The 72,089-nt window shown below is 43.6% G+C and overlaps 2 protein-coding genes across 2 annotated transcripts in view; both read right to left on the reverse strand.

The window, feature by feature from the left end:
• LOC138766523 (uncharacterized) overlaps positions 1-3,490 on the reverse strand; it is a 6,333-nt gene extending 2,843 nt beyond the window's left edge. Inside the window, exon 1 of the mRNA XM_069944114.1 lies at positions 3,430-3,490. Coding sequence (XP_069800215.1) covers positions 3,430-3,490 — 61 coding nt within the window. The remainder of the gene's footprint in view (positions 1-3,429) is intronic.
• A 27,876-nt stretch (positions 3,491-31,366) lies between these two features.
• LOC138766310 (serine-rich adhesin for platelets-like) lies at positions 31,367-45,837 on the reverse strand. The gene is made up of 4 exons (XM_069943814.1): positions 45,367-45,837; positions 33,249-39,296; positions 33,064-33,161; positions 31,367-31,859 (listed from the first exon to the last, which is right to left on the reverse strand). Exons 1-4 carry the CDS (start codon positions 45,383-45,385, stop codon positions 31,803-31,805), a joined length of 6,222 nt encoding a protein of 2,073 aa, XP_069799915.1. The 5' UTR covers positions 45,386-45,837; the 3' UTR covers positions 31,367-31,802.
• Positions 45,838-72,089: the final 26,252 nt, after the last annotated feature.

The following is a 72,089-nucleotide window of genomic DNA, read 5'->3' on the forward strand; positions in this document are numbered from 1 at the left end:
TAATCATTGTTAATTCTTCAAATCTTCTATGATTTCTTTAGGAACCAATTTTTAACCTATTCCATCCTTACTTTCCGGAAGGTGTTGGGGCTTGGTGACTCTGAGAGGCAAATACCAGAGGGCCCAATGACTACTTTAAAAGATCTTTACTTAGAAGAGAAAGTGATGCCCCGAATTGGAATATCCTTTATGTCCAAGAATTACATTTAGTAGAATGAGATATTCAGAAAACGAAATACAAAAGAACGCCCCCCCCCCCCATTGTTTGCACTGCAAATAAAGAAAAGAGGAGCGGCAATCACAGACTTACTAGTCATTCGATTTGTTAATGTCATCTATGGTATGTTCATGGCCATAAAATGTGAGATCGATAATGACAATGCCCACTACAAACACCAGGGAAATTTTTTTTTCCACATGTTCTAGACATCATTTACAACATAAAACATGGCGCTTTATCAATCTGTGGTGACTTTTAAGGTATTCACCCCAACCCTAGATAAATAACCACATAATCCTAATGGAAAAAAACGGACATACGAAGAGCTATTCAGAGTGGATGTGTATGACTCTCGGAGAGTCCTGCGTACTGCCCATAGGGATTACACCTTTTACTGATTATTATAGGGTCTACTTCAGGACTGACCCTATGATTGTGGATAAATGACAATGAGAGAGGCTCTTGTGTTCCCTAATAGGAGCCATAACCTTGGTCACATTAAGTTCCTATATACGCAACTATAAAGAAACAACTTATTAAAGTGTTTGCAAAAGGTTTAAAAGAGTCCTCTAACACTCCCAATGACACAACACCTCCAATAAAAGCTCTTTCATAAAACTGGCATCAATAAAAAAAAAAAAGGATAAAGAGACAGGGGAATAAAACGAGAATTTTTACACAAAATTAAAGGGGTTTTCAGATTAAAAAAGTACTTGTCTCCTATCAAACAGGACAGGAGACATGTAAGAGATCGCAGGAGGTCCAATCTCTGTGGCCCCCGGCAATCTCCAGATCGGCCCCTGGAACTGCAGCAGGTGACCCGCAGCTCTATCCAATCTCTATGGAGCCACTGGAAAGAGCTGAGTGCTTACCAGACATAGATGTTGTTACCCCCAACCCCCCTACTTTTTTCTGGACATGTAACTTAGAGGATAAGGTTCAACTTATCTTTACAAGGATTACAAATTGGACCTGCCGACCACTGTATCCTGTGGATAGGGGGATACATGTTGTGACTCTGAATACTCCTTTCACAAATACTCCAATCACAAAACCTTTGATATCTCAGGGTTAGGCAAATTTACTACAATTACAGCAGTATTCTCATGTCAGCTAATATAGATAATCTTGTAGGACTGGTCAAGTTAAATAATTTTACTAATTCATTTATTAAACTTGCTCTCTTTTCCTGATATGCTGCTCTTTCCCTTCCATTGTTGACAGCTGTTGTCTAGGTTACCGACCGCCACTGTGCTCTAAAAGCAGTGGTCTGGCTGGTGTATATGTAGATATAGTATACACATTTATGTATATTTACACTGTTTCTCTATACATCTACATTATAGCTACATATACACCAGCCAGACCACTGCTTTTAGAGCAGAGTGGTGGTCTGTAACCTAGACAACAAGTTGTCAACAATCAGAGGGAAAGATCAGGAGTTTGCTAAATGAATGCATTTGCAGATATGTTTAACTTGACAAGTCCTACGAGTTTAGCTATGTTACTTTAGATGGGAATACCCCTTCAAGATGAGCATGTTACCTAAATATATTAAGGAATTATAGCTTCTCTATTACCATGGCCAACTCAAAAATATCCAATTAACGCTATTCATTAGGTATAAACGGAATAACTAGACTTGAGGCTATGTTCACACTACGTATAATTCCGGCTGTAGTTCGTACGCCGCCGTACATGTGCGGCTGAAACTACGGCCGTGGGAAAAATAGACATGCGCCGGATGCGTGCGAAACGCGAACATACTGCTGTAGTACAGTTATGCTTCCCTAGCTTGTTTCGAAGCGATCTCAAACAGGTCATTTACTTCGCCCAGCCCAATAAAACTCACAGAACCTTTTGGATCGAAAAATCAAGTTCAATTTTGCTGAAATAAGTACTCCGTACGGGACCGCATGGAAATCCACGTCCGTGAGTTGGAACAGTTACGTCCTCAAACAATGGTCGTGTTCATTTTTCACGGCGCCGTATACGATCCGGCCGTAAGCTCATACGTAGTGTGCATTGTGCGGCCGTATATCGTATACTTTCAAGCGAACGCATCAACCTCAAAACTACGGGCGTATATTCGCAGTTCGCACTACGGCCGGAATCGTACGTAGTGTGAACCTAGCCTGAAGGTGTAAGTTTATATGGAAGTCTTTAAAGATAGAAGGATCGGACGTCTTCAATCCTCTAATATTATCGAGCCACCATATTAGATCATCTAAAATTATTGCGGCTAAAAGATGAAACCACTCTATGGGTTAACCTAGGGGCATATTTCTGGGCAGACCCTCTTTATAGACTCTCCCATAAATTACGTACAGGAATCTCTTACATTCAGAGGGAATGCCCTACTTTTTACTCTTTGACGGATCTCACCATCATGTCTCCTCTATAGTGGATACCCCCTAGCTCTCCTACGTATTAATGCCAACACTTTCTCCCACCATTATGCTACAAGTTGATGAGTAAAAGTGGCAAACAATGGAACTCACAATGGAACTCACAATGGAACTCACAATGGAACTGGCAAATAAGTTATTAGTAAAGTTTCCTCTCTCTGAACAAATATATACGAGCATACAGAAAGACACAGGCTCTATTGACTTTAATGGGCATTTTCCTAATGAGTATATGTTTTTACTCCGACTCAAAAGATTAGTGTGTTGCACTTCTGAAACCGAGTCACGACACAAATATGTTCCGGAAATTACTTAAATGTAGTTACTAGCTGAACACATTTGGGCTATTAAACTCAATAGAGCCAATGCCTGTCTGTGTTGAAAGACATATTTTGTGTCCATCATAATGCTATACAATTGTTAATAACTTCTATTATAACTCAGTTAAGAAGACCACCCCTTCACCCAGACCAGATCTATGTGACAGATAGTCAATCCACCATACAAATATAGATTTTAGCCATTGTCTTTCAGAAGACCACCCATCCAGAAGACTACTTTTTAATGCAATATTGAATGGTCCTGTCAAAGAAGTATCACTGTATAGTACTGTATACTTTATACAAAAAAATAGAAAAAAATAATACATCATTTTAATATAATTAATAGGAGATATCTGTCTAGAATATTCTATCCCTTTCTCCATTATGTATAAATGTAAATTTCATCTATCTATCTATCTATCTATCTATCTATCTATCTATCTATCTATCTAATCTGGATGTTCTCTTAGTTTCTTACCTGTTGTCAGCAGCAGAAACCCAAAGATCCATAATCTACTATATCCCACTATAGAATTCATGGTGCTGTATAACGTATTCACAGAGGACGGAGGAGAGACTGATCCTTCTGCTTGTGCAATACACCTCTGAAGTGAAAGGAGTGCGGGGCCGTGTGACACAGCTGGGACATTACACTTGCCAGTCAAACTTGATGGATTCTTTGTATAGGTCAAATATGCAGGTATGGAACCAGGGAGGGGCGTCTAAATAGAGCGAGTTGATGCTTTCGAGAGAAAAATAATGACTTCCTGTATGGTTTCATCTTACTGTATTAGGGCACTGGCTATTAAAAGACTGCTACGATGGTAGCACTGTAAGGAGGGGCATGTGTAAGGTGCCTATAAAGAGTCAAGCTAAACATGACTAGTGAAGCTTTATCTACTGGGATCCTCACCCCTTTGCACACCGAAGCCGGTACTCTCATAATCTTTGCAGCCTCTTTGGTATTGTCTAGAATTTGGAAAATCCAACTTGGTCCCATTGGTCTACACAAAAGGAAATGATGCTCCCTAATTTTGGCGTTTGTTTTTTCCAACAGGGACACAAGGACTCTTCGTTGCACCCTCACACTCTTTCCTTGACTTTTGAACTTAAAAGTAAAGTACCATGAAACTTACTTGCCCCCGTGCCCTGAAGTTGGTTTTTGGTAAGTTCCTCATACAACACGGCCCCAGTTCCTTCTCCTGCAACATCATGGACCGGCTGATGGATTGCCACATGGGTTGCCCCATGTATAGCCTTTTCCTGATTCTTCTGATTCCACTTCTACCTGGCCTCCATGTACTGTAACAACTCTCCTGTGCCTTCTGCCATGATTCTACTGCTTGTTTCTGACTATGCCAACTCAACACCTGCCCTTAACCTACATCTAGAACCCAACTTGCATTGGCTGAGCCCTTGGTACCTTTCACTGGTATCTTCTGGTCCACTGGGCCAGTTGTTATCCACACTAAGAAGCGACCTGCTCCCTTCAACAGCAAAATTCTAACTTCTTCATAGTAGAGTAGGATAATGGCTACTTATACAAGACATTTCCATGTGGCCCTAACCACTTACTGTAGGTGACACAGCAGACCCCTCACCCATTATCTTGTTACACCCGCTATAGGGGCACTAGATTCCAATTTTATCCACACACATTAGGCAAAAGTCCAAATGTGAAAATTTGTATAGGGGACAACCAATCATCTTATGTGTATGGGGACCTTTTGACCCTTCTCCGATAGATAATAAAATAGAAGAAGGATTGGTCATGTCAAATTTCAACACTTAATCTTTTCGCTATCTCAAGAAGAGAGATGTCCTGATGTGTGCATGTGTATGGGGGAATCGGGAAGAATAGCTGGTGACCGAATAAGCATTTAGGTGACATTTATTGAGGGTGCACCCTAACAGAAGTAGAAATCTGCCTCTTTCCTTCTAATCTCTTTTAACCTGTGACCCCCTTCATATTTTACAAGACTGGTCTACCCACCTTGTGTTCTCTTCTCCTGAATGAGGAACTTTGTAGTAGTAGTTTGGAACTAGAGTTTAGTCTACAACTAGAGGCTCTTTTGTAATATTAAAAGGGTACTCTGACATCGGGGGAAAAAATGCTGCAGAAGTACATAGAATCACTTACCCCCATTTAAAACAAAGAGTCAGAGCCCCATTCTAGAGATCACTTGGTAGGGCTGAGGTGAGGGGTTAAACCTGTGGATAGGGGATAGGTTTAACCATTACTTGAGGTATATAAAACAAGTTTAGGACCTAAGACTTTCAGGGACTGGATATGACGCTAAGACCCCAGCTATTCAATCTCCTAGAGACAATAAAAACCTCCCTCCAACCGGGGTTTGTTCGGGCGCAGATCCAAGGAATGCAAGAAGAAAAATAGTTAAAAATTTATTATAAAAACATTCATGGCGACGCAACGCGTTTCTAAGCTTCTCCGGTTTCTTTCTCAAGTGTCATCTGTCCATCAAGAAACTACGTCATTTGGCACATGCTGAGAGGCCATGTGCGTCGGTGCCCTGCCTCTCAGGTCATTTGGGTCTGCATATCACTCGTCCTGCAGACATCAACCAAGTTTTTAGAGACTACTATGCTGATCTCTATGACTCTCGCCTTCAACCGGATGGGCGTCCGATCCCCACCTTTTTAGACTCCCTCCCTCTGTGGAAACTTTCAGATGAACAGTCCACCTCACTAGACGCCCCCATCACATTGGAGGAGGTGGTCTCGGCCATCGCATCCCTTCCCTCCGGGAAAACTCCTGGGTTGGATGGGCTTGTGAACGATTGGTATAAGGGTCAGGCCGAACAAGTGAGTCCGCTCCTGCTGTCGATTTTCACTGAGGCATTGGAATCGGGGGTCCTGCCTGCCAGTATGAGGGAAGCCCTTATAGTTGTACTCCCTAAGCCCGGAAAGGATCCCCTACTTAGACTCCTACCGTCCCATCTCCCTTCTTAATTCTGATATTAAGGTCTTGGCCAAAATACTAACCACCAGACTCCGCAGTGTCATTCCCACTCTAATCCACCCAGATATAGACTACAGCAATGCGGCCACTTCTTTATACAGGGCCCTTGCCGGTTCATATGAGGGGCTGGCGAATACTCTGTACAGATACAAAGGGGTGGGTGATGCTCCACTGCTTCCGGTGAGGGCTGTGGCGGTTGCTTGGATTCAGGTGCAGAGGATATTACGTAGCTCCACTCCGTACTTGTCTCCTAGGACGCCTCTGTGGTTGAATCCTCACTTGCCGTGCTTTTTTAAACATCCAGCAATGGGCTACTGGACCTCTAGGGGACTTAAATATGTGGGTCAGCTCTTTCCTGGTTCTTCGGGCCTCGCCCCCTTTAGTGAATTGCAGAGCTCACTTAATTGCCCCCCAATTGATACATTCTGCTTCCTTCAGCTGAGCCAGTTGGTGCGGGCTGAGTTTGGGTCGCGAGATGTTACCCTCACAACCCCGAGCCTTGAGACCCTGTTGCGCAATGAAGATCTGGAGAAACCCCTAACGAATATATATGCCTTTATTCAAACAACGAGTCACAAGCCTTATGAGACTGCATACACCAAGTGGCTCGGAGACATCCCCGAGCTCTCAGAGGATGATTGGGAGGATGTTACTGACTACTTTTTCTCTTCAGTGGTGAGTGCATAGGATATTCTAATTCAATTCCGCTTTCTACACCGAGTCTACTTTACTCCAGTACGGTTAAAACTCCTAGGTATAGCGACTGATGATACATGTTTCCGTTGTCAGGGTGATGTAGGAACATTTCTACACTCAGTATTTTCATGTCCTAGAGTACTGCCTTTCTGGTCCTCCTGCTGTTTCTGCACCAACATTTTGATTTTCCACGGATTTTATTGCCCCAGGTGTGTTTACTGGGAGTCATAGATACTGTTATCTTTGGCACGTACAAGAGACTATTTTTCCGTATTCTCCTTTTTTGCGCCAGGAAGGTAGTGATCATGGCATGGAAATCTCCAGACACCCCTTCTATAGGGCAATGGAAGACACTGGTTAACTCATACATCCCCCTATATAGCATACTCTACCAGAAGAGAAACTGCCCTAAAAAATTTGATAAGGTTTGGTTGCACTGGTTGGCCCTTCCTGAAACAGCCTCTCCGATACAGTCGTAGGAGCGCAGGCGGCGCCGGGCTGGGGGGTGGTAGTGTCGCAGGGTGTGTAAGGTGTGTGAATGTTCGGTGTCTTTTATGTGTAGTTTGTTGGCCTTTGGCATTGGGTCTATATGGAGGGGGCTTTCTCCCATCTTGAGAGTGTTTACCTTAGTCAGGGGCTCAGCCCTGGATATTCAGTTCATATTTTGTAACCCCTGAATTCGAGACTCTACATGCTGTTACGTGGTGCACGGGGGGCCTTGCTCCCTAACTTTGCTGTGCGGAACTCGATGCCGTGAAGGCTGGTCATGTGTTAATAGTTCTTTGTTGTTTTGTTTCTTGTTTTTTGTTTTTTTCTCTAACTATGCAGTAATTGTTGCCTATGAAAAAATGTATAAATAAAACCTTAAAAAAAAAAAAAAAAGAAACTACGTCAACTTATATACACCCATTTGATGACATCATACATAGATAATCTCCTAGTCAGGATAGTCAATAGAGACCACAGTACCAAGCTCACCCCACAGAATGGGGGCCCTCTCACAGCTCTACAGATAGAACATTAAAAAAAGTTTTTAGGAATAAGATTTTTTTAAGTGGTAAAAAATAACCCAAATTGTATAAAGCATAACAGAAAGTATTTAATAGAAAAACAAAAACTTTTCCACCCCTCCATTCCAACCTCTTTTTATTTTCACTATATGGTGGATTAAACAATGCCATTGAAAAGTTATCCTGGAAAAGAGGAAGCCCTCATATGGCTGTGTTATTGGGAACATACAACAGGTAACGGGAGGGCAAATAGTAAATGTGTCCATCTGTGGTCTTAGAATAGTGGGAATGGGAGGCTCAGTCCATAGAGGAGACACAATGGATACTCTGATCATTACATGGCTCCATTAGATGGAAGGGACACATTCACCCAACGTCAATGTAAAGTTGTGTTTGTCCAGTTGTTAGCAGCACAGATATGTTATTATCCGATACGTCATAGTGCCCCCCACCTTTATGTAGGGTAGAGAGGCCATCACCTGACTTCCCTTATAAATAATAGTCTATATTATTAATAGCTGTTTGTTCTTATATAGGTGAAAGCGTTCTTATCTGTTCAGGAAAAAATGGGCAAATGATAAAACGGGAGAGAACCGAAGCTGAAATTCACAACTTATCTAATGCAAATATTTGCCTTTCTATAAGTATAAGGCCGATATTTTTCATTTTCATTTTATTAGCAAAGCAATAGATTCTGGTTACCGTCACACTTCATACAAAGGGGGAGATTTATTAAAGGGGTTATCCAGCGCTACAAAAACATGGCCACTTTCTCCCAGAGACAGCACCGCTCTTGTCTCCAGGTTTGCAATTAATCTCCATTCACTTCAGTGGAACTAAGTTACAAACCCTGCACCCAAACTGGAGAAAAGAGCGGTGCTGTCTCTGGGAGAAAGTGGCCGTGTTTCTGTAGCGCTGGATAACCCCCTTTAAGACCGGAGTAATTATATACTGGTCCTAAATAAAGCCCTGTCCTCATTTACCTGGCTGGATTTACTACGACTTTAAGCAAATCCAACAGGACTTGTGTCTGCCACACAGCGGGCGCACAAATCTACACCTTCTCCGGAGCAGGTATGGATTTCTGTCATGACTTTTCCGTGGCATATACTAGGGTTGCAGATTGATACATTTGCCCCAAGGGTTAAAGGAGTTGTCCAGCGAAAATCTTGTTCTTTCAAATCAACTAATATCTGAAAGTTATACAGATTTGTAATTTACTTCTATTAAAAAATCTCAAGTCTTCCCATACTTATCAGCTGCTGGATGTCCTGCAGGAAATGTGATATTTTCACTCTGACACACTGCTCTCTGCTGACATCTCTGGCCGAGACAGGAACTCTGTCTCTGTTTTCTATGAATCCCAATTAAAAAACCTCTCCTGCTCTGGGCAGTTCCTGTCTCGGCCTAAGATGTCAGCAGAGAGCACTGTGTCAGACTGAAAATAAAACAACATTTCCTGCAGGATATACAGCAGCTTATAAGTATGGGAAGACTTAGGATTTTTTAAAAGAAGTAAATTATAAATCTATATAACTTTCTGACACCAGTTGATTTGAAAGAAAAAGATTTTCGCTGGACAAACCCTTTAAGGCAACTAGAGTTATTGTACACAGCAAAAAAACAAAACAAAAACACAACAACGAACAAACAAACAAAAATGCATAGATTGCGGCTTTTTTTTTAGCATCCAATCATGTGTATGTTTTTATTCATTAATAATCATTAGTAGGAGCGGAACGGCTGAGGACTACATTAGCACTACATTGAAACTGCATGGGAACAGCACCAAGGATGAAGGTAAGAGACATACCCTCATCCTCAGCACCCCGTGCACTATAAGGAGCTGGTTAGAGTTGTCTAACCTGCTGATAGTTCCCCTTTGAGGGAAGGGCTATATGGTGGTACCACAGTGTCACACTGCTTGGTTGCACAACTCTATCACTCATACAGGTGACTGTAACTGTCCAGTTGTAAAAAATCCTTCCAAAATCTGATTGTAGATGCTTGTGGACTTATGGAGTCTCATGACCAGGCAGTAAGACACAGAGGTTCCAGGAATCACTGTCTGGCCGTAACCCTAAAGGGGTACTCCGGCCCCGCAGTATTTTTCAGTTATGGCCGGGAGGGGGTGGTTATGGATGGCGGAGGTCACTTACCTCCCCGGTTCCAGTGCCACGTCCCAAATCGCGGCGCCCTGTACCTCCTTCCCGCGGGCGCTTCCTGTCTGACCTGCCGCACGAGACGTGACGTCTCAAGGCAGCTCAGCCATTCAACGGCTGAGGCGGGACTCCGCTACGGCCGCCGAATGGCTGAGCTGCCTTGAGATGTCACTTCTCGTGCAGAAGCTCAGACCAGGAAGCGCCCGTGGGACGGGGGTACAGGGACTTGGAGGAAAATGACCTCCGCCATCCATAACCACACCCTCCCCGGCCATATCTAAAAAATACAGCTGGGCCGGAGTACCCCTTTAACAGCATTACATACAGGGGGCGGACAGAGCTGGAGGTCTGCAGGGTCTAGCTGTAGCCAATGGCTGTAGAGCAGGAAGTGATATCACTTAACAAGACATTAGATGAGCAACCTATCCCATGAGTTTTACCCTATTTAGCCAAATTTATTGAAACCAAAATCCCCCCATAACATCATTTTATACTGATATTTATATATGTGATATTTTTGGTTAGTATAGAATGAGTAGGTCTAATGACATAAGGTTGGAATACCCCCTTACTGGGGCTCTGTACTTATAGGCTATGGAGTGGGCAATGGAATTTAATTCCAGGTAAGTCCTTGTAGATGGCCCCAGCAATAGCGTCTCTTAACCACACTTCTTCTGTTGCAATCAACTAAAGTTCTATATACTTGACAGGAGAGAGTCCTTGACTTGGGCAGCAAATTCAGGATTAAGTACAGATAAGGTTACTAAAGAGCATGTTACACCGAAGAGGAGCAAACAGCAGTCTGGCAGGTGACTTTATATTAAGAACATTGCATGATGGCAGCACTGTACAGTGGTACCTCGGTTTAAGAGTAACTTGGATTAAGAGCTCACAGTTTTTCTAAACTGTAACTTGGTTTAAGAGCATTGCTTTGGTGTAAGAACTCCCTGTATTGGGTGGGAGGGGGAGTGGGGGAGGGGCATTGTCTGCATTGCGGGGTCTACAGCCCTGTACTCTGACCCAGGAAGTCTCCCTCACCTTCCAAATCATAGCAGATCCACTTCAGGCTGGGGCTTACATCAGAGGACAGGACTGTGGAGGTAATCTCTTCATAGCTGTTACCCCTCTCTCCCCGTACAGAGAGTGCTGCATGTATGTGCCCACATGTGTCCTGCTCATTCTTTCCTACTCCCTGCAGTCTCTGTCAGCCCTTGTTTCCCATCCTCTCCATTACTGTACAGTAACTTCACAATATCTAATATCACATATTTAGCAGTTTCTAAATGTTTGTTTCATTTGTTTTACATGTTATTCAGAATAAAAAAATCATTATTTTTGTGGAACCAATTTTCTGCATTTAACCTAGATACCCTATAGCCAGAGGGTGGAAACGTGCACAAAAAGAAAGAAACAAATAAGGTCGTCTAAAGCGGTAACATAAGAATGATATTAAATGTGTACAAATAGATATAGCCAAGGTAATGTAAGAGTTAAAATATAGAAGTAAATTTATTAAATACACAGAAGCTAAAAGCATATAAACACTAAAGAGTAAGATGTGGCTGAAAACATAAATCTGGTACCAGAGACTAGTATTAGAAAAAAAATAATACATAACTATGAGGCTGATCGGATGAATAAAATCAAGATAAAAATAAAATCATAAAGAATGGAAACATAAAGAATAAAAGACATAAAAATAGAAGTAAAAATATGTCAAAATTTGAAGACTGTGAAAAATGAAAAGAAAATGAAAAAAATGAAAAAACAAGGTGCTGCCCGATGTACGGGTAGATAGTGATTAGGTGTATACAGTCAATGAGTTCCCGTACGTGGGGGGGAAGTAATTCATCTGATCGGGAGCAGTTCATAAGATTGCAATCATCCAATTAGCTGTAATTGATCACCAGTAGTTAGTATGTGGGAGGTAATGAGCGTTCTACTTATTACTCAATTCAAGTTTTGCCACATGCGATTATGCAGTTAATAAACAAGGTGATGTGAGCGGACAGCGGTGCTGGTTAGCGCTTAGCTGCGTGCCGTATTTTCAAACACAATGTCACTCTGTGAGTACTTTAATTTTATAAATAGCCGCTTTTTATGCAGGATAGAAATAGAAAAACATAAAAAGATTGATTATAAATAGCGTTTGGCGCCTTCCGGCGTTCGCTGGTTTTAGGCCAGGTCAGGTCTGATGGAAAGGTTTCCTGAGCGGCGTTACTCCGGTGGTATAGCAGGCGCCTGCGGTGGTGTTTTGCCCTCTGATTTATAGGGTGGGTATCTTGCGCATGCTTAGACTGGCTTGTTGCCTGCGGGACCTCGTTGATGTTTTGGCGGCAATTTCAAATTCAGCTGTTTGCTTGGATGAATTTCGTAGATGCAGTCTTATGAGTCTTGTGGTGGGTTAGAATTGGCTGAACGCTTTTTGATGCCCTCTTGGCATCTTGTACACTATTGCTGTTGAGAAAGATGCCAAGAGGGCATCGAAACGCGTTCATCCAATTCTAACCCACCACAAGATTCAGTGGGATATACATCAGAAGACTGCATCTACGAAATTCATCCAAGCAAACAGCTGAATCTGAAATTGCCGCCAAAAAATCCACAAGGTCAAGAAGCCAGTCTAAGCATGCGCAAGATATCCACCCTATATATCAGACGGCAAAACACCGCCACAGGCACCTGCTCTACCACTGGAGTAACGCCGCACAGGAAACCTTTCCATTAGACCCGACCTGGCCTGAAACCAGCAAACGCCGGAAGGGTGTGGGGTGCACATCGCACCAAACGCTATTTACAATCAAACATTTTATGTTTTTCTACTTATACACAGCGTTCTCTAAAAGTCAGTAAGCGCATTTATTACTAAGCGCTACACCACCTATTACTAACAAGGATTCAACGAGACGCTATCCTGCATAATAAGCGGCTATTTATAAAATTAAAGTACTCACAGAGTTACATTGTGTTTGAAAAAACGGCACGCAGCTAAGCGCTAACCAGCACCGCTGTCCGCTCACATCACCTTGTTTATTAACTGCAAAATTGTATGTGGCAAAACTTGAATTGAGTAATAAGTGAAAGACTATCCAAAAATTATACACGGCTAATAAAGATCAATTAGCGGCTCATTACCTCCCACATACTAACTACTGGTGATCAATTACAGCTAATTGGATGATTGCAATCTTATGAACTGCTCCCGATCAGATGAATTACTTCCCCCCACGTACGGGAACTCATTGACTGTTTATCACTATCTACCCGTACATTGGGCAGCACCCTGTTTTTTTATTTTTTCCTTTTCTTTTCATTTTTCACAGAGTCCTCATATTGGGACATATTTTTACTTCCATTTTTATGTCTATGATTCCACATCTTTTATTCTTTATGTTTCCATTCTTTATGATTTTATTTTTATCTTTTATTTATTCATCAGATCAGCCTCATGTGTTTGTATTATTTTTTCTAATACTAGTCTCTGGTACCAGATTTATGTTTTCGGGCACATCTTACCTTTCTATGTTTATATGCTTTTAGCTTGTGTATATTTAATAAATTTACTTGTATATTTTTAACTCTTACATTACCTTGGCTATATCTATTTGTACACATTTAATCTCATTCTTATGTTACCGGTTTAGACGACCTTATTCGTTTCTTTCTTTTTAGTTTAAGAATTATTTGGATTACAAGCGCGGTCCCGGAACAAATTATGTTCGTAATCCAAGGCACCACTGTATATATTCATCTGTAAAGAAAAGCAGAATAACAGATGTCCATAGAAATATTTGGCATATATTCAACTACAGGTGCCATGCTACAGTATACTGGTTCATAAGGTAAGACCGAGACTGGTCATAAATTTGCACTTTTTCTGTGTTTTAGTTGCTTTTGTCTGAGCTCTGTCTGAACACTCTCCTACTCCTTCTGCCTTGCTTATTGATTCACCTGCCAAACCCGTCCCTCCTCTGCTGAGTTCCTTCTGGCCACTTCAGGGTTAACCTCTGTTTTGGTTAGGTGATTGACATCTGGTTTCTCCAATCACATTGTGACTGCATCAGTCTGTTAACCCTTTGCCAGCTATTAGTCTTCCCTTGAAGCGTGCTGGCATATATTGTATTCTTCTCTCAATCTGCTACTTTGGCTTATCCTGACCTCAGCTCTGTTACCTGACATTTCTCTTGGATCCTGATTTTGTACTTTGCTGCCCATTTGGTTTTGACCCTGGCCTGTTGACTATCCCTTGTATGTAAGCTTTGTTTTGTCAGTGTTTTGTGTTTTATGTTACTGCAAATTAGGGACTGTCGCCCAGTTTTCCCCAGTCACCTAGGGCTGTCCAAGGCAAGTAGGCAGGGACAGTGGGCAGAGACAAGTTCAGGCTTCACTGTCTTCCCCTTCCCTCGCCGGACTCCCTCGCCGGACTAACTATTTATATACATTACATTACTTTTTCTGTACTGATCCTGAGTTACATCCTGTATTATACTCCAGAGCTGCACTCACTATTCAAACTTCCATAGAGGCCTAAGCGAAGCGGACATAACTTGGGGGTATAGCCACTGCAGTCTTACCAGTATAAGGGTATACACTTAAGCACAGGTAGTTCTGCTTTAAGAGGGAGAAGTATAAGCCTAGTGTATTGCTATGAGTAGGGTGGGGTTTAGGAATAGATATAACTTCCTTTCGTATGCCCCCCCCCTCACAAGAAGATCTGGAGAAAAACATTTCCCTCCCACCTTCCCCCTTTTTAATTTTTACTCTGCAACTGATGCTCTTTTGCATGCGTGTATTATTGTAAATCTTATTTGTTTGTACCTGGTATCAGATATACAATGACAATATTAATTTTATTTAAATTTGATTAGTTACAGTTTGGCGTTAACTCTCTAAGTCCAAGGGAAAAGCAATCCTTCAGCCATGGTTCCCTAGAGGTTTCCTTCAATGGTTTTTTTTCCTCTACTGAGTACTGGAGGTTGGCTCTTTGTGAGTTGAGGATTAGCTTTGTATAGCACAATGTTTATAGTTTTTGCTGGGATTTGTAGTTCTAAGTTATGGCATTAAATTAAGTGTGCAAAATTGTATAAATAGATTAAAAAACAAACAAAACAAAACACATTTCATTAACTGTCAGAACTTTGGTTTGGAGGTTCAGGGGTCAAGTGGAGGAGGAAATTATAAAGGACTCATTTTAAACCTCATAGTGATGAATAGAGATGATCGAACATCGGGAAATGTTAGGTTCGAACTCGAATCTTCTCGAACCTTCAGCGCTTGATTCCCGATGCATTCCCGTTTACCTAGGCTGTATCCCTGTTTTCCAGGTGGTACTCGGGCAGTCTCCACCTTCCCCACGGAACGGGAAGGCATCGGGATTCAAATGCTGAAGCCTCGAGAATGTTCGAGTTTCGATCAAACCTAACATTTCCCGATGTTTGATCATCTCTAGTGATGAACAGGATGAACCTTGGAAGTAGCCATTCCTAAAGCGACTGTATCATCAGTTACACTGCTTCTTTTATTTTTACCTTAATCGATTAGTGCTGGCACGGCGATCTCAGTGGCGTGGTCCTTTTTTGTGAAACGCCGCCCGGTTCCCAAGCCAGTTTTCCTTGAGCACTGCCCCACCACAGAGCACTGGGGGGCAGGCCTGGCGCCCCCAGTGTGATCACACCCCCTCCCCTCTGTGACGCTGCTCCATCAGAATCAGGGCAGGCTGTGGGCGGGCTGGTGCTTGGGAGAAGACCGGGAATCAGGCAGCGTTTCAAAAAGAAGGATCATGCCACCGGTATCCCGTACCAGCACCAATCAAATAGGGTACATTGTGGTAACATCATCCAGGGGTAGACACACACAGGAGGGGTGCCCATAGGTGGTTATGCACAGGAGTGAGGGTCTTCACTAGGGTAATTGGTGCCCAGGCTGGCCATGTACTATCATTACTAGTGGCTCTAGCAGAGTGAGCAGTGATAGCAGTTAAATAGCTACAGTGATGGGCATCATCTATCTATAAAGATTACTTTAAAGTTTATGTATAGCATTATCCTCCGAGAAAACATTAGATAAGAGAGCACAATTGTATCACTGGACTGAGAGGTAATAAACAAAAAAAAAACACAGCAGAAAAGTAACAATCAATACACGGGTAAGTATAATACAGAGAGTGACAGCCCTTGACTGTTTTCATTATTGTGTAGATACGTAGATACGGGCCCATCCCCAAGTCACAGGATTTCAGTGGGTATCACACAGGTGGGAGCTTTTCCCTATAATCTGCCTGCAAAGAAATGTAACAGAGCGAGTGACATGGACGACAACTCCTTTAAGACCTGTCATGTAATCCAGATCTTGCACCACCAGAATTGTGAACAATTGCACATTGACTGTGGGAACGGAAAAGAAATATGTGACTTTGCAAGTGCTTAGATTTTAGGCTATTGTATGATAATGCAGATGAATCCTCGTTACTCCAATAGGTTATATGCACACTACGGAAATTACGCGGATAACTTGCCGCAGATTCTGTCGCTCACCACCCATGGTCCCATAGACTCCATACTATGCTTAGGCAGATATAGGGTTCTCCAAAGCCTCCACCGACAAAAAATGCCAGTGGCTTACTGCCAGACAGCTCTAACATCGGCTTATCTCTCTGAGAACTAAGAGGTCGGGTAGTGAAAACCCATCATGCCTCACCACTATCTCTACCAACATCATCTGTATGGGAGCCTTAAACCAACCAATGACTATTATCATCTGAAAATAAGTCAGGCATATTGGACATTTTCGGACAATGAAGTCAATGGGAAATTGACTGGCAATGCACACACACTGTAAAGAATATTGGATATAATTAAGGATGGTCCGAACCTGCCGAGGTTCGGGTTCGTATGAACCCGAACGCTCTGCATCAGATTCCCGCTGTCTGGCCGCTCCGTGCAGCGGGTGGATACAGCGGGAGGACCGCCTGGAAAACTGGGATACAGCCTATGGCTATGGCTGTATCCCAGTTTTCCAGACGGTCCTCTCGCTGTATCGACCCTCTCCACGGAGCGGCCAGACAGCGGGAATCATTGCCGAGAGTTCGGGTTTGTACGAACCCAAACCTCGGCAGGTTCGGACCATCCCTAGATATAATTGATTACAACTAGAGATGAGTGAAGCGTATTAAGATTCACTGCGAATCGTGCTGTCAATTCGCTTCGTTCTGCAACGGAGACGGCCAGTCGGCTGTGTGCGGAGGAGAGAGCAGGAGGGCAGCAGGCAGCTACAGCAGAGCAGGGAGAGACTAACAGCGATATAGGGACAGAGAGGAGAGCATATGAGGGCTGATTGGGCGTTATGTCAGCACCTCCCGCTCCCCCTCTATATAAGGAGGTTCGGTAACAGAGGTGGCCAGTCGGCTGTGTGTGGAGGAGAGAGCAGGATGGCAGCAGGCAGTTACAGCAGAGCAGAGAGAGACTAACGGAGCGATATAGGGACAGAGAGAAGAGGAATGGCGGAAACTGGATGATTGACATTTTTTTTAACCCTTAGAGGCCATAGCACTTGCATTTTTTTACCTAGAAACCCACATGAGCCCTTATTTTTTGCGCCACTAATTGTACTTTGCAATGACAGGCTGAATTTATTCATAAAGTACACTGCGAAACCAGAAAAAAATTCAAAGTGTGGTGAAATTGGAAAAAAAACCCGCATTTCTTTTTTTTGGGGGGTTTGTGTTTTTACGCCATTCGCCCTGGGGTAAAACTGACTTGTTATGCATGTTCCTCAGGTCCTTACAATTAAAACGATATATAACATGTATAACTTATATTGTATCTGATGGCCTGTAAAAAATTCAAACCATTGTCAACAAATATATGTTTCTTAAAATCGCTCCATTCCCAGGCTTATAGCGCTTTTATCCTTTGGTCTATGGGGCTGTGTCAGGTTTCATTTTTTGCGCCATGATGTTTACTTTCTATCGGTACCTTGATTGCGCATATACGACTTTTTGATCGCTTTTTATTAAAATTTTTCTGGATTTGATGCGACCGAAAAAGCACAATTTTGCAGTTTGGGATTTTTTTGCGCTGACGCCGTTTACCGTGCGAGATCAGGAATGTGATTAATTAATAGTTCGGGCGATTAAGCACGCGGCGATAGCAAACATGTTTATTTATTTTTATTTATAACCTGGGAAAAGGGGGGGATTCTGACTTTTATTAGGGGAGGGGGCTTTTTACTTATATCACTTTTATTTTTACTTTTACACATATACTAGAAGCCCCCCTGGGGGAATTCTAGTATATACACTTTGATCTCTCATTGAGATCTTTGCTGTATACTTATACAGCAAAGATCAATGAGATCGGCACTCGTTTGCTTTCGGCAGCTGCAGCCGAAAAGAAACGAGTGCCGAGACGGGGACAGCGCCATCTTGGAGCGGACCCCGGCCGGCAGCAGATACAGAGATCGCTCCCATTATACCACCACCGATCATCTGCAGCCCGTAATCGGAGGCAGCTGTCATCTTTGACATCTGCCTCCGATTACCTGATCACACCGTGCCCGCTAATAGCCGCGATCCTGGGCTACATGCGGCACCCGGGATCACGGCGGTTCAGAGCGCGGCCGCCGCTCGGCCCCGTTCTGAACGCGGGGAGGCGGCCCTGGATGTACTGGTACGTCCAGGGTCGCTTAAGGGTTAATTGTGGTTTTCTGATTTTTGACACTTTTACAACAACATGCTTTACCAAATCCCCCCCAGTAGTCCCAGTACTGTAGCTACTATAGTGTTGGCTGGTTTAATGAAATTCGGTAAGATTCGATTCCCGAACCTGAACGCGTTTGACCGAAAATTTTTCCACCTGTTCACACATTGTTTTATTTGCACTTAGAATGACACCCTTTTTATTATTTTTTTACTGTGTGTTTCCATTGGCTTGTCTTCTATTTTTCTATATACCTCTATAAGTAATCATCTATTAGAAATTTCCAACCTGCTGATTTGAAAGATATAAATCATATGATTCATCCTGTTTTCTCCTGAAGTTTTACACAATTTTTTGTGTGACCTGTTATCTAAATACATCCGTCAATAACCCTCTCCTGACCCTGACCTGTACACTTATATGCCTCACTTGGCCGAGCCTTCACGTGTTCTGTACATAGAGGAAGCAGCTGCCAGACATATCTGTCACTGGCTTATCTTTTTAAGAACAAAAGGATCTGATGTCCTTCTCTCTTCCACCATCCATTGTCAAGGACCCCACTATATACAGTACATCACATGATCAGCTAGTCCTACAAGTTTGGACGCCATTAATCTAATTCATATGGTCGGCACTTTCAGATTCTGTTTTCTTTCATTGGAAGAAATATTATTCAGTAACAGTAAATCATTAACCAAAACCAACACCTTACAATGAATGAGCCTTTTTACCGCTTGTGTCTGGTTCTCCTCTATAAATATAGCCTTGCCCTACCTGTTTGATAGACTTTGTGTTCCCCATAAGAATAAAGTCTTATTTGACCAACTTCATCCTCACCAAATCACGAATTACCTCTCCCTTCACTTTCTGATTCTAATACCTTTAAGCTTTGTGTGAAGAACGTAACGTAGCCGTCAGACTTTCAGCTATTTATAGATACAGTTTTACCGTTTGCTTTGACTTTGTTGCCTATTTTTCCGATTGTTCTTGAGGCGACCTGACGGCTTTATTCTCACATATACGGAAGCTGTTGAGATGTGATTATAACCGGACCACCATGTCTGATAGCGTTATAAACATAAATCAGCTATTCTTCCATCAATGCCATTACCTCTCTGTTTTGTATTAGTGATGAGCGAACATGTTCGTAAATGTTTGTATGTTCGTACGAACATGACGCTCATTGTTCATGAACAATTTGTTTGATGTTTGGAATGGTTATATCTATGGTATCTATGGTTACATCTACAATGCGTCATAGAGGGGCGAGGATTTCCTTCCGCTCCGTAATAGACCAGCACCGCACACGGGAACTGGGCTGCGGTTTAAAAAACAGGACTGCGGCACCGGTGCCGTTCTATTCATGTGCAACATTTAAAGCGAATGTACCTGATGTAATTTTTTATTTCACTTTTTGTACATTGTTATGGGGGCTGCCATATTGCTTGAGCTGTTTTTAATAGCATTTAGTGACATGCTTTATAGCAAGCCTCATGGACATAGACATCAATAGAAAGACTCTGTCCCCTTATAAAGAATATGAATCACTACTGAGCGCACTTTGTGACCTGTGAAGAGGTGCGCTCCTCTATATACTGGTGTCACATGTCGCTGCAGTAGTTCAACCAAAATAATTGTGCCAATGTCCCCACAAGATTTCTCATATAGTAGCACGTGAGAAGTTAATATGGTCATAATTTTTTTTATTTTTATGTGGGTTGTTGATATATACTTATCTATAAGTGTTTGTTTAGGACATGACTTGTGACATAATTCACACTTATTTTGGGCCCCATTAAACATGTTTCCTGCTTCTTTTATATGTACCTACGTACTCGTCTGCTTATAACTGGTCCAGTCAAGGACCTTGACTTTATAAACTAATAAATTGTTTTGTAAAAAACTTTGAACCCATTAAATGTCTCCAGAAATAGTAACATTTCCACAAGACACCCTGCTCTTCTGCTGTCTTTGATTGGCCACATCGATGTTGTATTACCCCCCCCAACAATGCCAAGCATAGTGTGCCCCCTAATACTGTGCACGAGACAATGTGCTAGCCACAGTCCGCTCTCAAAAACTCCAGAGGGTTTATACTGTCTTCATTCTGCCCTGTGCCACAAATATCTTTTCTATACACATAAAGGCCATGTTCACATGGCGTAAGACACTGGCCGTTCCGTGACCCGGCCAGGTCATGGAACGGCCAGTGTCAGAGAAGATCATCCTGGCCAGTACTGCAGAACAGGCCGGATGATCTTCAGTGCCGCTGAATTCGGATGCGGGCGCATCCCTGCGCGCCCACATCTGAATTCCCTGCTTCACACAATGGAGCGTGCGGCCGGAGCCGCGTGCTCCATTGTATACACTGACATGTCAGTTTTTTGAGGCACCACTAGGGATCCCGGCCGGATTGTGTATACTGACGGGGAGATTTATCAAACATGGTGTAAAGTGAAACTGGCTCAGTTGCCCCTAGCAACCAATCAGATTCCACCTTTCATTTTCCAAAGAGTCTGTGAGGAATGAAAGGTGGGATCTGATAGGGGCAACTGAGCCCGTTTCACTTTACACCATGTTTGATAAATCTCCCCCTATGTGTATACACTCCGGCTGGGATTCCTTCAACGGCAGCACTTAGTGAGTTCCAACAACGGCCGTGATTACTACGAAATTTACTTAGTTTGAACATAGCCTAAAGGGGTATTCTGAGTTGTACGTCTTATCTAAAAATGTGCTGAGTTTGGAGGAAAACACCTGTGTAGTGTTTCCTGCTCGTCCTATCAGCAGCAACGGTGATTAATATGAATATTTATGGTCTGTAGCAGTGATGCGGTTAAGGTAAGCATTGGTGGTCTAGAGGAGTGAAGCTCTTAATATCGGAAACCTTCGTAGTCAAAGGGCTTAATGTCAGTATACCTTCTTGTCTAAAGCTGTGATGGGCTTTAGACAATTTTTCTTGGCAGTCCAGGACAGTGAAAAATAAATTTCAGTACTCCCGGTGGTCTAGGCAGTGAAAAGGTTAATGTTAGATCACAAATCGTTAGTGGTCAATGACAGAAATATATGACAAACCCATAGTCCATGGTGACTAACCATATGGCCTAAATACCCGGCTTTTCCTATTACCTTGCTCTCAAATGGTTTTCAAATATACAGTACTGCTGGTTGTTACAGCCAGTGCTAAGGATGACCAGGACCACGTATACCACTACAGGGTACAATGAAGAGGATTACATTATCCTTTGTACAGTCTTTACCCTGACCTTAAGAAGTCTGTTAGAGAAAGATCAAGCCACATAAAGAGAAGTTTTTGCCTCTTATAGCCTCAGAACCCAGCGTACAGTTGAGTTCTAAGAACTTTAGGGACTAATTAGATGAATCATGAAATGCTTTTAACTCCTTAAGGACCAGGCCAGTTTCCATTTTTTGGGCTTTTGTTTTTTTTTCTCCTTGTGCTTAAAAGGCCATAGCAGTAGCATTTTGTTCACCTAGAGACCCACATGGGCTCTTACTTTTTGCGCCACTAATTCTACTTAACAATGGCAGGTTTAATTCTTGCATAAAGTACACTGCGAAACCAGAAAAAAATTAAAGGTGTGGTCAAATTTAAAAAAACAAAACACTTTTTTTTTTTTTTTTTTTTAGTTTGGGGAGGTTTTGTGTTTACTCTGTTTGCCCTGGGGTAAAACTGACTTGTTATATATGTTCCTCAAGTTATTATGATTACAACGATATGTAACTTGTGTAACTTTTATTTAATTTGATGGCTTTTAAAAAATTTAAACCTTTTTTAAAAAATATATCTTCCTTAAAATCACTTGGGTCTATGGGGCTGTGTGAGGTGTCATTTTTTGCGCCATGATGTGTTCTTTCTATCGGTACCTTGATTGCGCTTATGCGACTTTTTGATCGCTTTTCATTACAATTTTTCTAGATTTGATGCGACCAAAAATGGAATTTTTTCGCGCTTACAACATTTACCGTGCGAGATGAGGAATGAAATGAACTAATAGTTCGGGCTAGGGATGGTCCGAACCTGCCGAGGTTCGGGTTCGTATGAACCCGAACGCTCGGCAGCAGATTCCCTCTGTCTGCCCGCTCCGTGGAGCGGGTGGATACAGCGGGAGGACCGCCTGGAAACCTGGGATACAGCCTATGGCTATGGCTGTATCCCAGTTTTCCTTGCGGTCCTCCCACTGGACAGCGGGAATCATTACCGAGGGTTCGGGTTCGTACGAACCCGAACCGAACTCGGTTCGGACCATCCCTAGTTCGGGCGATTATGCATGCGGCGATACCAAACATTTTTATTTATTTTTACACACATATTAGAAGTTCCCCTGGGGTTACAGTTATTCCCCCTGTGGTTAGGACTTCTAGTATGCCTGCTGTGATTTCTCATTGAGATCTATGCAGTATAGATATATAGATATAGTATAGATATACTGCATAGATCAATGAGATCAGTGCTCTATTGCATTCGGCCGAAATAGAATGCCGAGCCGGGATCTGTGCCATTACGGCATACACCCCAGCCGGGTAAAGATGCGGGGATCGCTCCTCTGCGATAACGTCTGGGGTGGGGGGGGGGGGTTGCGGTCCCCCCACTAGACACCAGGGAAGGGAAAAAAACACATTTCAAATGCAGCTGTCAGCGATCGGACTGCGCCCACTAATTGCTGGGGTGCCGGGCTGCAGATAGCACCGGGGATCGCGGGGGTTGAGATTGGGATCGCCACATGGCCCCCTTCTGAAGCCCTTAACGACCCATGGGCGTACATTTACGCCCTTGGTCGTTAAGGGGTTAAAGGGGAATTTCCAACATCAACATGTATCCCACAGGATAGGGGAGAACATTTGATTGTTGGGAGTTCGACCACTGTGATCCCTATGAATAGAGCTCAGCACAAGTACATGGCCAGCACTCCATTCATTCTCTACAGCTTCTGTATCATCCTGACCTCAGCTCTTGCCAGTGTTTGGAAGCCGCATAGAAAATAAATGGAGCGAGCTGTGCTCTATTAACGTCCATTCTTAATAGTACATCAGCCCAGTCATACGGCACTATGGGAACAGGGGATGCATTATTACATAACTAAGCAGGTACCTTGTAGCTATAGTAGTGACAAGCTTCTACGAGAGGTCGGATACAACCATTCTTCTCGCTATGTCCTGGGGCTACAGTGTCTGTTACTGTAATATTTACTAGAGAGAAATATTTGCACAGGATTATGACATCATAGATCACCAGGTATAGATGAATAACAGACCGCATAACTTAAAGGAGACAACACCCTGCAAATAAGCCGGGTTTACACTCTTTTACGTGATATGTTGTCTGGCCTGAATTTCTGCTTTTAGTGGTAAGAAATATTATTATTATCCTTATTATGAGAAAGACATAAAAAGGTGATAAAACTGTTTACAGAGGTAATATATAGTCTGAGAAATGGTACTAATATAACTTAGCAAGCAAGTACCGCGTAACACTGTGTGACAGATATATATGTTGTTAGGAACTATTGGGTACTGTCCACTGTATGAGCTGATCTCCTGGTTTACTCTGATCCTACCCGATCCCACCTTAGGGTCCTATTAGATGAAGCGATTTTTCATTTCCACTGATTAACGAAAAACTATTGTAAACAATCGCTTTTGGGAACAATTTGAAATAATTCACGATATTAGACGGAACAATTAGCATTAGTTACCATTGTAATTCCAATAGTTCGAACACTCTAGTATATGGATAATCGTATTTACGAACGAACAATGTGTACATGCACTGAAAGATGAGGGGTGAGACAAAAGAACAACATTATATTTACAAAAAAAAAAAAAAAAATGTTAAACACAATAAATAAACCCATGTGTTTATTGCAATTAGTTTGTTATAATTGTTATAACCGAAACAATACAAATCTGTTCTGAATGGTGAGTTAGCCGTTTATATTTTAGGCCATGTTCACACAACATATTGCCGATTGCAACAACGACTGTAGTTAATACGAGAAAATACGTTGGCCGGGTGTCTATGGGATCCCTGCCGGAGTGCATCAACATGATATACACATGATACGGGATGATCTTTTCAGAGTCACGGAACGGCCGGTCTCTTACGCTATGTGGACATGGCCTTAAGATTTGTGAAAATAAAATGAATACATTTTAGTTATCGCCATATTTATAGCAGCCCATAGAATATTAATATGGTATTTTTAGTGCTGCACGAACTTGCCGAAGGTTTGGGTTTGGTGATGTTGGTCCAAACCGCGAATGCTCGGTATTTGACACCCAGTTGGGATGCCACCCTAAGGGTCCTCAAAAACATAGGCAGTATCCATGTTTCCTGGCAGCCCTAGTGCGGCATCTCCAGCTGCCGGGAGTTTTTGGATTTGAGGACATCAAATGTAAAATGAGGTGCAGGAAGAGGTTCAAAGTCATGTGATGTTGTGTGCCAACTTTCTTCAGGGCTGAGAAATGAATAGCCTGAAGATATCGATGTTATTCTGTTTGGCCTTTAAACAGAGCTGAGTGAGGAGGGTGCTGTGGTTAAAGTGGAACTCCACCGTTATATCTTCTGCACAGAATTTATAAAGGTATTGCTTAAAGCGAATGTACCATCAGGTACATTCGCTCTAAGTATTGCCCATGTATAGAAAGGCGACGGCGCGGAAACCCGTTGCCACAGTCCTTTTTTTGAACCGTGGCCCAATTCCCGTGTACAGCGTCATTCTATTCACGGGCACCGGGCCTGGGGGTGAAGCATTGGAGGTGGGCCGGCTCACCACCAGTGGGAGGAAGCCCCCACTCCTCTATGACGAGGCTCCATTGATTCTAATAAAGCCACGTCATAGAGGGGTGGGGGTTCCCTCCCACTGGGGGTGAGCCAGCCCACCTCCAGCACTTTACCCCTGGCCCCCTATTACCTAGGCTGTATTCCTGTTTTCCAGCCGGTACTCGGGCTGTCTTCACCTTCCCCACGGAACGGGAAGATAGTGGGGGTCAAATGCCGATGGTTCGGGTTTGTACAAACCTGAACCTCGGCCCTGTTCGATCATCTCTAGTTATCGGAATATATACAGTCAATCTCAAGTGTCCTGTCAGCCAATCCCTGTCTGTAGTGCTGACACCCCTTGGTGAGTGATCGGCCGAGCTGGCACTTTTTTACATGTCACTACGACAACAGGGATTGCTGCTAAGCAAGGACAGGGGATCAGGAATATCGAGGTGGACACTGGAAGGGATCGCTGCTGGTAAGTATGACTTTTTTATTTTAATGCCACCATGAGCCCAGAAACAAGAATCTTGTGCGTCTGCACAACCCCTTTAATATACAGGTCACGGTCAATAGAAATTGGGCTTTTGGAGCAGTGTGGCGGTGGATGGGTGTCTGACTATTTGGCCTGTCTTTCTTATGCCTGTTTATGATTTTTTAACTACATTGATTTATTCATTACTGTTAGTTTTTTTTTTCCGTCAGGGGATCCAGAGTTAGTAAGGTTAACATCAAAGTATGGCTGCCCCAAAATGACCTGAGGTGAATATTCTTGCTTTACCGGATGTAACCATTATAATTCGATAACATACACAAGTTACTAAGATACTAGGAATAAACATTTTTATCTAATCTACTTAAAATATAGATTTTATTCTATAGAGCACTTTTGTATATTGTAATGCTCTTTGTTGTCCTATTGATGTCGCTGTTGTACTTGGTGCCTGTATAATGCATTAACCTTGTCTTAGGTAGTTTAATGTTTTCCACAAAGGACCCACAAAGCGCTGATCCTACTTTGTTCTGCCTTTTAAAGGGTGACATGAGGGCCGTGTAAGCACCCCATGACATGACATATAACCCTCTCCCTCCCAGAGACATGACATATACCCCCTATAGATAAGAGTATACCCCCCAGAGACACGACACATAGCGCCTAAAGACATGACATATACCCCTAGAGACATGACATATACCCCCTATAGATAAGAGTAAACCCCCCAGAGACACGACACATAGCACCTAAAGACATGACATATACCCCTAGAGACATGACATACACTGCCTAAAGACATGACTTATACCCCTAGAGACATGACATACAGTACACTGCCTAAAAACATGACTCATACACCTAGAGACATGACATACACCGCCCAAAGACATGGCGTATACCCCTAGAAACATGACATATACCCCTAGAAACATGACATACACCGCCTTGAGACATGACATACACCGCCCAAAGACATGACGTATACCCCCTAGAGACATGACGTATACCTCCTAGAGACATTACATATACCCCCCTAGAGACATGATATACACCGCCTAAAGACATGACATATACCCCTAGAGACGACATATACCCCCCAGAGATATGACATATACCCCTTAGAGACATGACATATACCCCCCTAAAGCCATGACATAAACCCCCTAGAGTAATGAAGTATACCCCCTAGACACATGACATACTCCCCTAGAGACACGAAATATACCCCTAGGGGATATGACAGTATACCCCATAGAGACATGACATATACTGCTAGGAGACATTACAGTATACCCCATAGAGACATGACGTATACCCGATAGAGACATGATGTAAACTCCATATAGACATGCAGGGGCGTAGCTACGATTCAAGCACTCCCATAGCAAAAAACTGTATGGGGCCCCATGAATCCTGTACGGCCCCCCCACCCAACACACTCACCCGGCCTGCAAGCTGGTGAATGTTAATTCTCACAGGGGACTAGCCAGATTTCCCTCCAGGAAGGACCTAGCCAAGGGTTGGCTCCTGTAAGGAGACCACCAAAACCACCATCTTAAGTGGCCTATTTGAGTCAATATGCAACTCAAAATGGGAAATACCAAAGCCAGGTAACCATGCACAGACAGCAGTAAGATTCTGGCTAGGTAGGAGGATGCCTAGTAGACCACTACGGCAAAACAGGTAGACTAGCTGGTCTCCCTGAGATCATTGATTATTTTACCGTGGTGGTGATCCTGATGAGGGGCAGCACCCCGAAACCACTGTCTGTGGATGGATATCTGGCTTTGGTATTTCCCTTGTCATATCCTTAGACTTGTAGTTTGCTGTGCTTCTATCTTCTCTGAGTATGCACCTGCCATATCATTATGTCATAGACAGCATTTTTGGCTGTGTTGAGGCTCTCAGTCATGCTTTTTCTATTGTCTTCTTTTAATCTATATATAACTAGCTATACAATAATTGCAAAAACAAAACAAAACTGGGAGGGAAGCTGTGATCATGGATCACGATTCATAACTCCCTTGATTCTATACATTCCTCTATGACATCATAGTCTGTTTACATCATAAGCAAAATGGCTGGGACAATGGATGGTTCAGTCCTGTTGCACGATCAGGACCTCCACCTCTCGCTGTCCTCATAGCAGAAGAGACCTGTCAGACCGATGACCTCACAGCAGCACATATCACTGCCGGAACTACAAACTGGTTGTAATCCTTTTTCATGTATAAAAGCACAAAGTAACATAAAGAATACTGTATAGTAAAACGTAAAATATTACTTCATTGCATCATGCGTCTGATAGATACCAAAACCTCTTGGGGGAGATTTACCAAATCTGTGCAGCAACATTAACTGAGTGGGTAACATCTTCTCTGGTCAGACTCATTTTCTTTTCTTCTCCATCTTGTCAAGACTACCACTACAACTTCTCTAGTCAACAATTGTATGCCAAAAATTGTCAAACATCTACGACTCCAAACTTCTCCAACACCATCCTTTTTTTTCTCCAACCATAGAGGTCTAAATGGTAATAATGTGCCTCTTGTAGATTTTGTGCCCCTTTACTTCTAATAGGTAGATAGATGCCTACTGTGTGTAGATAGCTGCCCATTACTGTATTAGAGCTTTTGTCCCACCAGAGGTTCCTCTGATATTCTGGTGGGCATATCTGACCCCAGTGATAGACCTAACACCTAGACTTGTTTCTGTACAAAATCTGTACAAAATCCTAATTTTGACAGAATGTTAAAGTGACTCTGTACCCACAATCTGACCCCCCCCCCCAACTGCTTGTACCTTCGGATAGCTGCTTTTGATCCAAGATCCGTCCTGCGGTTTGTTCGGCAGGTGATGCAGTTATTTTCCTAAAAAACTACTTTTAAATTGGCAGCCCTGTGCCCAGCAGTGTGGCTTAGATTGTGTATTCATTAGGCTGGCACAACCTCTCTGTCCCAACTCCCCCTCCCCATCATTAGGAATGCTCCAGGCAGATTGTCTCCTATTCATCAGCTGTGTGAACAATGAGCATGGGCTGGATCATTAAGGCACCTGTGCAATGGTCAGACAGTAGAAAATGTTCCAGAGGCATTCCTAATGATAAAGAGGGTGGGGAGGAGGGAAGGAGGGGTGGTGCAAAGTTAGGGCATAGATACTCTAAGCCTCGGCCGTTGGGCACGGGGCTGCAAGTTTTTTTAGGACAGAAACTGCATCACCTGCCGAACAGACCCCAGGACAGATCATGGATTAAAAGCAGCTATTCAAAGGTACAAGTAGTTTGGGGGGGGGGGGGGGGGGTCAGATTGTGGGTACAGAGTCACTTTACAGAAAAACTCCGGGCAGTCCATCAGCCGGGTCATGACGTGAACACCCTGGAGATCTTGGAGCCCGGCGGGGGTCCCGAGTTCACTCACCGAGGACATGGGCAAAGGTAAGTTCGTACTTGTAATCATATTTCCCCCTGCCGGCTCCAGGATTTTAAAAATTGCCAGACTTCTCTTTTAAGTATTTTGGGAAGCATTGCCGTCTAGTTTTTATGTTGCCTATGTGGTCCGACATAGCAATAACCTGCCTATTAGCTATGTGTTTGTAGCACCTTGATGGAGAGGTCATCACATGATCTAACCAAACCCCAACCTGTGATCTCTTTCCGTAACCTGTACTAGCAGAATGTTGACACTTAAACATTCGGGCCTATTTTGTATACCTACTATACAAATGCTAACCTGACCCTGATCCATCAAGACATTGCTTGTTTAACCTAGATGTTTTTGTGAAGAACCACCCATTATGTGCTGTTTAGATGAATTGGTACAGGCAGATACATTAAGAAAGAAGATAAATCTTAGCTGAACTTCACCAAGATTTAAGATTCTTTTTTATTCTTGATAATCTCAAGGGGGTAGATCAGCAGAAAAAAAAACGGTGCCAGAAAGTGCCATTTACTTCTATTAAATAAATCTATAGTCTATTAAATAAATCCAAGTCTTTCAGTATGTATGTCCTGCAGGAAGTGGTATTTTTTCCAGTCTGGTAAGAAGAAGAGGTTTTCTATGGGGATTTGCTACTGCTCTGGACAGTTCCTGACATGGACAGAGGTGGCAGCAGAGAGCACTGTGTCAGACTGGAGAGAATACACCACTTCCTGCAGGACATACAGTAGCTGATAAATACTGGAAGACTCAAAATTTTTATTAGAAGTAAATTACAAATCTCCGGCACTTTCTGGCACCAGTGAATTTGAATTTTATTTATTTATTTTTTGCTTAACTACTCCTTTAATTCCGAGCAATAGGTGATGAGTGTGAATAGCTGGTAGCACACAGTGACCTGATGAGGAAGAGAACATGCAGTACCCATCCCTTGGTATGGTCTTCCACCCAACCAGCATGCTTACATCAAAATCCAGGAAGTCCAAGACACCAGAGTTGGGAACATTCCATATGTATTCCATGTTGACATCCGTCAATACAATACAATCTTTTGGCCCCAAAATGACCCTTTTTTTAAGGCCTTAATTATGTCTTTGAAATTTGGGCTTCATAAAAGAAGTTTTTTGGCCAAAAATTGATTGGTATTGGGCAATTTTAATATGAAACTAAAATAAAGGATTCCCAGAGTAACATTATTCTAAGCAAACAAAAAGGTAGAGAATTGACATGACATTATAGGAAGACACCTTGGGTGAGATTTATCAAACATGGTGTAAAGTGAAACTGGCTCAGTTGCCCCTAGCAACCAATCAGATTCCACCTTTCATTCCTCACAGATTCTTTGAAAAATGAAAGGTGGAATCTGATTGGTTGCTAGGGGCAACTGAGCCAGCTCTACTTTACACCAGTTTGATAAATCTCCCCCCATGTTCCTCTACTATGACATATCAGGAGGCCATTTTGAACTTTGTTTCCCTCTCTTCTATGTATTACACTGCTCTTCCTTTTGATCACGTTGCCCGATTCACGTTACTGAACATAAAACACATAATACACAGTTTATTTAGCCATCATGTAATACCGCATATATCACATCTTTATTCATTTTGCATAGCGGCTTTAAGTGCATATAACACATATGCAATAAATATATAGTTTATATAGCAAAAGTATTGTTATCATACAAGCCAAACCCTGATTGGTTATGGTTTTGCCAGCAATACCACTATTGTCCATCAGAGGCGTAATTTAATCAAGTAATATTTAATGTAAATAACATGTATAATTCTAATATACAGTACTGTACAGTGTTCATCAGGCTCCATCCACCTTCACACTGTATCATCAGTCATTGCGTCTCCACCACTGGACCAAGCTTCTCGGTTTATATATTATTCCGGGGCTGGCCAGTGTTTCTGCATGAATATAATTTGAGTCCTGCAAGCAGTGTCGGACGGGGGGATCTGGGGCCCACCAGAGGAAATGATCCTGGGGGCCCACCAATGAAGAACCAGTGAGAGACAACAAGTCAATCAGTGTTTGTGCAGGTTCTGAAACTGGGGGCCCACCAGAGGAAATGATCCTGGGGGCCCACCAATGAAGAACCAGTGAGAGACAACAAGTCAATCAGTGTTTGTGCAGGTTCTGAAACTGGGGGCCCACCAGAGGAAATGATCCTGGGGGCCCACCAATGAAGAACCAGTGAGAGACGACAAGTCAATCAGTGTTTGTGCGGGTTCTGAAACTGGGGGCCCACCAGAGGATCCTCCGGTCCTCTGGTGGGCCAGTCCGAGAATGCCTGCAAGCGATAGTAGATGTGGTCCTTGTTCACCCCAGCATACAGAAGTCTACATCCATGTGTCTAGGCCGACACAATAAGGTGCTATCGGCAAAACACCAAATGAGCAGTGATGGGCTTCTTGTATACCTCGTAACCTCAGGAGCCCCCATCACTGAATGTCAGTCATAGGAATACACCCAGCACAGGATGCTGCCATAGTCCAAAACATTGAACTAGTCTACCAATACTGTTTTTTTTCTTTGCTAACAATCATCATTGCAGCTAGTGTGAGAGAAGTGTGGGATGTTCTTTTTGTTATACGTTGATGGTGTAGCTGGTCGTGCGCAAAACATTTTGGACACAGTAGATTATCTGTTTAATGAAAGAAAAAATGTTAGTATTAGTATGTCTTCCTTTATCTCTTTACTATAGTTTTCATTCATCAAATTGACCTATTAACGTTTACTATCCCAGCAAGACACGGCTAGGTCTACACCTTGCTCTCCTCCCCATGAGGGACTATACTGCAGAAACCTATCAAGAAAGGATCAAGGTTCATAGCCCAGGTTTCCCTATATTTACTTCCAATCTCCTCTTACTACATGCAGTCTCACCGGCAGATTCTGAAAACTTCCAGACTTGCCTGCAGGTAGATACAAAGGTACCAGTGCGGGACATTTAGGGTCCTATTAGATGGGCTCATAATGGCCGAATCAATAATGTAAACAAACGCTGATCTGCTAGATTGACATTCGATTACTTAGCCAATTACACAGCTCGATAATCATTTAGCAAGGGCTGCACAGACATTGTTAGCGATGTCCATGATGCCCTTGCCCTAAAGTGTTCATACATCACCTCTCCACGCTCCTGGTCTTTTTCTGCCCCCTCCTTGCTTCCTTCTCCGGAAGCTGAAGCTTCTCTAAGCTGACAGGTTGCTCAGCCAATCACTGGCTGCTGCGGTCCTGGCCCGCTCAGAGAAGCTGCAGCGGGGCGGGGGGGGGGGGGGGGGAAGTGTGTCGGGAAGCAAGCAGAGGGCAGGAGAACACCTTGAGTGTGGAGAGGTAACATATTAACAGTATATTCAATCGTTAGCCGTCAGTCGCGCATTCAGTTGTGGATTATAATAGGGGCGTTTTGGGCGGCCGCCCAGGGCCCTGAGCTCCTGGGGGGCCCATGACCACCCAAAAAGACTTATACTTTCAGTGGTGTACTGTCTCCTGGCTACACTTCCGCCATGATTTGCAAAAAATCACAGTTTTTTTGTGGCAATTTTGCACAAATCAGGACATCATGACCTATTATTATTATCTGTCCGGGCTAGTGCTGCCATAGTTACAGTGGTGTGGGGGGGGGGGCCCAGGCTTGGTGAACAGCCCGGGGCCTATGTTAAAGTTAATCCGCCCCTGCGCACATTGGCTATTACATGTAGCAATGCGCAGTTGGAGGCCTATGATTTTGGTTCCCGTCCTTAAGAAACAATCAACCGATGATCATTGTCATTGTTTGATCATTTTCTCTAGTACAAAGAGCGATAATAAGCCGAATCGGCCTGATTCAAGCAATTATTACTTACCGAAAATACTGAACCAATGACAGCAGCTGTACCAAGGATTGCACCGATAGATATTAGGATGATGCCCCATTCTGGAATACCACTGGCGGAGGTAGTAGCTGAAAATAACATTTAAAAAAGTTATTATTATACAGTAATTTTTTTTTTTTTTACATCTCTTTTAGAAACTATTGCATTTCACATACCAGCTATTGCTTCTGTGGATGTATTGGAACTTGTGAAATTGTTGGTCGTTGTTAAAGTTCCACTCACTGGAGTACTTGAAGACACAATTGTAGTGGCAGTTTGTGGTTTTGCACTTGTTGTAGTAGTTGTTGATGCGCTAGTCGTAGAGGTAGTTGTAACAGTAACTGTCGATGTTGGGTTAGAAGCAGTCTGCGTAGGTGATGTTACTGTTGATTTACTTGTTGTAGCTGTACTAGTAGAAACAGTTGTGGGAGTCTCAGTAGTTGTAGTTATAGTTGATTGGCTGTTGGTACTTTGGCTGGTAGTTAAAGTGGTGGATGATGTTGATGAAGATGTGGAGGTAGTTGATGCTGTAGAGGAAGTTGTTGAATTAGGGGTAGAAGGAGACTTTGTAGTGGTTGTGGTGGAAGTTACCACAGTGCTGGATGGGGTTGAGGTTGCAGTGGTTGAAGGGCTGCTAGTACTGGAGGATGTCTGGCTACCACTTGTGGTGGAAGTTACCAAAGTGCTGGATGAAGTTGACGTTGCAGAACTTGAAATGGTTGAACTGCTAGTACTGGGAGACGTCTGGCTACTACCAGTGGTGGGAGTTACCACAGTGCCGGATAGGGTTGACGTTGCAGTGCCTGAAGTTATTGAAGGACTGCTAGTACTGGAAGACGTCTGGCTACTACCAGTGGTGGGAGTTACCACAGAGCTTGATGGGGTTGATGTTGCAGTGGTTAAAGTGGTTGAACTGATAATATTGGAGGATGTCTGGCTATTAGCTATGGTGGGAGTTACCACAGTGCTTGATGGGGTTGACGTTGCAGTGCTTGAAGAGGTTGAAGGACTGCTAGTACTGGAGGATGTCTGACTACTACCAGTGGTGGGAGTTACCACAGACCTTGATGGGGTCGATGTTGCAGTGGTTAAAGTGGTTGAACTGATAATATTGGAGGATGTCTGGCTACTAACTGTGGTGGGAGTTACCACAGTGCTTGATGGGGTTGATGTTGCAGTGCTTGAAGAGGTTGAAGGACTGCTAGTACTGGAGGATGTCTGGCTACTACCTGTGGTGGAAGTTACCACAGTGCTGGAAGAGGTTGACGTTGCAGTGCCTAAAGGGGTTGAAGGACTGCTAGTACTGGAGGATGTCTGGCTACTACCAGTGGTGGGAGTTACCACAGAGCTTGATGGGGTTGATGTTGCAGTGCTTGAAGTGGTTGAAGGACTGCTAGTACTGGAAGATGTCTGGCTACTACCAGTGGTGGGAGTTACTATAGAGCTTGATGGGGTTGACGTTGCAGTGGTTAAAGTGGTTAAACTGCTAGTACTGGAGGATGTCAGGCTACTACCAGAAGTGGGATTTACTGTGCTTGATGGGGTTAACGTTGCAGTGCTTAATGTGGTTGAAGGATTGCTGGTACTGGAAGATGTCTGGCTACTACCAGTGGTGGGAGTTACCACAGAGTTTGATGGGGTTGACGTTGCTGTGCTTGAAGTGGTTGAACTGCTAGTACTGGAGGATGTTTGGCTATTACCAGAGGTGGAAGTTACCACAGTGCTGGATGGGGTAAACGTTGCAGTGCCTGAAGTGGTTGAAGGACTGCTAGTACTGAAGGATGTCTGGCTACTACCTGTGTTGAGAGTTACCACAGTGCTGGATGAGATTGACGTTGCAGTGCTTGAAGTAGTGAAAGGACTGCTAGTACTGGAGGATGTCGGGCTACTACCAGAAGTTGCCACAGTGCTAGATGGGGGTGATGTTGCAGTGGTCAGAGTGGAGGAAGAAGTTGAAATGGTGTTAGGTGTTTGGCTGCTGGATGCATTAATGGTAGAGGCTGATGCACTTGATGGTGTTGACTGTAGAAGTGATGTAGCAGTTGAAGATGGAACAGTATGTTTTGATGTTGTTGTGCTTATTGAACTGCTAGTATTGAAGGATGTCTGGCTACTTCCAGTGGTGGGAGTTACCGCAGAGCTTGATGGAGTTGATGTTGCAGTGTTTAAAGTGGTTGAACTGCTAGTACTGGAAGACGTCTGGCTACTACCAGTGGTGGGAGTTACCACAGAGCTTGATGGGGTTGACGTTGCAGTGGTTGAAATGCTAGTACTGGAGGAAGTCTGGCTACTACCTGTGTTGAGAGTTACCACAGTGCTGGATGAGGTTGACGTTGCAGTGCTTGAAATAGTGAAAGGACTGCTAATACTGGAGGATGTTGGGCTTCTACCAGAAGTTGCCACAGTGCTAGATGGGGTTGATGTTGCAGTGGTCAGAGTGGAGGAAGAAATTGAAATGGTATTAAGTGTTTGGCTGCTAGATGCATTAATGGTAGAGGCTGATGCACTTGATGGTGTTGACTGTAGAAGTGATGTAGCAGTTGAAGATGGAACGGTATTTTTTGATGTTGTGCTTGTTAACCTATTAGAGGAGGGTTGAGTGCTTGCGGCAGTGCTGACAGTACTTGCTACACTACTTGCAGTCGGCACTACACTTGTTGAAGTTGATTGGCTATTTGTTCCCGTATTTGAAGTTGATGCCACAATATTTGAAGAAGTAAAGGTGTTACTAGAAGATGGCTGATTAGTAGATCCACTAAATGATGTTTGGCCACTTAAAAAAGAAGTAGAGAATGTTTGCAGGTTGCTTGTTGGTGGCTGACTACTAGTTCCAGTACTTGAGGTTGCTAAGGTGCCAGTTACCGTTGATTCAACTAGTGTTGCAGTACTTGAAGAAGTGATAGTGTTATTAGAAGATGGCTGGTTAGTAGATACACTGAATGATGTTTGGCCACTTACGGAAGAAGTAGAGAATGTTTGCAGGTTGCTTGTTGGTGGCTGGCTACTAGTTGCAGTACTTGATGTTGCTAAGCTACCAGTAACCGTTGATTGAACTGGTGTTGCAGTAGTTGAAGAAATGATGGTGTTACTAGAAGATGGCTGGTTAGTAGGTACACTAAATGATGTTTGGCCACTTGTAGAAGAAGTAGAGAATGTTTGCAGGTTGCTTGTTGGTGACTGACTACTAGTTCCAGTACTTGAGGTTGCTGAGGTGCCAGTTACTGTTGATTGAAGTGGTGTTGCAGTACTTGAAGAAGTGATGGTGTTACCAGAAGATGGCAAGTTAGTAGATACACTGAATGATGTTTGGCCACTTACAGAAGAAGAAGAGAATGTTTGCAGGTTGCTTGTTGGTGGCTGACTACTAGTTCCAGTACTTGAGGTTGCTGAGGTGCCAGTTACTGTTGATTGAACTGGTGTTGCAGTAGTTGAAGAAATGATGGTGTTTCTAGAAGATGGCTGGTTAGTAGATACACTAAATGATGTTTGGCCACTTACAGAAGAAGTAGACAATGTTTGTAGGTTGCTTGTTGGTGGCTGACTAATAGTTCCAGTACTTGAGGTTGCTGAGGTGCCAGTTACTGTTGATTGAAGTGGTGTTGCAGTACTTGAAGAAGTGATAGTGTTACTAGAAGATGGCTGGTTAGTAGATACACTGAATGATGTTTGGCTTGTTACAGAAGAAGTAGAGAATGTTTGTAGGTTTGTTGTTGGTGGCTGGCTATTAGTTCCAGTACTTGAGGTTGCTGGTGTTGCAGTACTTGATAAAGCGATGGTGTTACTAGAAGATGGCTGGTTTGTAGATAAACCTAATGAGGTTTGGCCACTTACAGAAGAAGTAGACAATGTTTGTAGGTTGCTTGTTGGTGGCTGGCTACTAGTTCCAGTACTTGAGGTTGCTGAGGTGCCAGTTACTGTTGATTGAACTGGTGTTGCAGTAGTTGAAGAAATGATGGTGTTTCTAGAAGATGGCTGGTTAGTAGATACACTAAATGATGTTTGGCCACTTACAGAAGAAGTAGACAATGTTTGTAGGTTGCTTGTTGGTGGCTGACTAATAGTTCCAGTACTTGAGGTTGCTGAGGTGCCAGTTACTGTTGATTGAAGTGGTGTTGCAGTACTTGAAGAAGTGATAGTGTTACTAGAAGATGGCTGGTTAGTAGATACACTGAATGATGTTTGGCTTGTTACAGAAGAAGTAGAGAATGTTTGTAGGTTTGTTGTTGGTGGCTGGCTATTAGTTCCAGTACTTGAGGTTGCTGGTGTTGCAGTACTTGATAAAGCGATGGTGTTACTAGAAGATGGCTGGTTTGTAGATAAACCTAATGAGGTTTGGCCACTTACAGAAGAAGTAGAGAATGTTTGTAGATTGCTTGTTGGTGGCTGGCTACTAGTTCCAGTACTTGAGGTTGCTGAGGTGCCAGTTACTGTTGATTGAACTGGTGTTGCAGTACTTGAAGAAGTGATGGTGTTACTAGAAGATGGCTGGTTAGTAGATACACTAAATGATGTCTGGCCACTTGTAGAAGAAGTAGACAATGTTTGTAGATTGCTTGTTGGTGGCTGACTACTAGTTCCAGTACTTGAGGTTACTGAGGTGCCAGTTACTGTTGATTGAAGTGGTGTTGCAGTACTTGAAGAAGTGATGGTGTTACTAAAAGATGGCTGGTTAGTAGATACACTGAATGATGTTTGACCACTTGTAGAAGAAGTAGACAATGTTTGTAGATTGCTTGTTGGTGGCTGACTAATAGTTCCAGTACTTGAGGTTGCTGAGGTGCCAGTTACTGTTGATTGAAGTGGTGTTGCAGTACTTGAAGAAGTGATGGTGTTACTAGAAGATGGCTGGTTAGTAGATACACTGAATGATGTTTGACCACTTGTAGAAAAAGTGGAGAATGTTTGCAGGTTGCTTGTTGGTGGCTGGCTACTAGTTGCAGTACTTGATGTTGCTAAGCTACCAGTAACCGTTGATTCAACTGGTGTTGCAGTAGTTGAAGAAGTGATGGTGTTTCTAGAAGATGGCTGGTTAGTAGATACACTAAATGATGTTTGGCCACTCGTAGAAGAAGTAGACAATGTTTGTAGGTTGCTTGTTGGTGGCTGACTACTAGTTCCAGTACTTGAGATTGCTGAGGTGCCAGTTACCGTTGATTGAACTGGTGTTGCAGTACTTGAGGAAGTGATGATGTTACTAGAAGACGGCAAGTTAGTAGATACACTAAATGATGTTTGACCACTTGTAGAAGAAGTAGACAATGTTTGTAGGTTACTTGTTGGTGTCTGACTACTAGTTCCAATACTTGATGTTGCTAAGCTACCAGTAACCGTTGATTGAACTGGTGTTGCAGTACTTGAAGAAAATATGGTGTTACTAGAAGACGGTTGGTTAGTAGATAAACTGAATGATGTTTGGCTTGTTACAGAAGAAGTAGAGAATGTTTGTAGGTTTGTTGTTGGTGGCTGGCTATTAGTTCCAGTACTTGAGGTTGCTGGTGTTGCAGTACTTGAAGAAGTAAAGGTGTTACTAGAAGATGGCTGGTTAGTAGATCCACTAAATGACGTTTGTCCACTTACAGATACACTAGAAAATGTCTGTGGGTAGGTTGATGATACTTGGCTGCTACTTGATGATGATTGCACTTGAGTTGTGGTGCTTGAAGAAGTAAAAGCACTACTGGAAGATGGCTGGCTACTTGATCCACTTGCTGTAGTACTAAATATTGCTTGGCTACTTACAGATGCACTACTGGCCGATGATTTTGTTGTAGCTGTCACTGGCTGACTACTTGATGTTGGTGTACTGCTGAGGGAAGATGCAATGTTTGTGGTGGATGGAATTACATTACTGGTTGCCCCAGTAGTTGATTGCTGACTTGTTGATATCAGCTGGCTAGTTGTCCCAGTATCAAAAGTTTTTCCACTGTTTGATGATGTAAAGGCTGTGCTTGTTGCAGCAGAAGTTTGAGAGGTTGATGACAAATGGGATGTTCCACTCGTTCCAGTAGTGGTTGCAGTAGAAGAAGCCACAGTATTACTTGCGGAGCTACTAGTACTTGATGTTGGCGGTGTAGTCGTGGCTGTTGTAGTACTTGGTGCAGTAGTTGGATTCAATGCATTTGATATCTGAGTTACTACTTTCGCAATAGCATTAGCAATTGCAGTGATAATACTTTGTAGAGTTGAAAGAAATGAATTTGTCGTCTGTGCTTCAACAGGAGACACTACGAGAGAAAACAAAGTAGTTATTACACATACAGTATGTAGTACCTACGGCTCATTTAGCTCTGGTATACAGTATAGTTTGTTAGCTGTTATTCCATATTATTTGCCTTCAAGCCTCCATACATGTTGTAATAACTACTACAATGCGAAGAACATATGCGCAGAAATAGGCCAGGACTGGGCTATGTGGACACTAGCATCCAGCTCATCATGAAGCCTGTGGATCGTTGACCACGACCATTTTGGTAAAAAATCCACAGCATTCATTACAACCTTGATGCCAGTGTTCATAGAGACATGTCTTGGTTGCATTGGTTCTCTACTACATGGTCTTAATAGTGTTGTGCCTATGTTTCACTCAACTTTTAAAGGTTAGTGTGCCCATTGTTGCATTCTGTTCTTGACCTATTGAGCCCCTATTGAAGAATATTACATTTCAGGGCATGTACAAGAACTTGCCTCTTAGGGCCCTATTATACGATTACCTTACTTGGCCGATTACCGGCCATTTGGGATGATAATCGATTTGTGTAATAGGACATGTTGAAAGATCCTGATTTTTGTAGGAACAGTCTCCTGTTCGTCACCCTGTTGTAATAAGATGGACGGCAGCAGACTCCAATGGGCAGCCCGAACGATCTAAGGCTGCTCCCCGTTCCCCTTACTATCATGTTGTGTAATACGGCTTTTAGTTAAAGGGGTTTTCTTAACTGACAAAATTATCTGCTATCCTGTAGAGAACTATGGATAGTGGGGGGTTGGGGGTTTGATTACTAAGTGCACCTGTAATTCCGAGGCTCCTCTCCTATTAGCATGGAGTAGCATGTGCGCTGTTACTCCATTCATCCCCCATGGGAGCTTAGGAGACAGATAAGTCTAGTCCAGCCACAGAGAATGAATAGAGCGGTGGGATGCAAATGCGTGACTTACCTGCTGCTCCACTCTAATGGAAGACTGAGGTCTCCCATTTTTAACATCACTGATCATATATAAAACTTTCATACTATGAGCAATATTGCATAGCTAATGTCCTAGTTTACTAGTTTATAATATTCCGTTAAGAGTGGTGTCTTCGTTCCATATAACTGGATCCATTTCACAATAACACATCCTAACAGACATATACAGAAGGTTCATCTGTAGCAGGCCCGGACGCCAACCACTAATTAGCACAAGCTAGTACTGCTGTTTTGCGAGCATGCGCGCTTTGTCTGACGAAGCACGCATGCCCGCGAAACAGCTGTAATTGCTTGTGCTATTTAGTGGTTTGTGTCCAAGCCCGCTACAGATGAACCTGCTGGGATTTTAAAGCTTATATGTAATAAAGTTTATACATCAGTATGGTGAGTGCCCTCTAACTTTTTTCTCTTCCACGGATGAATTCATGAATGTTTTTGTATTTCATGAGGAGCACCCCGTACAGTGTTGTTATATGCAACCTCATCTCACAATCCAATAGAAGCTGTGCCTGAAGTGCCGGTATTGTTCTCTTTAAAAAGACTGATATACAGACTATCTGGTTTCTGTTTTTCTATTGGTAGAATACGCTATTCCGCTCATCGGGACGATGGAAACCTTACGCCAGTTTTACAAGAGCCTCAATTACTATATCTGTCCGTCATGCTGTACACTAAATACACAATGTATATAATACTGTATATTCATATACAAAGAGCTCTTAACTAGCAAACCAAAGAAAGCCAACAAGGTATGTAAACAAGGCGGATAACCAAGGTGGGGCAGCACGTATAGATGGTGAGCAGGCGTGTCTCTCTCGGTTACACGTAATATATATCCTCCAATATTTACACTATGAGGTTTCTTGTTCTATACGATACGGGATGAATGGCCGTGGAATGTTGTTATCTGTTGTTGTTAAAGTTCAGTCTCTATGGAGTCACTTCCCCCCTTGTACCTTGTTCGACCTTTTCAGGGGTGTTCAACCTGTGGTCCTACAACTCTTCCAAAACTACAATTCCCATCATGTTTTGGCTTAGGCTGTCCAGGCATGATGGGACTTTTAGTCTTGCAATAGTTGGGGGACTGCAGATTACACATCTAGGATGTAGATGAACAGAAGATGCTGGAATATTCCAGTGATTGTCCTCACCACCACGGATGCAATAACCACATCGCTTTCTAAACTGAAGGAATAGCGAGAAGATGGGGCTATTGCATTTGATGAAGAATAATTTTTCGATTTGTGAAATCATATGATCAGCTGATGATTAGTTTGTTCAATGACGGATTGCTGATACTATTACACGGGGTAATATTGGCTTGCTTCACCGATAACTGCAACGGCCAATTGGTTTTTAGGATTGTCCATCAATATTACGGTCCTTGATTAGAGATGATCGAACAGCGGGAATTTTCAGGTTCGTTCGAACTCAAACCTTCGTCTTTTCATTCAAATCCGATGGTTCGAGTTCGAAGGAACCTGAAAATTCCCGCTGTTCGATCATCCCTATCCTTGATGGCCCCTTTGAGTCCTCTACACTTGCCCCCCCATGTGTTATATGAAGCCTGTATTATGGCACTAGGAGTCCCCATTGACCCAAACCTTAGACCCATAGGCACATCACTTTTATCTAGAGGCGAGGGTGATTTATTGTATTTGTCCCGGAATAACTCTCGGCAAGGAGTCGCTTTCTAACCACATTGCTTCTCTCGGAACTCTCGGAAACCACTATAATAACTTTACACTAAAAGGGTTTCCCCCTCTTAGAAGGTTATCGCCTATTTTGCTTAGCTGTTTACTCGGCTCCCATAGAGAATGTAAGGAGCAGCCACACGCATGCACAACCTATAGCTCTGATCTACTAAGAGACACCAGCCCCCTGCTTAAGATTGGGGGTCCCAGCAGTCAGACTCCCCCTCGTTCAGATAGTAATCTGCTTTAATGTGATTAATTTTGTAAGATATAAGAACTAGAGATCACACTTGTTCTCTACTTGTTGACGCTATAATAACAAAATAACCACAAGGAATGAGAGATACTAAAAATTCCAGAAGAAATTTGTCATACAAATATTACTGCATCCCCCACTGTCATGTCTTAAACTTCATTTTTCAAATATTATTAGCCTAAGTATGTACAATAATGTACACGATAATATGGTGAAGCATTTTATAGGGATAGGAGTTGATTCAAAAGTCAGAAATGTCCCCCAAAATGGGAGGTGTTCCATTGATAGATGGAGAGATAGACACAGGATGGATAGGTGTAGATAGATAGATAATACATAGATAATAGATAGATAGATAGATAGGAGATAGATGGATAGATAGATAGATAGATAGATAGATAGATAGATAGATAGATAATAGATAGGAGATAGATAGATAGATAGATAGATAGATAATAGATAGGAGATAGATAGATAGATAGATAGATAGATAGATAGATAGATAGATAGATAGATAGGAGATAGATAGATAATAGATAGGTGATAGATAGATAGATAATAGATAGGTGATAGATAGATAGATAGATAGATAGATAGATAGATAGATAGATAATAGATAGGTGATAGATAGATGGATAGATGGATAGATAGATAGATGATAGATAGGTGATAGATAGATAGATAGATAGATAGATAGATAGATAATAGATAGGTGATAGATAGATAGATAGATAGATAGATAGATAGATAGATAGATAATAGATAGGTGATAGATAGATAGATAGATAGATAGATAGATAGATAGATAGATAATAGATAGGAGATAGATAGATGGATAGATGGATAGATAGATAGATAGATAGATAGATGATAGATAGGTGATAGATAGATAGATAGATAATAGATAGGTGATAGATAGATGGATAGATAGATAGATGATAGATAGGTGATAGATAGATAGATAGATAGATAGATAGGAGATAGATGGATAGATAGATAGATAGATAGATAGATAGATAGATAGATAATAGAAGATAGATAGATAGATAGATAGATAGATAGATAATAGAAGATAGATAGATAGATAGATAGATAGATAGATAGATAGATAGATAGAAGATAGATAGATGGATAGATAGATAGATAGATAGATAGGAGATAGATAGATAGGAGATAGATAGATGGATAGATAGATAGATAGATAGATAGATAGATAGATAGATAGATAGGAGATAGATAGATCGATAGATAGATGGATAGATAGATAGATAGATAATAGATAGATAGATAGATAATAGAAGATAGATAGATAGATAGATAGATAGATAGATAGATAATAGAAGATAGATAGATAGATAGATAGATAGATAGATGGATAGATAATAGATAGATAATAGGAGATAGATAGATAGGGAGGGAGATAGATAGATAGATAGGAGATAGATAGATAGATAGATAGATAGATAGATAGATAGATAGGAGATAGATAGATAGATAGATAGATAGATAGATAGATAGATAGATAGATAATAGAAGATAGATAGATAGGGAGGGAGATAGATAGATGATAAATAGATAGATAGATAGATAGATAGATAGATAGATAGATAGATAGATAGATAGATAATACAAGATAGATAATAGATAGATAGATAGATAGATAGATAGATAGATAGATAGATAGATAGATAGATAGATAATAGATAGATACATAATATACAAAAGATATAAGAAAGTCACAGCTGGAGGGCCCGTACTTTATTACGTACATTCTAACCACGACACCGCGCTCCATTACACAGCTATGTGCTTGCAGTCAGGCACGTGGACAAATATCTTTTCTGTACGCATCAGATACCGGCCCTGTACTATGTATGCAGAATATCAATGAATCACACAGGAAAAGATCAGGTCTGGTGAAAACCAGAAAAGCATCTAATGTTAATAAAGGTTAAGGGCCCTATTACACACACAGATTTATCTGACAGATTATTGAAGCCAAAGCCAGGAACAGACTATAAATGGAGAACAGGTCCTAAAGGAAAGACTGAGATTTCTCCTATTTTCAAATCCATTCCTGGCTTCAGAAATCTGTCAGATAAATGTGTGTGTGTAATAGGGCCCTAAGGAACAATAGTTATTAAATTGTACTAGTATAAAGGGTGATAGAGCGGGGTGTCTACAGGAGCACGGTCACCTGTGTCAACTCCACCCCGCAGGTAACTATAAAACATAAGGGAACTGTTACTTAGAATACAGCGCCAATGAAAGTTATCCCAGATTAGAAAAATATGGTTACATTCTACCAGAAACAGCTCCACTCTTGTGCTCAGTTTCCGTGTGGTATTGCAGCTCAATTCTATTCAAACTAGTATACCCCACACAACCTGAGGAGAGGGGTACTGCTGTTTTGGGAATGAATATGCTATGTTTTTCTAATCCTGGATAATCCCATCAAGAACCCTGAAGCCTAACGGATAATTGCCATGGGTTTGAATAACTAAAAAAACTTCACATAACGTACAGTAAATATGTATAATGTCATACTATGAAGATTTGGTGATAATAACTGAACTAAAATGTGACAACTAATAAAAATATTACGTAAAGCCATGTTCACACAACGTAAGTTTTCATTAAACAATGACTCCGGCCGCACTTTACATTGTCTGCTATGGTTAATTGGAACACAGAAGCACCCAAATGTGCCTTTATTTCAATAAAAAAAAAAGTGATGTTCATCCCGCCGGTGCTGGATGAACTTCACAGACAGCGGCCGTTCTGTGACACAGCCATGTCACAGAACAGCTGCTGTTATACAGCTCGTAAACCCGGTCTTATAATATGAAACGTTTAATAAAATATAGTATAAAATGATATGGTCAAATGCAATATACCAAAATGTCTTTTAATAAAACATAAAATTTAATAATATAATAAAATATAAAGGCGTACAATAAAAAAGTAATTACATATATCACATATTATATCATAAAATGAAATATAGCCATATATTATAATGTATATTGAAAGAAGCAAAACAAAAAAATGTAATATATAACAAAATGAAAAAAGAGTAAAAAAAAAAGCATAAGAATCAATATGATATACCAGTATAAAAAATTAAACAAAATACAAAATAATATAGGTGTATTCTTACCAGTCAGTAACAGTACCATCCCCAGGATGATCACTCGTGTGGTCCCCGCAGTATACATAGTGAATAAATATTAAATAATGGTTTGCAGCTAAATTATAACAACACAAAAGTCCAGCGAGGTCCTGAAGGTGCGATGTCCTGGATACAATCTCCCTTTCTCCATGTACGAGTAGATATATATATATATTGCACAATATAGACACACACACAAATTCAGACGTATAGGAGGCAGGGAGTGCACAAGGGTGTGTGACCGGTGACTTCATACATGACAATCAGAAAGTCGTGTATCCTTTGGGTCAGATATCTGGGTGCTAGGTGAGGGTGGGGTTTCTAAATATAGACTGGAAGCGGAGGAATAGAGAGAAGATAGTGAACGAGGATAAAGCTGTAAGGGTGGACAGTAAGCTTGTAAAGGCGTCACCTTCATTTCGGCCCCTAACCTTGACTTTCATCTCCATCACTGGCTCTGTTACCTCTGGTGAGTGGGGCAATATGGATCCTGGGCCACAATCTGGTGCTGATTGACACTGGGAAACATTGTGGACTCCTAAGCATGACCTCTTTACAAGGTCACCACCTCCTGCCCATGACTTTCAGACGGTCAGCTCCATCACTGGCACTGTTACCTCTCCGCCTGTGTAGCTGGTGAGCAGGGCAATAGGGGTCCTGGGCACTGCTGGGCCACAATCAACACAATTAACATATACCACCCTAATAATGTATAACACCCAGGGCCGTTTTAATACATTGGTGGGCCCAGTGCACAGCCCTCAAGAGTGGGCCCCCCCTTCCCTTTCGGCACATTGTATAATGTACTGAATTTGCCCCCACACTGTATCAAGAGCCCCAATACATACAGTAGTTACCTTATAACACTATTTCCACCATACAGTGATTATATATTACATAAAAACTGCACTAAACAAAACAGAAAGATATCACCAATGATACCATTACATAAAACCGCCACATCATGACCCCTAACACTACAATCCTATAACAGAGTGCAGTTACATCCAGTGACTCACCGGGGGCGTCTTCTCCGATCAGAGTCTGTCACCTTTTCTTTTTCTCTCCATCCAGCCTGGGCCACCTTGAAGTCTTCTCCTGGCTGTGAATCTTCTCTCCAGAATCTGCCAGACAAATATTTTAGGCTCCAACACATACAGTAGTTAGGTCCCTTGTACCTCTATACAGTAGTTACACCCCTCTGTACTCCTACATAGTTACACCCCTCTGTGCCTCCATAGTTTTAAGGTGTCCCTGTAGTATATAGCCCCTCATGTGCTCCTCCAGTTATATACAGCCCTCCTGTGCGCTCCCCCATTAGTATATAGCCCCCCTGTGCACTCTCCCCAGTAGTATATAGCCCCCCCTGTGCTCTCCCACAATAGTATATAGCTCCCCTGTGCTCCCCCATAGTATATAGCCCCCTGTGCTCCCCCATAGTATATAGCCCCCTGTGCTCCCCCATAGTATATAGCCCCCTGTGCTCCCCCATAGTATATAGCTCCCCTGTGCTCCCCAGTAGTATATAGCCCCCTGTGCTCCCCAGTAGTATATAGCTCCCCTGTGCTCCCCAGTAATATATAGCTCCCCTGTGCTCCCCCATAGTATATAGCTTCCCTGTGCTCCCCATAGTATATAGACCCCTGTGCTCCCCAGTAGTATATAGTCCCCTGTGCTCCCCCATAGTATATAGCTCCCCTGTGCTCCCCCATAGTATATAGCCCCCTGTGCTCCCCCATAGTATATAGCCCCCTGTGCTCCCCAGTAGTATATAGCCCCCTGTGCTCCCCAGTAGTATATAGCTCCCCTGTGCTCCCCAGTAGTATATAGCTCCCCTGTGCTCCCCCATAGTATATAGCTTCCCTGTGCTCCCCATAGTATATAGACCCCTGTGCTCCCCAGTAGTATATAGTCCCCTGTGCTCCCAAGTAGTATATAGCTCCCCTGTGCTCCCCCATAGTATATAGCTCCCCTGTGCTCCCCATAGTATATAGACCCCCTGTGCTCCCCATAGTATATAGACCCCTGTGCTCCCCAGTAGTATATAGTCCCCTGTGCTCCCCCATAGTATATAGCTCCCCTGTGCTCCCCAATAGTATATAGCCCCCTGTCCTCCCCCATAGTATATAGCCCCCTGTGCTCCCCCATAGTATATAGCTCCCCTGTGCTCCCCCATAGTATATAGCCCCCTGTCCTCCCCCATAGTATATAGCCCCCTGTGCTCCCCCATAGTATATAGCTCCCCTGTGCTCCCCCATAGTATATAGCCCCCTGTCCTCCCCCATAGTATATAGCCCCCTGTCCTCCCCCATAGTATATAGCTCCCTGTGCTCCCCCATAGTATATAGCCCCCTGTTCTCCCCCATAGTATATAGCCCCCTGTGCTCCCCCATAGTATATAGCTTCCCTGTGCTCCCCATAGTATATAGACCCCTGTGCTCCCTCATTGTATATAGCTCCCCTGTGCTCCCCCATAGTATATAGCCCCGTCCTCCCCCATAGTATATAGCCCCCTGTGCCCCCCCATAGTATATAGCCCCCTGTGCTCCCCCATTGTATAAAGCTCCCTGTGCTCCCCAGTAGTATATAGCCCCCTGTGCTCCCCAGTAGTATATAGCTCCCTGTGCTCCCCCACAGTATATAGCTCCCCTGTGCTCCCCCATAGTATATAGCCCCCTGTGCTCCCCAGTAGTATATAGCCCCCTGTGCTCCCCAGTAGTATATAGCTCCCCTGTGCTCCCCAGTAGTATATAGCTCCCCTGTGCTCCCCCATAGTATATAGCTTCCCTGTGCTCCCCAGTAGTATATAGCCCCCTGTGCTCCCCAGTACTATATAGCCCCCTGTGCTCCCCCATAGTATATAGCTTCCCTGTGCTCCCCATAGTATATAGACCCCTGTGCTCCCCAGTAGTATATAGTCCCCTATGCTCCCCCATAGTATATAGCCCCCTGTGCTCCCCAATAGTATATAGCCCCCGTTCTCCCCCATAGTATATAGCCCCCGTTCTCCCCCATAGTATATAGCCCCCTCTGCCCCCCATAGTATATAGCCCCCTGTGCTCCCCAATAGTATATAGCTCCTCCTCCCATATAACATTGAAAAAAACAAACACTGTTACTCACCTGGGTCCACGCGTTCCTCTTCTCTTCCCTCTTGTGGCCGCACTTCCTGCGGTCACAAGAGGCTGCACTCCCCTCACCCTCGCGCCGACGCTCCAGTGACGTCGGCCGCTAGAGGGAGAGTGCGGCCTCTTGTGACCGGAGGAAGTGCGGCCACAAGAGTGACTGACAGGGAGGGAGCCAATGGCTCTCTCTCTGTCAGTGTCGCTGCTGCTGCAGCGCTGACGCGCCGCAGCAGCAGCGGGCGGGCGGGGGCAGCGGCGGACGGGGGGGCCCTGCAGGGGGCGCCATGGAGGGGTAAGTAGATTACCCATCCATGGCGCTCCCCCCTGACAGGCTGGTGGCCGGAGCCCTGTGCGACCGCATTGGTCGCACATAGCAACGGCCGGCCTGCTCGGGGGGGCCCCTTTAACCAGTGGGCCCGGTGCACGTGCACCATGTGCCCTCTGGTTAAAGCGGCCCTGATAACACCATATAGCAAAGTATAGAACTGTGTCTAGGTCTAGTGTAGTCATATTTTCTTTATCCTGGTGGTCTAGGGCAGTGATGGTTTACTAGACTAGTACAGTCAAATAGATACTTTTAAGCCTGGGGGGTAACTAGAAAGGACAGGGCCCCATAGCAAACTTTTGTATGGGCCCCCCTTTTCTCCATATCCCACTGTAGGCAATCCCCTTGTTTGTTAGCCCTCCGCCCAGTACATAGTATATGTTAGGCATCTCCCCTGGTATCCCCCCCCCCAGTAAATAGTGCCCCCATGGTAGACATCTCCCCTAGTGTCCCTGATGGTAGGTTTCTCCCCTGGTATCCCCCATAAATAGTGTCCCCCAAAATAGACATCTTTCCTAGTATCCTACCCCCCAGTACATAGGGTCCCCTATGGTAGGCATCTCCCTTGGTATTATGGTGACAGTTTAGGAGGCCCAGTGTATTAGAGGAATGGGCCCCTGATGCGATGGGCCCCATAGCAGCCGCTATGGCTTCTATGGTGGTAGTGATGCCCCCTTTTTAAGCTCTCAGGTGGAGAATAGTGGAAGAGTTACATACCAGGGGTCCAGTGGTTACTCACCTCTCCATGCTCCAGTGTTGTCATGGCTGTAACTACCTGTGCAGGGAGGGAGTAGAGAGGACTGTGTGGCTGTAACTGCATGACTTGCGTTCTTTTTGTTCTTTAAGGGTATGTTCACACTGAGCAAAACAGGTGGAATTCCATGGCGGCGGAATCCTGCCTCAGTGTCTCTATAAGATGGCTTCACTCCTAACGCTCTCCCCTCAAGAATTGGCAATTCTTCGAGCAGAGGGCGATGGAAGCGGAGGCGTGCAAGCCATCCTATAGAGACTCTGTGTGACACAGCTCTTACTTTTGGGAAGGCTTTCATGCACTATCATGTGGTATTGCTCATCCACGGCCATTAACTTATTGTGAGTTAAACTTGCTGTTTATCCGTTACCTAGTTTTTTACTAGTGGTATTATTGCATATTTTTACCAGCTTTATCTTTCTATGTGCAGAGAGTTGTTTATATCCTCATCTAATAAAGTGATAGTAAATCATTTATGATTTGTGTGTGTGAATCATTTTGTGTGCTCCTGGTTACGTGAACACCCCCCCCCCCCCCCCCCCCCCCCGCTCTAGTTGTACTCTCAGTATACAGAATGGGGGAGATTCATCAAACATGGCGTCAAGTGAAACTGGCTCAGTTGCCCCTAGCAACCAATCAGATTCCACCTTTCATTTTCCAAAGAGTCTGTGAGGGATGAAAGGTGGAATCTGATTGGTTGCTAGGGGCAACTGAGCCAGTTTCACTTTACACCATGTTTGATGAATCTCCCTAAATGTTTTTAGCCTGCTTGTGAAATAAAGGTTAATATTTCTAGTATTTGGATGTGCACACCTTATTTATCTATCTCTGTCTTTTTTGTTGTTGGAAAGTGTATTTCTGGTGTTCATACTACATATATATATATACATAAGCGCCTTGTGCACCGGTGGAGCAAGATGTGGTAGAGAGTAGCTTCTTGAATGGTCTGAGATTAATTTTGATGCAACCCAATTCAGTGGAACTTTTTTTTTTTAATTCTTTATTTAAGGAAGGAACCGACAACATCCCTCTGCTCCATTCCACAGGCTTATAATACAGGGTAACAAACTGTAACTGGAACAATTTCCAGCATCATCATACGGTGGTTCCGCAAAAAAAAAAAAAAAAGAGGAGAAAAGTAATAACTAATTGGAAACATGCAAATAAACACAACCCAAGGCATTCATTTTGAAAGAGCCGAGAGTGGAGACTGTGCCCCCTCCGCAACTTCGATAGCTTTTTGAAGAGTTGAGGGTTCCCTTCCAGAGGAACCCGCCTCCGCCTTTTAGTGGAACTTTTGATGGACTTATATCAGTGTGAACACGACTCAGCAACACGTTATCTGTTTACCCGCAATGTGCGGCTCTGGAGAGCTCCACTTACAGGCTAGAGTGTTCAAAAGGAATCTGTCAGCAGCTTTGTTCTACCAAAAAGTTGAGGGAGAGCAAAAAGGAATGATACCCTGGGTATTGGCTGTGCTCCCTACATGACTAAAATAAGCGTTGTTCTGTGTTCCAGCCATAGCCGCTGCAGGAAGTGGTTTCTTTTTCAGGGTGTAGGTAAGGGACCCTGATAGGAGGACATGATGGCAGTTGTAGTTTTGCAACATTTCTGGAGCCACGGATCAGGGCAGTTTCTAGGTCATTTTGGCAACAGGGCAAATCCTGATAAAAGCGCCCCCCCTGCCAGAAACATACAGTGACTCACAGGTGACACCTTCTTTGACCTGAGGCGTCCCTTTCCTTTTTCTCTCCATCTGGCCCGGACCTCCATGACGGTTTCTTCCAGCTACAGTTCGTCTCTTCAGAACCTGCCAGACAAACATTTCAGCCTCCGCACAATTCCAGAAACTTCCTTCCCCTTTTCACACTCATATGGTCCCAAACTGTGGTAATTCTGCTGTTTGGTGCAGTAAAGTCAGTAGGTATGTGGGTTGCCCCCTGTATGTAGGATGCCTTACTGTGCCCCATATAGTAATAATGTCTCCTGCTGTGCATCCATATAGTAATAATGTCTCCTACTGTGCATCCATATAGTAATAATGTCTCCTACTGTGCATCCATATAGTAATAATGTCTCCTACTGTGCATCCATCTAGTAATAATGTCTCCTACTGTGCATCCATATAGTAATAATGTCTCCTACTGTGCATCCATATAGTAATAATGTCTCCTACTGTGCATCCATATAGTAATAATGTCTCCTACTGTGCATCCATATAGTAATAATGTCTCCTACTGTGCATCCAGGGTCGGATTAACTTTACCATAGGCCCCGGGCTGTTCACCAAGCCTGGGCCCACCCCACTGTAACTATGGCAGCACTAGCCTGGCGTTCATAGTACAGTATAGATAATGTCATGATGTCCTGATTTGTGCAAAATTGCCATAAAAAAACTGTGATTTTTTGCAAATCATGGCGGATGTATAGCCTGGAGACAGTACACCACTGAAAGTATAAGTCTTTTTGGGTGGTCATGGGCCCCCCAGGAGCTCAGGGCCCCGGGCTGCCACCCAAAACGCCCCTATTATAATCCACTACTGTGTGCATCCATATAGTAATAATGTCTCCTACTGTGCATCCATATAGTAATAATGTCTCCTACTGTGCATCCATATAGTAATAATGTCTCCTACTGTGCATCCATATAGTAATAATGTCTCCCTGTGCTTTCCCCCATTGTAATAATGTTTCGCTGTGCTCTGTCCCCATAGTGATGATGTTCCCCTGCCTTGCCCCAACACAAAAACAAACCAAAATTCTCACCTAATCCTGGAATGGAGCTGGTCTTCCTCCCGTCTGGCTCTCTGCCCTCCTTTCCAGCCCGTCAGCGTGAGGATCCTTCTGCTAGAGAGATTAGGGGGTGATGCTTGGGGCAGTGATGGGGAGATCAATAGGGTTTGCAGGGAGGGAGGGTTTGGTGGGTGTTGGCTGGTTCAGACATTTAGCCCAGAGCTCAGTGTGGTCGGGGGGGAAAGGGGAAGAGCATTATGCGGCCCTGAGCTGAGCTGTGAACTGTTGCCCCCCCCTCCGCTGACCAAACACCCCCAACATTGCGACCCCTCCCATCTTCCATAATACTCCATATAGTAGCCAGTCCCCCCATAGTGCCCCATACAGTAGCCTGCCCCCCCATAGTGGCCCATACAGTAGCCTGCCCCCCCATAGTGGCCCATACAGTAGCCTGCCCCCCCATAGTGGCCCATATAGTAGCCTGTCTCCCCCCCCATAGTGCCCCATATAGAAGCCAATCCCCCATAGAGTAGCCTGTCCCTCCTATAGTAGCCTATCTCCCCCATAGCGTCCCATATAGTTGCTAGTCCCCCATAGTGCCTCATATAGTAGCCTGCCCCCCCTTAATGCCCCATATAGTAGCTTGCTCCCCTTATAGTGCCCCATATAGTAGTCCCTCCATAGTGGCCCATATAGTAGCCTGTCTCCCCACAGTGCCCCATATATCCATATAGTAGCCCCCTTCCCTATAGTGCCCCCACCAGGAAAACAGTAATTCACCTGTGCTGGCTCCCCAGCAGCTCCTCTCCTGGCTGCTTGTGGTCTCCTGTCATTATTCAGCACAGGCAGCCGGGTACAGAGTCACTGTACTGTTACTGCATAAAATCCACTATATGAAAGTCAACTATCTCCCTCAGCAGTGATAATATAGAGCAGGGCCGTTTCTTGCACCGGGCGGGCCGGGCAACGGCACGGGGCGCCGACAGTTAGGGGGCGCTGGTGGCACCCCCAGGACCTCACACAGCCTGGGTTGGATAGCGCACCACGCGCCCCCACACACAGACTGTCACCCACTCGGTCCGCCCCCGTCTGCGCTCTTCTCAGCACCCAACACTTGCCCCTGCCGCCCCTCAGCCTCACCTGCTGCCTGCCCGCGCTCTTCCAATGCAATCAGCGCAGAGCGGGAGTGTGGTGCAGCTGCGGCCGGCCGTAGCGCAGGCGTTCGTTGATTGCGTGCACAACAGCCGGCCGCAGCGGCTCCACGCTCCCGCTCTGCGCTGATTGCATTGGAAGAGCGCGGGCAGGCAGCAGGTGAGGCTGCCTCTACAACTGCGGCAGCACTCATCAGATCAGGTGAGATAGTGTGTATGTTTGTGGAGAAGGGCTGAAGGGGGACAGAGTGTGTGGAGGGGGGCTGAAGGGGGACAGAGTGTGTGGAGGGGGGCTGAAGGGGGAAAGAGTGTGTGGAGGGGGGCTGAAGGGGGACAGAGTGTGTGGAGGGGGGCTGAAGGGGGACAGAGTGTGTGGAGGGGGGCTGAAGGGGGACAAAGTGTGTGGAGGGGGGCTGAAGGGGGACAAAGTGTGTGGAGGGGGGCTGAAGGGGGAAAAAGTGTGTGAAGAAGGGCTGAAGGGGGACAGAGTGTGTGGAGAAGGGCTGAAGGGGGACAAAGTGTGTGGAGGGGGGCTGAAGGAGACAGAGTGTGTGAAGAAGGGCTGAAGGGGGACAAAGTGTGTGGAGGGGGGCTGAAGGGGGACAAAGTGTGTGGAGGGAGGCTGAAGGGGGACAGAGTGTGTGGAGGGGGGCTGAAGGGGGACAAAGTGTGTGGAGGGGGGCTGAAGGGGGACAAAGTGTGTGGAGGGGGGCTGAAGGGGGAATAGTGTGTGGAGGGGGGCTGAAGGGGGACAAAGTGTGTGGAGGGGGGCTGAAGGGGGAATAGTGTGTGGAGGGGGGCTGAAGGGGGACAAAGTGTGTGGAGGGGGGCTGAAGGGGGGACAAAATGTGTGGAGAGGGGCTGAAGGGGGACAAAGTGTGTGGAGGGGGGCTGAAGGGGGAATAGTGTGTGGAGGGGGGCTGAAGGGGGACAGAGTGTGTGGAGGGGGGCTGAAGGGGGACAGAGTGTGTGGAGGGGGGCTGAAGGGGGACAGAGTGTGTGGAGGGGGGCTGAAGGGGGACAGAGTGTGTGGAGGGGGGCTGAAGGGGGACAGAGTGTGTGGAGGGGGGCTGAAGGGGGACAGAGTGTGTGGAGGGGGGCTGAAGGGGGACAGAGTGTGTGGAGGGGGGCTGAAGGGGGGATAGTGTGTGGAGGGGGGCTGCAGGGGGGATAGTGGGTGGAGGGGGGCTGCAGGGGGGATAGTGTGTGGAGGGGGGCTGCATGTTTGTCTGGTAGGTTCAGAAGAGATGAATTGCAGCTGCAACAAGAAATCATCATGGAGATCTTGGCCGGATGGAGACGCCTCAGATCAAAGAAGATGCCACTGGTGAGTCACTGAATGACTTTTGAAAGGTTGAAACTATGCCATAATACACACACACTGCTTCTTTCTAGCAACAACCCAAATAAATCATGGGGGGGGGGGGGGCGCTTTTATCAAGATTCGCCCAATAGTCAAAATTACCTAGAAACTGCCCTGATATAGAGCTAGATCCAGCTGTATACAGATTCTGCAGATTTTAGGAGATAGATAGATAGTGTGAGATAGTGACGGGGGAAATAATAGATGGCAGGCATGTTTCTCCCAGATTCATATTATATGTATTATAGCTCCAGGAAGTGCCCAGTGTGTTTGTAGGAAAAACCTTATCTGGCTTTTTAATGAAGCCAAAATAGGGCCTGGAGTTTTCTGGATTGGGGAAGAGTCGGGCGGGTTCCCCAATCCATAGTCCATTTCTGGTAGTGGCTTAGGCTGAGGCTTGGGGACGTACAGGCGCTTAGACTGTGTGACCAGGGACTGCAGTGGTTTTGGGAGGCATTCGCACAGGCATGGCTATCTAGGCATAATGTGTTTTCCCTTGTTTTGCTTCCTGGTTCTCGGCGTGGTGTTAAGACTGCCTATGCTGCGTCATGAGGGGTTAACCAATGGGAGGCGTCTATGTTCCCGCCAAAGGAGTCTATATATCCCCCTCTCACACTCACCACTTCCTCTTGTTGTTCCGGAAGCGAGCTGTCCCTCCCTCCCTCCCTCCCTTGTTGTTAAAAAATAAATAAAATAAAAAAAAAAAACAAAACAAAAAAAAACCCTATATATATTGTCATATGATGTTCATATGTCTACTGTGTTCTCAACTATTTCTCTTTAAGTCACAGCTGGCGGCTTTGGTGGATTTAAAGTTATGGAGCAGTTATGGTTTAGCCAGTAAGAACGATGTGCCCGTTGGGAGTCCAGCGGCCGGCACACCGCTTCCGGCTCGAGTTTGATATCTGCAAGTTGAAGTTAAGTGCCTTATAGTTACTTGGAGAAGTAATTTAATAAAAGCTGTGGCCGACCACCGTCCAGCAAAGATTTAACCTGTGTCGTGTCTTCATTATGCCTACCCGGGTTCAAGGGGTTATAGCTCACCTTACTGCAGTCCTAATCAGCTGCATATAGAGAAGCCAGGCAGAGTGTTCAGTCTCCTCCTCAGTCCTGGGTCATGCCTGAAGGTGCCAAACTGCTATGTGAGTAGCTGGACCAGTGCCTGGTAGGAAGGTGCTGGAGTTAGTTAGAGGTGATATGTTTAGTTAGAGCTCAAACGAGCCGGTTTTGTTTTGTGTTTTGCCATTGAACCTGCCTGATGTGTAAAGGCTGTTTATTTTGCCGGCACCACAATAAACTGGACTTTTATTGGACTTTATGCCTGTGTGTCCCTGTCTCTGTCTGCCAAATGAGTCAATCCTGCGTATACCACAGCTAATTCCCACAATAGATAATAGATAGATAGATAGATAGATAGGAGATAGATAGATAATAGATAGATAGATAGATAGATAATAGATAGATAGATAGGAGATAGATAGATAGATAGATAGATAGGAGATAGATAGATAGGAGATAGATAGATAGATAGATAGATAGATAGATAGATAGATAGATAGATAGATAGATAGATAGGAGATAGATAGATAAATAATAGATAGATAGGAGATAGATAGATCCACAATAGGAGACAGATAGATAGATAGACAGATAGGCAGTGATGAATATTACTAGAATCATTGGTATTTTATGAGTCCACTTCCTGACCCCTAGTGAGTAACTTGTCTCTGTCATTGTTAGCTGCCATTCCCTAACAAATATATCTTTTGTGGCTGTGGTGACATCCAGAGAATACAGAGGAATGTCAGATATGCAGCAATATTACACAATATCCCAGGAATATACTATAGGAAGAGACATGATGACTTATCTGTGTGAGAGTGTATAGTGCTGTGTACTTATATACTCCTGGCTAGGGTCCTAAAACACCTAAGGCCCCGTTCCCACTGAGGAAAGGTAGCGGAATTCCGCGACGGAATTGTCCGCCGCGGAATGCCGTTAGCCTCCCGCTCATAATGGGAGTCCTGCCCTGTCTGCGCTGAAGAATGAACATCACCTGTGCAATACTAAGGAAATCCTCAAAACATTACCTGTTGGTGAGGCCTAAGGACTGGAGTTAAGAAAAACTGACTTAGATGCATAGCTGCTATCATGCTGAGCTTCCCGGTAACTTCTATTACAAAATATCAAGTCTTCCCATACTTATTAGCTGCTGTATGTCCTGCAGGAAATGTTGTTTTATTTTCAGGCTATGTTCACACTACGTATATGTCCGGCCGCGGCCGGACATATACATATGAAACTCCGGCCGGGACTTTACGCAAGTTGCGGCCGGATACGTACGGACCGCAATCTTACGCCCGTAGTGTACTTACGCTTCCCGAGCGCCCTACGTAGCAATCTGACAGCGGTCTTTTACTTGGAAATCTTCGCCTAGCCCCGGACACCCCACAGAACCTTTTGGATCGGCACAAAAAGCTTTCAAAATGAAGAAATCACCACTACGTACGGGACCGCAAGTAACGCTACGGGCGTAAGTTACGGCATTTCCGTCCCGAAACAATGGTCTGGTACATTTTTTACGGCGCCGCCGGGCGTAAGTTCGTAAGTAGTGTGAACTGTGCAGCCGTACATCGTATACTTTACATTGTACGCAAACTACGTAAGTTTCCGGCCGCTTATTCACGGAACGCGCTACAGCCGGAAACTTACGTAGTGTGAACCCAGCCTCAATCTGACACACTGCTCTCTGCTGACATCTCTGGCCAAGACAGGAACTCTGTCTCGGTTTTTTATGAATGCCCATAGAAAACCTCTCCTGCTCTAAACAGTTCCTGTCTCAGCCAGAGATGTCAGCACTGTGTCAGATTGAAAATAAAACATTTCCTGCACGACATACAACAGCTGATAAGTATGGGAAGTAAATTACATATCTATATAACTTTCTGATATCAGTTGATTTGAAAGAAAAAGAATTTCACTGGAGTACCCCTTTAATCAGGTTGAAAGAAGATAAGAGTCCATCAGGTTCAACTTAGGGATGGATAGATAGATAGATAGATAGATAGATAGATAGATAGATAGATAGATAAATAGATAGATAGATAGATAGATAGGAGATAGATAGATAGATAGATAGATAGATAGATAGATAGGAGATAGATAGATAGATAGATAGATAGAAGATAGAGAGATAGATAGATAGGAGATAGATAGATAGATAGATAGATAGATAGATAGGAGATAGATAGATAGATAGATAGATAGATAGATAGATAGATAGAAGATAGAGAGATAGATAGATAGATAGATAGGAGATAGATAGATAGATAGATAGATAGATAGGAGATAGATAGATAGATAGATAGATAGAAGATAGAGAGATAGATAGATAGATAGGAGATAGATAGATAGATAGATAGATAGATAGATAGATAGATAATAGATAGGAGATAGATAGATAGAAGATAGAGAGATAGATAATTGTTTGACAAAGAATACAAGGCCCTACGTCACTCCCTAAGGACAGCCTCAAACAAAAAGCACAGAGACCCCAAAGACAAGACTGCGAGGGAAGCCTATGACACCCTACAGAGGAAATACAAGCGCACCCTCACACAGAAAGAAAAAGCTATCTCTCCCACAAGATCCACCAGCTGGAGGACTCCCTCCAGGACAACTCAGTCTGGGAGACCTGGCATCATATCGGCACAAAGCCCAAGAAAAACTTGAGTGCCCACAGCGCCCACAGCCTGGAGATAGAGACGGGCGGCACAGACAGACATACAAGCCGCGGGAGAGCCGACTGTGCCTGCACTGTGAGCAGGGGGCCCTGGAGGATGAGGCCCACTTCTTTCTACACTGCAGCAAATATTCATCCACCAGGGTCACCTACTTCCAGAGACTCTCCACCATCATCCCGGACTTCACCTCCATAGATGAGGAGAGGAAACTCCACATTCTGCTGGGGGAAGAGGAGGCCACCCTGGAAGTAGCGGCCCAGTATGTCTCCACCTGCCACCGGCTGAGAGGATTATAAGATACCATGGACTGTTATACACCCTACTAGCCCCCGATCCTGCCCCTTACCCCATATCCACCCTCCTCCCCACATGAACCCCCCTCTCCCCCACACCCCATCTATTATACTCTGTTGCTTTGGCAATGCTAAATGTTTATTTTGGACCTGCCAATAAAGCTTTTTTTAATTTCTTGATGGCTTGAGAAAGCTCTCAGTGTGAGAGCGAAACGTCGCCTATTTTCCATGTGTGATTTTTATGGAATAAATCTTTACACTTTTTCACTTTAGTCTGGAGTGCTGCAACCATTTTTTGAATTATCTAGATAGATGGATATATAGATAGATAGATAGATAGATAGATAGATAGATAGATAGATAGATAGTAGAAGATAGTCCACGGCACACCAAGTAAAGGTGAAAAAAGTTCAGTGTTTAATTCACAGCGATATCATGTTACAGCACTCCAGTGACGCGACGTTTCAGCAGCCTCGCGCTGCCTTTTTCAAGCCTGCTGAAACGTTGCGTCACTGGAGTGCTGTAACATGATATCGCTGTGAATTAAACACTGAACTTTTTTCACCTTTACTTGGTGTGCCGTGGACTATCTTCTACTATATTGCATTGGTCCCGATCAGGACTTGGACCGCTGGCACCCATTGTATTTTTGGAGCAGTGCTGCTCACTTTGTCTTTTTTCTAGATAGATAGATAGATAGATAGATAGGAGATAGATAGATAGATAGATAGATAGATAAATAAACAGTGGAAGTGAGTCGCACTACAAGTCCCAACGAGTCGGGTTCCAGCTGACTTGGTTCAGACCACGAACCTTTGATCCATAAAGTAGTGATGATCCGCTGATCATCACTACTTTATAGATAGATAGATAGATAGATAGATAGATAGATAGATAGATAGATAGGAGATAGATAGATAGGAGATAAATAATAGATAATAGATAGATAGATAGATAGATAGATAGATAGATAGATAGATAGATAGGAGATAGATAGATAGATAGATAGATAGATAGATAGATAGATAGGAGATGGGGAAATTCCTTTCTTAATACATTGAATCTGCAGACTAGGAATATAGTTTTGTTACGTCAATGAATGGAAATACGTTACGATACCAGGCACAGTACATAGACCGGGGTGGAGTTGTTTCTGAAACACAGTAATTCTGTAATAATTCTGTATAACCCCTTTAGTTTGGTTATTTCCTGGAAGTAAAAATTGTTTGATGTTAATATAACCAGCCGGCCGGCATTCCATATGACCTCCACCTGCAGATTATCACAGTCACTCATCTCCGGATATCACTGCACCTTTTCCCCATCATTGCTCAGTAGGCGGCTACAGCCAGGTGTTACAGAGAACCCGTCATCCCTCCTGTCTATTTTAGCAGATACCTGTAATCCCCAGAATCTAACAATGCTGCAGCATCTTTTCATTGTGCTCTACATTGTTCTGCTCCTATGTAATTCATTCTAGAAATTGATAATCAAAGCCCTGGGCAATGCTATGCAGCACACTGTAACACCTCCACACTCCCCTCCCATCACTATACCGGCCTGATTGATAGTTTGCTGGAAGCTGAGCCCCAGGTAAGGATAGGGATGGGCGCAGAAGGGAGCAGGCCTTACTGCTTGCTGCACTTTGCACCAGAGAATAAAAGCACTTTTATATGTTCAGCAGATTTCTTGTTTTCTCTCCCTGCAGTATGTGTGTTCCCTCAATAGACTTCTATTGCTTGTTATGTGATCCCTGAGCTGATACAAGTCATAACCAATAAACAAAAGTCGTTTCCAAGAGTAGAAGACAGTTTAGCAGTCGGGAAAAATGCTTGATAAATGGAGAAGGAATCACTTTTGTCTGATAAGATATATTACAAAGTTTCATATATTTATTAGTACTATTGAACTATTCAAGCTTTGCGGAAACAATAGTGTCTATTTAAGCTCTCTCTAGAGATAATGTCTTACAGACTGTATCTGGTTATCTACTGTATCTATCTATCTGTCTGTATGTCTGTCTGTCGGTCGATCGATCTATATATTTATCTAAAATTAATTTTTTTTCCCATTTGAAGTCATTAGATAAATATATAATTATACTTTTTAGTTTTAATTTACATATAATATATGTTATTAGAATAGACTAGTACTAAATAAATTCATCTCTGTAAATTATCACATCAGTAGCTATCTCTCTACTAGCAATGAATGGCAACAATATTCATGCATGAAACAATCCATTGTTACCTCTTAGGAGTAACATTCTCCTGCCAGAATTACGCAGTATTAATGCGTAATGTATCGTTTTTTGGGCTTGTACTGTAGAAGAATGTGACGTGTCCTTGTATTACACAATAGCAATCCACAAACAATGTCCTGATCTTTAAACAAGCCGTACAACGTCATGTAGAGATGATTGGCGGGGCTGAATTCCATTGAATAAGAAGAGGATATAAAATAAATGAGTGACAATAAAAATAATAGTTTTTTTAAAGGGGTCCGCCACTAAGGACAATCTATTTTCCATAGAATAATCCCTCAGCAGTCAGCTGATCACCCCAATTAGCTGTACCATGCGGGAACTTTTTCATTTCTTCCCTGAAGACACCGCTGTGTGGGGAAAAACACGTAGAGAGCCTAAAGGGGAAGAAACTTGTAAGTACACTGATGATGTTAGACCTGATATACCAATATGTGATGTATATTATCATACTGTATGTACTGCATAAGCCTTTACGGCATGCATTGAGCTTATCAGCAGTTCATGCCCCAGGCCTTTCGCAATATAGATTTCTATTAAAACCTAAGTAGGTGGAGAAACTAACCACTTCCACCCAAAAATATGTCACTCTAAGGCAGGGATGGGGAACTTCCAGCCCTTCAGCTGTTGCAAAACTACAATTCCCATCATGCCTGGACAGCCAAAGCAAAGCATTGGCTGTCCAGGCATGATGGAAATCAGGGGCGGATTAACTTCACCATGGGCCCTGGGCTATTCACCAAGCTTTGGCCCCCAAACCCACTGTAACTATGGCGACACTAGCTTTAGTCTTTTTCCTCCATAATACAGCCTGTAAAGGACCTGGGGTGACATCATTGTCACATGATAAGGTCCTTAAGTATGTCTCTAATGTTAGTGCATTGTCTCCTGGCTGCAATTTTGCCCTGATTTGTGCAAAATTGCAGTAAAAAAGCATCAATTTTTTATGCAAATCATGGAAAAACTAGCCTGGAGATAATACACCACTGAAAGTAAAAGTCTGTTTGGGGGGCCATGGTCCCCCCAGGAGCTCAGGGCCCCAAGCTACCACCCGAAACGGACCTGTTAAAATCCGCTACTGATGGGAATTGTAGTTTTGCAACAGCTGGAGGGCCGAAGGTTCCCCATCTCTGCTCTAAGGCAACAAAGGCTGAAGTAGAGCATTTCATAGAAAAGTCAAAAGTTTTGACCTTCTTGATGGCCAAGTGAGTGTGTGTAAAAAGATACTTGTGTAGGAATACCCACTGGATTCCCAAACCCAAAATGATTAGGTAAGACCGCCCACTGGACTCCCAAACCCAAAATTATTGCGTAGGACCGCCCACTGGACTCCCAAACCCTAAATGAGCAGAAGTTTAAACTCATTAATAAGAGTTATACTTAATCCTTTTTTCATAGATATATTTTTTTATCAACCAGCTTAGCTCCTTTTACAGACTAACATGATGCTTATAGAATGAATTTTTATAAGCATCAGTATCAGGTTCCCCTAATTCTGTGAAAAAAGTTCCTATTGGAAACCTCAATCTACCCCACCATCTATTTTCCTATAGATCTGCTATAAAATACCAAATCTATTCCACCTCAGGGGTCCAGGAGATCCAGGAGGTCCAGGAGGTGTAATGCTACTCCGGTCCTGGCCATAGCTTCAAAAGGAAAACAAGTCCGTACAATAAAGAGTTAAATAATTTTGTTTTAACTAGAGATGAGCAAACTCTTCAGAATTTTGGTTCGGCTGGTTCGTGAAGCGAACCTGAAATGAACCGCACTAAAACAGCACGTTTTTATTCCAATGTTGCTGGTGCAAACAAAAGCAGCAACATTAGAACAAAAACATGCCGTGATAAGTAAATATACACAAAAGAAGCTGGCGGGAGACACCAGAGACAATAAGAGGACAGCGGGGGAGAACGGACTGGTAAGATATAAATAGGCTCTGAAGGCAAAGGGGACTGGCACCACCAGCAGAGCAGCACACATATGAAGCAGCAAACCATAAAGGATAGATGGGTAATCTTCCCAACCAGAAAGGCAGTTAACCAATACAATCCAATAATATACAGAGAAGATCGGAGGCACTCACCGCTTGAAGTCTTCTTTATTGAAAATGTGTGACAGCCGTTTCTCAGACACCTGATGAAACGCACATGAGCGCCAGAAACGGCTGTCACACATCCTAGTGTTGTTCAGTGTCTCTGCCGTCTGCTAGCTACTTTAATGCTATGATTCATCCATAAAGAAAACTTCAAGCGGTGAGTGCCTTCGATTTTCTCTTTATTATTAGTAAAAAAAAAATTGTTTTTGTGACTAACCAAACTTTTTGCAAAGTTATTATGAATCTCAGTTAGTAAAGTTTGGCTCACTCATCTCTAGTTTTAGCTCTTGTTGTTGGACAGTATAGTCACATACCATAGGCGATAGCCACATGCAGCGTCCTGAAAAATAAGGAGGAAACTCCTCTTTGCCAGTCACCCTCTTGTGGTGAGTGACTCTGGGTCATCCTGATTTATGGGGCCAGTTTCAGCAGTGATCACTGGATCTGCTATATATATCACTGCTTAACAACTTCTTATAGGTTACAATAATGGCTTTCCATCTTGTGTTTTTGTAGATTTTACTTTTAAGTTGCGGTTGCAGTGAGTAATTTAAATGAATTTGTCAGTTATTAGTACACACCTGGCCTGCCTCACTTTCCTTATTATTTCAGCCATACCATACCTGATAAAAGTATAGCCTGTTATCCTGTATAGCCTGCCATCCTGTATAGCCTGTTATCCTGTATAGCCTGTTATTCTGTATAGCCTGCCATCCTGTATAGCCTGTTATCCTGTATAGCCTGCCATCCTGTAGCCTGCCATCCTGTATAGCCTGTTATTCTGTATAGCCTGTTATCCTGTATAACCTGTTATCCTGTATAGCCTGTTATCCTGTATAACCTGTTATCCTGTATAGCCTGTTATTCTGTATAGCCTGCCATCCTGTATAGCCTGCCATCCTGTATAGCCTGCCATCCTGTATAGCCTGCCATCCTGTATAGCCTGTTATCCTGTATAGCCTGCCATCCTGTATAGCCTGCTATCCTCTATAGCCTGTTATCCTCTATAGCCTGCCATCCTATATAGCCTGTTATCCTGTATAGCCTGCTATCCTGTATAGCCTGCCATCCTGTATAGCCTGTTATTCTGTATAGCCTGCCATCCTGTATAGCCTGCCATCCTGTATAGCCTGTTATCCTGTATAGCCTGTTATCCTGTATAGCCTGTTATCCTGTATAGCCTGCCATCCTGTATAGCCTGCCATCCTGTATAGCCTGCCATCCTGTATAGCCTGTTATCCTGTATAGCCTGTTATCCTATATAGCCTGTTATCCTGTATAGCCTGTTATCCTGTATAGCCTGTTATCCTGTATAGCCTGCCATCCTGTATAGCCTGCCATCCTGTATAGCCTGTTATTCTGTATAGCCTGCCATCCTGTATAGCCTGTTATCCTGTATAGCCTGCCATCCTGTATAGCCTGCCATCCTGTATAGCCTGTTATTCTGTATAGCCTGTTATCCTGTATAGCCTGTTATCCTGTATAGCCTGCCATCCTGTATAGCCTGTTATCCTGTATAGCCTGTTATCCTGTATAGCCTGCCATCCTGTATAGCCTATTATCCTGTATAGCCTGCCATCCTGTATAGCCTGTTATCCTGTATAGCCTGTTATCCTGTATACCCTGCCATCCTGTATAGCCTGCCATCCTGTATAGCCTGCCATCCTGTATAGCCTGTTATCCTGTATAGCCTGTTATCCTGTATAGCCTGCCATCCTGTATAGCCTGTTATCCTGTATAGCCTGTTATTCTGTATAGCCTGCCATCCTGTATAGCCTGTTATCCTGTATAGCCTGTTATCCTGTGTAGCCTGCCATCCTGTATAGCCTGCCGTCCTGTATAGCCTGTTGTCCTGCCATGAACATGTCTACGAACTGCAGGACAGAATCCTGAAGCAATAGGAGCTAATCCCAGTAGGACAAAGCTACCCTTAAGAGAAGGTTTACGTATCCTACTGTGCAGATAACTAGAAAGTCTCAGACACCTCGCTGCACCCAGATAACCACGGCGGGGGCTTGTGCTACCCATCTAGGACAGGTTCTTCGACACTAGACACACAAATATTCTGATGTATGCCCACAGAGCTGCCATGGACTTTATTAGACCAAATATTGTCTATTAATGACTGTGGGGGACATTTCCTGAACTGTCTTACAGTAACCAATCACATCTCAGCTTTCATTTCTAATATTGCTGTGGTAAAATGAAAGCTGAGCTGTGATTGGTTGCTATAGGCAAGAAAGCTAATTTTACCATAATCTTGATAAATCTTCCTCCATGTTTAGGCTGGGTTCACACTACGTATACTTCAGTTAGTATTGTGGTCCTCATATTGCAACCAAAACCAGGAGTGAATTAAAAACACAGAAATGCTCTGTTCACACAATGGTGAAATTGAGTGGATGGCCGCCATTTAATGGCAAATATTTGCTGTTATTTTAAAACAACGGCTGTTATATTGAAATAATGGCCGTTATTTACTGTTATATGGCGGCCATCCACTCAATTTCACCATTGTGTGAACAGAGCCTTTCTGTGTTTTTAATCCACTCCTGGTTTTGGTTGCAATATGAGGACCACAATACTGACTGAAATATACGTAGTGTGAACCCAGCCTCAATCTGTATGTGATTGAAGTGGGGGCTTAGCTGTCTACATCTTCCATTTCCAATGTAAAAGCTGCTTATCTTGGCCTAGGCAGTACAATAGAGTGGCTTTTTTCGTTACTATCCCTCCACCTGCTAGTGATAAGAGGCGATAACATTCAGTGTCGCTGTAGATTACGTAGATCTATTTTACTACAATCATCTTATATATAACTTGTATCAGGAATCTGCGTAAGAAAACTATTTTCTGCCATACGCCCCAGGTCTCTCCATCCTGATTTATCATTCTTGACATTTATAAACTTTCTTTATACAGACTCGCCAATTCCTGAGGCTCTTAAAGGGAATCTGTCAGCACCTGGAGCCAACCCGGGGTGCTGACAGTGTGACAGTCAGTGACAGTTTATTAGTTAGAAGGGTACCTTTGCCTCCATGTTCGCACATGCGCCGATGCTGTCAGGGCCATGTAAGCTGTCCTGAAAGTTTGCCACTGATATCAGAGGCCAATGCTCAAAGTCAGGACACTCAGCGAGCGTGAGCTGCTCCCCTGGTCTACGGCCCCTGTGGAAACAATAAAGAGAAGAGGTGCGTGGCCTGTAATATCAGTGGCAAACTCTCAGGATGGTGCACATAGCCCTTGACAGCATCAGCCCTTGTGTGGTGTCCCACCACAGGTGTTCCTTAAATGGCACCTGTCGCAAAAGCCTTTTCACTCAAAAGTAAAGTGGTGATGAAGATATTTATTGGTTTTGCCACCAGATGTCAGTATGTTGTATGTGAGCTTGTATATACTGTATGTTGCACAGCTGAAGTTAACACTGAGTTACATTGTACTTTGCAATGACAGACTGAATTTTTTCATAAAAAAACACTGCAAAATCAGTAAAAAATAAATGTGTGTGAAATTGAAAAAAAAACAACGCATTTTGTTTATTTTTGGGGGTATTTGTTTTTACGCCGTTCGCCCTGGGGTAACCCTGACTTGTTAGATATGTTCCTCAAGTCGTTACGATAACAACGATATATAACATGTATAACTTTTCTTGTATCTGATTGCTTGTAAAAAATTCAAACCATTTTTAACATAAATATGTTCCTTAAAATCGCTCCATTCCCAGGCTTATAGCGCTTTTATCCTTTGGTCTATGGGGCTGTGTCAGGTGTCATTTCTTGCGCCATGATGGTTACTTTCTATTGGTACCTTGATTGCGCATATACGTCTTTTTGACGGCTTCTTATTACAGATTTGATGCGACCAAAAATGCGCAATTTTCCACTTTGGGATTTTTTGCACTTACGCCGTTTACCGTGCGAGATCAGGAATGAAATAAATTAATAATTTGGGTGATTATGCATGCGGCGATACCAAACTTATTGGGATTAGGGTTATTCCCCCTGGGGTAAGGGTTATTCCCCCTGGGGTTAGGGTTATTCCCCCTGGGGTTAGGGTTATTCCCCCTGGGGTTAGGGTTATTCCCCCTGGGGTAAGGGTTATTCCTCCTGGGGTTAGGGTTATTCCCCCTGGGGTTAGGGTTATTCCCCCTGGGGTTAGGGTTATTTCCCCTGGGGTTAGGGTTATTCCCCCTGTGGGACTTCTAGTATAAGTACACTGATCTCTCATTGAGATCTATGCTGTATAGTTATACAGCATACATCAATGAGATAGGCACTGCTGCAGCCGAAAACAACCGAGTGCCGAGCCGGAATCAGCGCCATTACGGCGCAGACCCCGGCCGGCAGAGGATGTGTGTATCACTCCTCCAGGACAATGTCTTTGGGGGGCGATCCACCCCACTAGACCACCAGGTATGAGGGACAGCAAGCAATCAGATGCAGATTTGACAGCTGCATCTGATTGCTTGATTAACGGGCACGGCGATCGGACTGTGCCTGCTAATAGCCGTGGTCCCGGGCTACATGCGGCACCCGGGACCGCAGCGGTTAAGAGCAGGGTCACCGCATGGCCCCCCTCTGAAGTCCCCGAGGCTACCACAGGGGGTAAATATACGCCCTTTGTCATTAAGGGGTTAATAAAGCCACTATATTTATTTTACTAGAACTCAGTCATCATTACACCAGCACCTATACACATCAGCTATATACCTTGGGTTACTTTCTTCTTTCTGTGGGTGGTGGTACTGACAGTCCATGTGGGTCATCTCCCCACTCCCCACTGTGAGAAGAGCCCAAGGGACCCATAACAGCCCTGCAGGTCACCGACCATTTAAGGGGGGTGCAGCCAGCCCTAACATAAAAGCAGGTGTACCACCCAACCTGTGTGCTGAATTAGCACTGGCGTCACGACAGTACCATCACTGGCTGAGCTGTTTTACAACCACCAGCATAACATCATCCGGTGGTCCACCACAAATGTGCAGAAATGGAGGCCGTCTGAAGCAAAATATTCATGGAGAAAGGGGAGGAGGAAGGAATGGTAAGTTGTGCCAGAGTGCGGCACGAGCGCCTCACCACAACTTCTCTTTGACTCTTGATAACAGATATGGAAGATATGAAACTGTGCAGAGCTAAAGCAAAGCTACTTGCTAACTAGTAACCTGTCAATGTACACTGTCAGTACTTCGGGTCAGCTCCAGGTGCTGACAGATTCCCTTAAAGGAGAAGTCCAGCGAAATTTTTTATTAAAGTATTGTATTGCCCCCCACAAGTTATACAAATACCCAATATACACTTATTACGGGAAAGGCTTATAAAGTGCTTTTTTCCCTGCCCTTACTACTGCATCAAGGCTTCACTTCCTGGATAGAATGGTGATGTCACTTCCTGGATAAAATGGTGATGTCACTTCCTGGATAACATGGTGATGTCACTTCCTGGATAAAATGGTGATGTCACGACTCGACTCCCAGAGCTGTGCGGGCTGTGGCTGCTGGAGAGGATGATGGCAGAGGGACACTGAGGGACACAGGGCACTGGAGGGACACTGAGCATCCCTCTGCCATCATCCTCTCGCAGCTCTGGGGGTCATGACATCACCATTTTATCAGCAGACTTCTCCTTTGAATGGCGCAGTCAATTTTTGTTTAGATTTTTCCTTTTTTTCCCTTCTCACCTTCTGAGAGACACAGCTCTCATTATTCCGTAGAATAGAACCATATGAGGGCTTGTCTTTTGCAGGACCGATGGCATTTTGTAATGACTCTCTATGCTCTAAACCAACAAACGAAAAATTCTAATTCTGGGCTACCATTGGGCAATAAAAAAAAAAAATATTTCACCAATTTGAGGGGGATTTAATGTTATCTTTATTCTTCATGTTAGTTTTTCACGTTTTCTTTTATAAAAGACCCATAGATGTGAGCACTTGTTAATGATACCACCAGTTCTCCTCACATTCCCAAGGGAATGCTTCAGGGTTCTTGGGCATCACATGTATGAAGAAGAAAGATTCTATGGCTCCTTTAAGTGTCACTGTCGTTTACATTTTTTAGTCCAGGCGATTTTAAAAAACTTTGTAATTTGGTTTATTAGCCGAAAAATGCATTTTTATCATGAAAAAGCAGTTTGAAGCTCTCCCCCTTGTCTTTTGTTCTTTATGGAGAGGGGAGGGGTAGAGGGAGGCACCAAAACAGGACAACAAAGAGTTAATTTACAGCTACATCCCCGGGTATTCCTGGTCACTGGCCCGGCCTGAAGCAGTGGAGGCTGGCCCACCCACCCCAGTGTGATGATATCCCCTCCCCTCTGTGACGCAGCTCCATTCAATTGGAGCCACGTTACAGAGGGGAGGGCAGAACGTCACCATTGCTTCAGGGGACTGGGAATAGAAAGGCGCCGTGCTCAGGAATCTGGCCGCGGTTCGAAAAAAGGACTGCAGCAACAGCATCCCCGCACCGGTGCCAGTCTATTGATGTAAAAATCTTAAAGCCAAAAACCTGCTGGTACATTTGCCTTTAATTTACTTCAATAAAAAAAATCCACATAGCAAATAGGGAAACATATTAAGTAGAAAATACCTGGAATTATATTGTTAGAAATAATAGGGAGGAATCCCGAACATAGAAGAAAAAATACCATTCATAATAGAATAGTAACTTTTCAGGTCCCCATACAACTACACTTTTGTTGACCTTACCTCATGGCCAATTCAGCCATAAGGTATATGGTGTATGGGGCTCTCTGATGATGTTGGTGGTTTTAATAATGGGCAGTGATAGAAAATCACCATCCGGCCCCTTTGTTCGGGGAGAGATAAGCCGCAGCCAGAGCTTTCTGGCTGCAGCTTCTTCTCCCCCCTTCCCCTTCTTATTCCTGTGCATGGAAGGATGGGGGGGCCAGATGGGAGATGTACCTGACTGATTAACGATTGGAGGTGTACAGCCGACTTTTGATCTCTAATTAGGACAATCTAATAGAATATAAACATGATTGGTTAAATACATTATTATACTCTATAACCTAGAGAGAAAGAGGAGCTGCTGCACCTCACACCTATGGCTGACACTTATGTCTCTCGACTATATTTAAAAACCAACGCTAGGATGTTGGTATATAATTTGATCAAACCATATTGCCTCATGTACCGCGTGCAGGTCTTCTGGCCCACGCAAGTCCCTACTCTAAAAATAGCAATGTGGCGGTCAGCGACCGCCAACCCCGCGAATCAAGCGCCAAGAGGGGAGGGGGGAGCGCACAGAATGGTTTTAGTGTAGGGACTCATGTGGGCCATGTAGGTATTTTATACGTTCTCTCCTTTCTTTGAGGCTAGCACTCCTCCTTTGTTAGACCATTTACAGCACAAGGTGTTGATTGGAATATGCCATGGATTTCATTGAATTTTAATAAAATTTTCAATATTAATCAAATTTTTAACCAATCCTGTTTATATTCTATTAGAGATGCCAATTAGAGATCTAATAGTTACTATTATGAATAGGATTGTTCGGGATACCTCTTTATCCTTTCAAACAAAATAACTAGAAGTATTTTCTACTTAGTATGTTTCCCTATGTACTATGTGCATCTTTTTTTTTGGTGTGAATTTTATATTTAATCTTTTTTTTTATCTATTTTTTCTTGAACAATGACTAAGATGCTCTGAGTTGTCTTGCTTTGAAATTCAAACTTTGCATGGTCCTAATGGTTTCTTGGTGTGGACAATTGATCAAGTACACATGGTGGTAAAATAAAATAAAAATAAAAAACACTTTTAATCTAGACAGGATCTAACACAACGGGTTTCGAGGAGTAGAAATCTGCTCTTCATCAGGTCATACATAAAAACAATAACAATGTCATTGATATAACATCTGTTATATTCGGTACCCTAGAGGACCCCCTGTTAACCGATTATCCCTCCTGTTAAATAGCTCTCGCCACATCACTATGGTTTATATGTATGACCTGATGAAGAGTGGATTTATACTCCTTGAAATGCGCCTTATTATTATTTAAAAATGTCAATGATTTATTCCCTTAGATTATTACATAGGCAAAAGTGGATGCGATCTGTTCTGATGCTAGGTTAGATCTTGCAGGGGTTTTTTATGGCTCATGCTGTATAAGTAGTGTAGTATGCAGGTGTAGTATGCAGAGGGTGGATCTTTGATGTTTCAGGTCAGTAACACTACTCTGTTGTGGTAACCAGTACAGTACAATGAGTAATGGCAGTATATCACCCGTCCTGCTCTATTCTGAGCTTGTCTGCACTATCGGTGCTTGTTTTGTAATGCTATGTATTATGTCTTATCACAGGTAAGCACGCCCTGGTATTGACTCAGTGTGACCCGTGCTCTATGATCAATCACATATCTTTTGTGTATTGACCACTACATCCTTATCGGTAATCTGCCTTCCACCGGCTCCATTTACTGCTCACACGCATTCAGTCTCTAAGGTGTAAAAATAACCTCAGGATTTACTCCCAGAAAACTTATTTGGCATTTAACTTGACCTTGTGATGGAGCAAAACGCAATACCTGACCGATATGTGGTTGGGGACATGGTGGACACGACGAAGTCAACAACTTCTATGTAACAAATGAGCTCTTATATATGACCAGAAGTGACCTAGATCTGTCCTTATTGGCTCCGAAGATAAGAAGTAGTCCCTAGTGACAAGAGATTGGCGCCAAAGTGACCTGCAAATAGCCGAGTCCCCCATACCAACTGTATATATCATCTATTATTGTATTGATATGGTGTTTGTTGAGTAAAGCTGGCCATACACCTTCAATGATGGTCTGTCCATTAGTTAGGCTCCTGCCTGCTGTCCGTCCTCCCCATACACAGGAATTTGGCGTGGC

The sequence above is a fragment of the Dendropsophus ebraccatus genome, chromosome 10 (assembly GCF_027789765.1).
Source record: "Dendropsophus ebraccatus isolate aDenEbr1 chromosome 10, aDenEbr1.pat, whole genome shotgun sequence".
NCBI lineage: Eukaryota > Metazoa > Chordata > Amphibia > Anura > Hylidae > Dendropsophus > Dendropsophus ebraccatus.

What these genes read in the sequence shown, in the direction of transcription:
- LOC138766310 (XM_069943814.1), bottom strand. An exon ending in ATCCACAGAAGCAATAGCTG is followed by an intron (nt 33,162 to 33,248) that starts GTATGTGAAATG and finishes TGTTATTTTCAG; the next exon opens with CTACTACCTCCGCCAGTGGT. An exon ending in TCATTGGTTCAGTATTTTCG is followed by an intron (nt 31,860 to 33,063) that starts GTAAGTAATAAT and finishes TTCATTAAACAG; the next exon opens with ATAATCTACTGTGTCCAAAA.